Here is a 72089-nt window from a genome sequence, read left to right on the forward strand (position 1 = left end):
GAACTATGATCAGAGAATCTAAAAGACAAAAGGGGGCTTCCTTGGTGGCTCAGTGGTTAAGAATCTGCCTGCCAACACAGGCGACACAGGTTCGAGCCCCAGTCCAGGAAGATCCCACATGCCGTGGAGCAACTAAGCCCGTGCACCACAACTACTGAGGCCATATGACACAACTACTGAACACCGCACGCCTAGAGCCCGTGCTCCGCAACAGGAGAAGCCACTGCAATGAGAAGCCCAGGCACCGCAACGAAGACACAATGCAGCCAAAATTAAATAAATAAATAAACAAACAAATAAATAAACCAACATGTCCATTTAAAAAAATTAAAATAAAGGCAAAAGAAATGCTCAGAAGAGGCACCACTAGTCTTTAAGGCAGTTCATAGAGGAACTCGTCTTACAACCTGATCACAAGTGTCCCCAGGATAGGACCAGCCCAGCCCACAGCTGCCAAAAGACTGCACAGGAAAACAACACAGAGGACCAACAACTTTGTCATGAGAATAATTTTGTTTCCACCAGAGCTGTGGCCCCCTTTACTTCACAAGAAATCCTTTCTTTCACTTCTGCATTTGTTTGGTTTAGGGGTTTAGCTGTTAAAATATATATATATACAGAGAGAGAGCAATGCCAATGGTTGGAGCAGACATCAGACACCGGTGTTGAAAGGTGTCCCTTGGGCTCCTCTGAGGTCATCCGTGTGTTGCCTTCATTGTTCTTGGCAGGACTGTGGACAGAAGAGCGAGCAGAGACTTTACAGTCAGGCAGCCCCATTGGTCTGGGTCTCCTCGGGTCCAGGGACTCCAGAAGGGCAGGCTATTCACTACCTTCTAACTGTGATGCCCCAGAGCTCTTAAACCCTCCCTATTGCAACTCTTGAAATTTCTAAAAACACTGGGTCCTTCAGTGTCATCTCAGATGGACAGGATATGTCTCCATTTCTCTCAGAATCCCAGTCCTCCTGGCACTCACCTCTGCTTGTTTTTTCCTGAGACAGACAAGGCTATTCCCCAGCTGCTTTCCCTCCTGGCTACCCCCTCAGCTCTACCAGGACTACCAGGCAGAGCCCCATCTCCAGATGTTCCCAAATAACCCTCAGCTTCCTTTCCCCATGGTGTCTCCTTTATACAACTCCACCTAATCTCTGAAAGGATTTTAATGGTTCGTGCCAAAGACGTTAATTTTTTTAGAGTCATAAAATTGGGCTTCCCTGGTGGTGCAGTGGTTGAGAATCTGCCTGCCAATGCAGGGGACACGGGTTCGAGCCCTGGTCTGGGAAGATCCCACATGGCGCGGAGCAACTAGGCCCGTGAGCTACAACTACTGAGCCTGCGCGTCTGGAGCTTGTGCTCCGCAACAAGAGAGGCCGCCATAGTGACAGGCCCGCGCACCGCGGTGAAGAGTGGCCCCCGCTCGCCGTAACTAGAGAAAGCCCTCACACAGAAACGAAGACCCAACACAGCAAAAATAAATTAATTAATTAACTCCTACCCCCAACATCTTAAAAAAAAAGTCATAAAATTATTAAAATAAGCCTTCTATTTCTCTACTGTAAACACAATTTCTCCCATCTCTGACCTCCTTCAGCATCTGAATTCTTTTAAATTAATCAACATATTCTGCCTGCTTTTATAGCTATTCAGATTCACAGATTAACTTTTTCTTCTGAACTATGATTTCTTGAAGCAAAACCCATAGAAAATCCATACAAATGTTCCTTATATATCTAATGAATGAATACTTACAAGGTATCTTTGGGATGATAGGACAGTGAGGGGGCATTATTCTGGAGGAGCTCTTCATACAGTGGGTGAGACAGCCCTGTGAGCATGATTTTAATTCACTTTTGTGAACACAATGATAGAGTAAGCCAAGTGCCTATAGGAACATGGAGAAGGGATGACCTGAGACACTTTAGACACATGAATTATTTACAGCTAAATATTTATAGCCAGCATAATAAAAAGGATATGAACAAGCAATGAAAGGAGGTTAATGGGAGACCCTGACAATGAACGTAATAGTTGGTACTGAACATCCTGGCAGCCAAGTTGAAAAGGGAAATTGTATGCCTTGACTAGCTCTGGGTGTCAAATCAAACTCACCAGTTTACAAGGAACGCAAACTTCTATCCTTGTTTGGTCTGACTTCCAACAACACCTCACCTAAGGGACACTGAGCTACATAAAGAAGAGATTAACAGAAATAATAGTTTTAAATAGTAGAAATGACGAATCCAAGTGCATGTTGTTGATCCCTTTGGGGAAAGTAAATCCCCATGAGAAACTGAAAAAGTAAAAAGCTAATGAGGATGTGGAGAAGCTGAATCTTTCATACATTGCTGGTGGGAATATAAACATGGTGCACCCAGGCTGGAAGACAGTTTGCAGGTTCCTATAAAACTAAATATGCAACTACCATACGACCCATCAATTGCATCCGGATGTTTATCCCAGAGAATGAAACTTATATTCACACAAAAGCCTACCCACGAATACTTAATAGCAACTTTGTTTGTAATAGCCTAAAACTGGAAACAACACACGACATGTATATCCTTCAGTGGTGACTGGCTAAACACACTGGGATTCATCCATATCATGGAAAAACACTCAGAAATAAAATGAAACAGTTATTGACACAAGGAACTACCTGATTACTCTCCAGGGAATTGTGCTGAGTGAAAAATTCTAATCCCCAAAGGGTACAAACTGTGTGATTCCATTTATATGACATTCTTGAAATGAAAAATTTATAGAAATGGACAACTGACTACTAGATGCCAGCAGTTAAGAAGGGGCTGGGTTAGGAGGGAGGCGGGGGGGGCTGGAAAAGGGCCACATAAAGAGCCCTGGTGGTGGCAGCAACGTCCTGGATCTTGACTGCAATGACCTCAGCATCCAGGCTGTGACATCGTACTATACGGTTCTGCAAGATGTTACCACCGGGGAAAATGGAGTACAGCATACACGGGCTTTCAGGATCTCTTTGTATTATTTCTTACAACTGCATAGAAATCTGCAATGGTCTCAAAATAAAAGTTTAATTTTCAAAACAGTGAATCATTAACATGACACAGACATTTTTAAAAAGTTTGGCGGGTTCTTATAAACTTAAGCACGGATGTACCATGAGACCCACTAATCCCACACCTAGGAATTTGCCCAAGAGAAACGAAAACATACAACCACACAAAAACCTGCATGCAAATATTTGCAGCAACTTTACTCATGGTCTTCAAAGACTGAGAACAACTTGAATGTCATCAACTGTGAATGGATGAGCAAAGGGTGGTCCATCCACGCAATGGAATAATACTCAGCATTAGAAGGAAACTACGAATACAGGCAACAACATAAACAAATGTCAAATGCATTATGCTCTGTGAAATGAGCCAGAGTCAAGCTACTACCTCCTGTATAATTTCATTTATATGACATTCAGGAAAAAGCAAAACTATAGGCATAAAAAACAGATCAATGGCTGCTAGGGGCTGCAGATGGCAGGAAGGTATTGACTACAAACAAGACATGTGGGAACACTTTGGGGTGATGCAAATGTTCTATATGTTGACCATGGTGGTGTTTACAAAATTATATGCAGGTTTTTTTCAAAATTCAGAGAACTGTATACCTAATAAGGAAGAAATTTACTGAATATAAATCATGCCTCAGTGGGAGTTTGGGGTTAGCAGACGCAAACTAGTATATATAGAATGGATACATAACAAGGTCCTACTGTAGAGCACAGGGGCCTATATTCAATATCCTGTGATAAACTGTAATGGAAAATAATATAAAAAAGAATATATATATATATGTATGTATAACTGAAACATTTTGCTGTACAGCAGAAATTAACACAACATTGCAAATCAACTAAACTTCAAATAAATAAATAAAGCCTCAAGAAACCTGACTTAAAAGGTGAGTCATTAGACTTTCTGATGTTACACTGCTGGGGTTCTGAGAAGTTAGAGGAGTGGTGATACACATGCACCCCGCTCATGAAAGATGGGCCAAGTCAAACACAGCGAAAGGCACATAACTCCTAGTCCATCAATATCTACATCTACCCTGCGCTGTCCTATGACTACCGAAGCAGAGATTCTAAGAGAGCCACACGAGGCCTCACCCATAATAATGTGTGATAGAACCAGAACTCAAACCCAGATTTCCCTGGGCTGGAAAAATGTGCTCTATCTACAGCTGGTGAGGAACCAGAATGGAAGAATTTTAAACTGCCAGTTAGAGAATAATTGTGGGCTTGGTGATGGTGTGTGCATTAGTTGTGAAACTAAAGAACGCAACTCGGATTTTGAAACCTGATAAGGCTCCTCCCTTCTGCTCAGAGACAAATGGGCCATAAGCCCATGATCTGAGCCTGGGTCTGCCTAGGAAGGAGCTTCAGATCGTCCTGCTTTACAAAAAGGACAACATGCAATTTCCAACCCAAACAGACCTGGGGTCCCAGCCAGCCGGCTGAGTTGATGCAGTACTAGGGCAGCCAGGATTCTGCACTGAAATAACAAGACACAGACCAAGGTCTGCTGCGGATGAGAGATGCTGGTGCGAGGGGAGTTGGGAGCCGCGCCACCGCATTCACATTGTTCTCTTAGCTCATGGCCAGGGCACAGGGGCCCCAGGAGGAGATGCTGAGGATGACCTTGAGGAACAGAGCATGTGACTGGTTACAAAGGCTGATGAGCAATAAGATGGGCTCAAAACAGCCCGCCAGCCCTCCTCTTGGCTTCCTGCGTGAGTGTCACTTCCAGCATCCGTTCATTCAACACATGTTTATATCGGACCTGGACCTGGAAAGCCCAGCCGTGAAATTGGGCAATTCCCAGGTCATTCTTGGGGTAAGACAATCCCTTCTACATGGAGAGGAGCCTCCGCTCTAGTGGAAGTTGGGAAAAGCTGCCCCTCCCCGCAGCTTTCCCACTCTAACCTTGATGCCCCAGATCCTTCCTCATCACGCCGTCAACTGCACCATTTCTTGGTGGAGCTGTTCCCACCATCGCTAAGCTCTAACCCTCCTCATCACTCAGCTGGATTTTAAAAGAAGCTCTTGACTGATCTCCCTGACACCACCAAGCCCTCAGATCTGTTCCCTGATGGAATTTACGCATGCCTCTGGCCAGTTTTACATCCTGCTCTCCCTCTCTGTGGCCGGCAGAGTGAAGTCTAAACACCTTGGAAAGGCATACGATGTCTGTGACTGTCTGGTGCCCTCTGGTCCCTGAGTTCTCACCTCCTTGGGGCCCCTTGGCACCCATGCTCTGTCCATCCTAACCTCCTTGCTGGTCCCTGAGCAACCTGGCATCTTCAGGCCTCCATCCTTCAGCACTTACCACTCCCTCTTCCTGGGGTGGCCCTGTCATGATTCTCCACGTAAGTGCTTAGAGTCTTCAGGAAAATGCCATCCCTCCTGGGGAAGCCCACTCCTCTCCACTTCCCCCACTCCCTCCCCTGTGTCTCTCCCTGAAGACCATGAACTTCCCAGGGGCCAAGACCAAGTCTTCCTGACCTCATAGCCTATACTCTCAACCCAGTGCCTGGAATATAATAGAATTTTAATTTCCATTTTCAAATGGATGAGGGAAGGAAGGAAAGAAGGAAGGAGGGAAAGAAGGAGGTGGGGAGGAAGGAAGGATCTCTCTCAACTCCTGAGATAAGGGCTAGCATAAATAAAGGCGTTGAAATCAATTGCTTGGAAAATTAGGTCTAGGAGGCCACAATAGAATGACAGTATCCTAGATAACTATAGATTCTCAAAGGTACACTGAAAATTGGGGAGTGATCCACAGACAGTCAAAAATAATAATAACTTTGGGGCTTCCCTGGTGGCGCAGTGGTTGAGAGTCCTCCTGCCGATGCAGGGGACACGGGTTCGTGCCCCGGTCCGGGAGGATCCCACATGCCGCGGAGCAGCTGGGCCCGTGAGCCATGGCCGCTGAGCCTGCGCGTCTGGAGCCTGTGCTCCACAGTGGGAGAGGCCACAACAGTGAGAGGCCCGCGTACCGCAAAATAATAATAATAATAATAACTTCAAGAGATACTATGAATGAATAAATTCAATATTGACTGAGGGCCTCTTCTGCACCAGGCAAAACTACATACATTATCCCATTTAATCACCCCCCACAACCAAATTTGTATGTATAATTATATTTGTTCTATTGATAAGGAAACTGAGGCTCAGAGAGGTTAAGTAAGTTACCCAACATCACACAGCTAGTGAGCATGGAACCAGGATTTGAATTCAGGCCTCTCTGACTCGAAACCTGTGCTTATTCCATTGCATCACTCAACTCCCCCCCTCCCCTTTTACTTCCAGTACCTTCCCCTTTCCTTCCATTTTCTGCTTGTTCAAAAGTTAACCTCGGCGCAGTATATTTAAATACAGAACACGACAGAATTCTCACTCTTAAAAGGCAAAAAGCACAGCATCTTAATTGAAACAAGATAATCCAAACATTGGCTTCACTTAAAGTTTATAAATTCCATTTCATTGACTTGTATTTTCACAAATGACTGCCATGTCAAAGTTATTTTATTTTTACAGAAGTTAGGAAAATAAAAAGAGAGGAAGTTTTAGAACAAGATAACTTACAGCATGTTTTGGTTCTTTTTTCTGGGTGTTACAGGAAAAGTTGAGAAGTTTTCAAGAGAAAACTCACAGGCTTTTGGACTCCATTCCTCCGGGACCCTTGCCCGCCGGCCCAGACCCATGGGCACCCTGGGTTGCTGACAGCTGTGACCCTGAAATCTTGTTTCTTTCTCTCTTTCAAAACCCCTTCCTCACCCCCAACACCAAGGTAATTTCCTGGCAGGATGCTCCTTGCAAAATCAGAATTAAAGGAAAGGCAGGGCTTCCCTGGTGGCGCAGTCGCTGAGAGTCCGCCTGCCGATGCAGGAAACACGGGTTCGTGCCCCGGTCCGGGAAGATCCCACATGCCGCGGAGCGGCTGGGCCCGCGTACCGCAAAAAAAAAAAAAAAAAAAAAAAAGGAGTAAAGGCAGAGAGCTCCCACATTTATTTGGGTCACAATACCAGAAAAGATGCTTTTAGCCAAAATGGCCAAAGTCAGTGCTTCTTTCACAGAAATAAGTTTGAATGCATATTAAATACAGGATCTTGGGTCCCTCAGTTAACGTCTCTGTACCTTTTGTACAGAACAAGAGAGGTAACAGCCGGCCCTCCACATATGCATGTGAGCGCAGAACCCTATGGCTCCTCTCACCGAATCTGCATGATCCCTCATCTTCAGATGCTGCAGGGCCTGGTGAGGCACCCCGGGTTCTGGGATCAAAAGAACTGGGTTCCTGTGATGAATCCACTATTCCTTTGGGCTTCAGATACTTGGGGTTGAGTGTCTTCATCTCTAGGGGAATATAATTCCATCTACCTTCTTTGCCTAATATGTGTTGCTGTGACTTGCATGTGAACTGTGATCATGTGCACAAGAGCTTTTGAAAGCTGGTTTGGAGTAGCTACGAGGGCTGTCCCTATGTCACTAATAGCACTGTTCAGTCCCAACACAGAATCCCCTCCACTGTCTCCCAACTAACATGTTCTGGAAGATGCGACTCATCCCCAGCTCCTCCAGGGAGGCTTCTGCAACCACCGCAGCCCACGGCCTCTCCCAAAGCACAAGGCTCGCTTCTCCAAGCATTTCCTTATCCTCTCCCTTGAGCAATACGAATACAGGGATGGGAACAGAGTGTGGGTTCCCGCCCCAAAGCAACCTGAGACAAGGGTTCATGTGAACATAGTTTATCTTAGATATGCAAGGAATGTTGTCAAGGAGACAGGGATGTGATCCAGGAAAGAAAAGGCAGTGTGTTCAGGACCAGCTTCAAGGGGTACAGCCCGTGCAACCACACGGGACCCCACATTCAGAAGGTCCCAGTGCTCTGCTATCACCACTTGAAATTTTTAATCATTTTCTCCTTGACCTTGAATGTATCAGCTATAAAATACAAATTGTGTAATTTTGGGAATCCTTTGTACAGGTTAAATGCTCTTATATATTTGCATTTAAAACTGGCATTGCAGGATATAAAAAAGGATGCTAAAACTCATTGCTAATAATTTAAGGCTTTGTTTCTAGTTAGAACAACTCCAAAGTAGTACCCCTTACCCATTAAGCAGTTATTCCCCATACTCCTTCCCCCAAGACCTTGGCAACCACCAATCCGCTTTCTGTCTTGTTGCATCTACCTATTCCGGATACTTCATATCCAGAGTCATACAATATGTGACATTTCTGTCTGGCTTCTTTCACGTAGTATAATGTTTCAGGGTTCACCCACATTGTAGTATGTAGAACTGCTTCATTCCTTTCTATGGCTGAATAATATTTCAATGTGCGTATATACCACATTTTGTTTATCTGTGCGTCCATTCGTGGACATTGGCTATTACCACCTTTTGACTATTGGGATTACTGCAGGTGTGAACACACATGGACACGTATTTGTTGGAGTACCTGTTCTTAACTCTCTTCCACTTTTAAGGGCCCACGTGACTACATTGGGACCACCAGACAATGCAGGATAATCTCCCTTAATTCCAGCTATATCTATGGAATGTAACGTATTCACAAGTATTGGGGCGTGGATATCTTTGGGGGACCATCTTCCTGTCTCCCGTGAGACCTGAGTGATCCAAGTTTGGGAAGAGCATGATGGCTGCAGGCAACTACAACCATTCTGTTGCTGCTACTGGACCAGTGCTTCTTAAACTTGAAAAATATGTGAAACCCATTTAGAGAAAAAGAACCTTGTCAGAGCTCAAGGACATGTCCAGAGACCCCCAACTTGAGAGGCAGACAGTACACTGAAAGTTTACCATCAGTTTAATGATCATTGGCCCTGATGTGCTCAGTAACGCAAGTGTAAACCTGGACACCAAGATCCTGCAATAGGACCGTTTTAAGGCAAACTTTCAATCACTCCAGATTATATTTTATGTTCATTTTTTATTTTATTTTTTTATTATTATTTTTTTTTTTGCAGTACACAGGCCTCACTGCTGCAGCGTCTCCCATTGTGGAGCACAGGCTCCAGACGCGCAGGCTCAGCGGCCATGGCTCACAGGCCTAGCCGCTCCGCGGCATGTGGGATCTTCCCGGACTGGGGCATGAACCCGTGTCCCCTGCATTGGCAGGCGGACTCTCAACCACTGCGCCACCAGGGAAGCCCTATGTTCATTTTTAGATGATCATCAAATGAAAAGAGAAATTTGTTAAATTCTCATAGAATTCACATCATAACAAGAATTGGGGGGCCCTTGGGTATCAGTAGATCCAGTGGGAGAAATATCTGGCTAGCGCTTGCCGGTTTTGTTCATTGCCAGGCTCCATGCCTGGTGTATGAAAGGTACTCAAGACACGTTGCTAAATAAATAAATGGAGTATAGTACGAGGAACTGGCAGGGCAGGTGTGTGGGGTGAGGTTGGCAGAGGCCTGATGGATCACGGACCATCTTATTTAGGGCGTATACTGTATACCAGCAGTCCCCAACATTTTTGGCACCAGGGACCAGTTTTGTGGAAGACGATTTTTCCACAGACAGGAGAGAGGGAGGATGGGTTAGGCGGTAATGGGGGTAATGGGGACCAACAGGGAATGATGGGGAGCGACGGGGAGCCATGGGGAGTGATGGGGAGCGATGGGGAGCAGTGGGGAGCCATGGGGAGCGACGAAGAGCCATGGGGAGTGATGGGGAGCCGTGGGGAGCGATGCGGAGCGATGGGGAGTGACGGGGAGAGACAGGGAGCCATGGGGAGCGATGGGGAGTGACGGGGAGCCATGGGGAGGTACGGGGAGCCATGGGGAGCGACGGGGAGCCATGGGGAGCCGTGGGGAGCGATGCAGAGCGATGGGCAGTGGTGGGGAGTGGTAGGGAGCAATGGGGAGCGATGGGGAGTGACGGGGAGCCATGGGGAGCGACGGGGAGCCGTGGGGAGCGATGGGGAGCTGTGGGGAGTGATGGGGAGCGATGGGGAGCCATGGGGAGCCATGGGGAGCGAGGGGGAGTGATGGGGAGTGAGGGGGAGCGACGGGGAGCCACGGGGAGCAATGGGGAGCGATTGGGAGCGATGGGGAGCGACGGGGAGCGACGGGGAGCAACGGGGAGCGACAGGGAGTGACGGGGAGCCATGTGGAGTGATGGGGAGCAACAGGGAGTGACGGGGAGCGACGCGGAGCCATGGGGAGCGACAGGGAGCGACGGGGAGCAATGGGGAGCAGTGGGGAGCGATGGGGAGCAATGGGGAGCGACAGGGAGCGATGGGGAGCCTTGCGGAGCTATGGGGAGCGACAGGGAGCGATGGGGAGCGACGGGGAGCCTTGCGGAGCAATGCGGAGCAACGAGGAGCCATGGGGAGCAATGAGGAGCGACGGGGAGCCATGGGGAGCCTTGCGGAGCTATGGGGAGCGACGGGGAGCGATGGGGAGCGACGGGGAGCCTTGCGGAGCAATGCGGAGCAACGAGGAGCCATGGGGAGCAATGGGGAGCGACGGGGAGCCATGGGGAGCGACGGGGAGTGATGAGGAGCCGTGGGGAGCGATGGGGAGAGATGGGGGCTGATGGGGAGTGATGGGGAGCCATGGGGGGCGATGGGGGGCCATGGGGAGCCATGGGGAGCCATGGGGAGCGACGGGGAGCATCGGGGAGCGATGGGGAGTGACGGGGAGCCATGGACAGCAGCAGACGAAGCTTCGCTGGCTCACCCACCGCTCACCTCCTGCTGTGCAGTCCAGTTCCTAACAGGCCATGGACAGTACTGGTCCATTGCCCGGGAGTTGGGCACCCCTCCTGTACACCATCCCTAAGAGCCATTTGAGGGCCCTAACTGTCTACATTCCTCCCTTGGTGATTAGCACTTGCGGTTTTATAAGACTTTTCATCAACATTAAAAGGGAAGAGAGAATGTTCCAAATCCCCCTGAAGGAAGGATGGCAGTGAAAGGAAAAGGTGTTCGGTAAAGAACACGGTCCCAGGGCCCCAGCGACTCCAGAATCACTGTCCTTTGCTCGTCCGTCCCCACCCTCTCTACCTCAGAAGGGGCTGGAAGGTGCCACATATAGGATATGAAAGAAAAGATACCCAGTGACCAAGAGATTAGAAACAAAACCAAATCTTCTATCGGGATTGATTGCGGAGTAGACGACTCAGAGCTCAGGACCCGTTGTGGTATCTCAATGGGTCGTGCTGCCTCGTTGCTGAGGAAAGGAGGGAGAACTTGGATAAGTCTTTTTACCGGGAGCAAATCCCTCAAACCCGAATGAGGAGTTACCTTGGGATGTTCTGGCAGTAAAGGTCTCCCTGGAATCAATGAGGCAGAGGCAGGCCAGGCGGTGGTCCCAGAGAGCATTCCTCAGATTTCTAAGGAGAAAAGACATTTCATCCTTGAAATGTAAATACAGTACTTTTTGCTCTATTCTTTTTAAACACAACTTGGCTCTGAATGTTGATCTATTGAAAGGAAAACTTGCCTTTGCCAAAATGTCAGAGTCTTACAGCTGAGAATGCATTCAACAAATAACTATTATTTCCTATTTATATAAACTTTTCTTTTTCCGAGTTCCAACATCTTTGAAAACCTTCAGGAATTAGGCTGAGTCAATCTGTTTCAAAAGGGCTGTCAATAGGAATAAGATGTGGTTATTCTCAAATGACACAATTTCATGAAATCCCTTTTAAAAAGACTTGTGTTAATACTTTCGTCCAAATTGAAAAATCTCAAGGAGAAATTCTTTGTAATTTGGTAGTTATAGAGAAAAAGAATGACACTGTGTTTCCAAATTCTAAATGTTTAAAGAATTCCTGTTTCATTTTAGCTGGGAGTCATGAATCTTCTCCCCTCATCCAAGTTCTGCCACCCTCTGGGTGGGTCGCATCTCTTCTCTGGGCTGCAGCTTCTCCAGCTGTAACAGGAGGAAAGTAACCAAACAATTTCCTCTGACACGATTCTGTGAGTTCTTGGCAACCAGTCTGGAGAATCCAAATACATTCTATAACCTTGGAGGTGTATTTAATGTCAGAAATAAACAATGTCCTTCCCCTTCCAAAATATACACTTTCTTCAAAAAGTAAATCTCTCCTAAGAAAGTATGGAAGACGTTCTTTTTTATAGACCCTTCTAAAGTTATGGCACTAAGTGTTTCCACCTGTGCCCAGCGTGGACTTAGCCACTTAATCAAGTTGTGATGAACTGGCTCAGAGTTACTGGCTCAGAGTTTAGCCTGAGTATATGTTTTAAAGAAACCAAGAGCTGAGCCATGTGGAAAATGGCACAGAATTCCAGTCTCCAGACAGTCTTCAGTCCCAAGACTATTGGGAGTGTATGTTCAGAAAGTCATAAACTTTCAAGGAAAAATATACCGTGCCTGTAACAAAAAAGGATTGCCAGCATAAACACTCAGCCTTTCTCAACAAGTCCTGTAGCTTCCATCTCCAAAATATCCCTGGAGTCTGTTGCCTGAGAATCTCTTGATTGTAACCCTGGTTCAAAACTCCCTTTCCCTCGATCTAAATCAATGTCCTTGCTTCCAGTTTCCCCCTTTCTAGATCATCCTCCATGAAGCCAGCATAATATCAGAAATCTGATTATATCACATCTCAGTTTAAAAACCTTCCAAGACCACCAAGACTGAAGCCAAAACTTTCAAGCATGACTTTCAAAGACCTCTGTAATACGGTCTCATCTGCTTTGTACTCTAGTCTCGAATCACCAGATTTAGCAAATAAAAATATAGGATGCTCAGTGAAATTTGAACCCTGGAGAAACAACAAAGAATATTTCCAGTATAAGCCTGTCTCATGCAATATTGGGGACATACTCGTGCTAAAAAAGTATTCACTGTCTATCTGAAATTCACATCGAATGGGCTGCCTATATTTGAGCCGGCAATGCAACTCTAGCTACAGTACTCTAATTCATTATTTCCCAAACCATGAATTTACTGCCCTTGTGCAATTGTTCATGGCATTTTCACTACCTAAAATGCTTTCTTCTTCTCCACCAGAAAACTCCTATTCATCCCTAAAACCCAACACATCTTCTGTGACGTTTCCCTGACTGCTAAGAACATAATTAATCACTCCTTCCTCTGCACTCTTTTATTTGTCTTCCCTTCTATACTTACCACAGTGTATTGTCATTACTTATGAGTCACTTTCTTCCACTACTGGGGAGATTCTTAAAGTGAAGGGACGGATTTTGCCCACCTTTGAATCCCAAGCCCAACTCAAGACCAGCACAGGAAAGGTAGGTGCTCAGGAAAATGTACTAAATGAACGGAGAATAAACAACTATGTAGACTTTAAACACATTCTCCCACTTCCCATCACAGTGTGATTCTGAAAGGAAAAATATACAATAATTTTGAATTATTTAAATCCTCTTTATCAAGAAATAATAATGAAGGAGGCCCTGGAAAGGGTCCCTAAACCACAAAGTAAACATCTCCCCAGAAGTGAGTACACCCTTCGTGCTCCATCCAGCAGAAGGTCCATCACTCTGAAAGTCCCCATTAGCAGATAGGATCACAATAGTCCCCGGTTCTCTGCAGATATTAATCACATCAGCCCCTGTCCTAGATGTGAACGTAGGACTGTATTTGTCCTGAGTAATTTGTCTTGACTGCCCAGAGGCCACCCTCATCTGCTAGCCTCTCCGTGGTGGTAATTACTCCTATTTCATTCAGTTTGGGGCTGTTCAAGGTGGCAGGTCCCTCTGCAAGATCACATGACCAGCTCCCAACGAGGAGACTTACTTGACTCATTCACGGTCATCTCCTGGAACAGCTGTTCATTCTGCTTGCTCCCTTCTGCCTGATCTCATCTCCTGACCCGTCTCTCCTCTCCGTGGGGAGTCACACTCACCTCTCAGATTGAATAACACTCGAATAACACTCTTTCCTTGAGCTCCTTAAGGCCGTATACTATCCTATCCACCTGGATGACAGCTCAGGAATGTTCACAGTCTCTTTCTGCAAAATGGATGAATGAGTGCATGACCCTTGCTCATTCAAGAACCAGTCATTGAAAATCTAGAGGGCCCCTGGCCCTGGGAATATGGTGATGAATAGAACATAGTTCCTGGCTGTAAGTAATTTGAAATCTAAGATATTAACACCAATAGACATATAGTCTATTCAAAGAAAAAATTGTGAAATCACAGAAAACATCCAATTGGTGAAATAAAGGGTACTTTTAAACAAATAGCATCTTGACCGTTTAGGCATATTCTTGAAAAATAAGTATGATTTCTGCGTCTGACATTTCAGACCCCATGCCACTTCCTCATCCTGATGAGTGTCTCTGTGACCCCTTGCAGGTCAGCAAGAGCAAGGGACAATGAAAGTCAGATCGTCCAGTGAGGAATAAGAAACACAGACAGAGAATCTGCAATGCAGGGTGTGTTCCACTCTGTTTACAAGGCCAGAAATGTTTATCTAAAATAAGTCAAAAGAAATGATGAGAAATCTTGGTACCCAGAACTTAGAGTACAGAACTGGGAAATCCTCATGTAGGGTATAGCTCATTTCTTGATTATAGTGGCTAAATGAGCCAGGACCAGACTTTATTTGCTTTGCACACTTGTGTCCTTGATTTTTCAGAGGTTACTAAGCAAAAGCATTGTCCCATATATAAAGAAAATGTCTGCAAGATTTGTTTAACTCTAGCGAGTTTCTGAAGCTAAGCATCCCTGTGAGGGCGATGGAAAGAGCCCTGCATAGCCACACAACTTCTACATGGCAAATACTATGCCATCCCTCGATCCGTATTATCTCATTCAAATCTTAGAAGCGCCCTGAAAAATCACCATTATTATCGTCTGTATTCAGAGAAAACTACGGTTTAGAGAATTTGAACCTTACCTAAAATCATGTAGCTAACGTGAGTCTTAGTGTAACTTGCACCTGGGTTGTCTCTCCAAAGCCCGTGTCTTTCCCACTCCCCCACGGTAGCTTGCTTAGAGCCATAAGGATCCATCTCACGATGGATGAAAATTACAGTCGGTCATTCAGTCAACAAGCATTTTACCTGTAGCAAGCACATGATAAGGGCGAAACGCTGAGCGCCACCCAAGAAAGTACAATAAGGTCCTGAATGAGTATTCTAGAATCCTGGGCTTGAGCCTCAACTCTCCACCAATAAGCGACAGGCCTTGGCCAACCCCCTTCACTGGCCAAGTCCCACTTTCCTCATCTGTGTAACAGTGGTGACAGTGGCCTCCCTGCACTCTCAGAGTCTGTGTGACCATTGGATGAACCGATGTGTGAGAAAATGTTTTTATAAAGTGAAAAATGCTGTAGAAATGTGAAGTACAAACTGTTTTTCTCAACAAGGCTTCCGGTAAACAGAGACTTGGATCATCACTGTAGGTTTTCTAGAGCAGGAAGTGGATGGGAGGGAACGCACAGGCAAGAGGGGCCCTGCGTTGTCAGGGGTCCTCCTCGCCTGCCAGGGCACACAGGAAGCTGAGTCACTGCTGCTCAGCAAGGCCCCTGCGGTCCCGAGGAGAGCAATTGAGCCTTCCTGTGAGAAAGCGGAAACCCCAGTCCTGCTGGCCCCCCGCTCGCTCCTGAGAGAGCCCACCCCTGTGGCTGGCTGAGGTTGGCCTCGGGGCCGTGTGGCTCCCTTCTGCGGCTTGGCTGACAAAAGCAGCCCACGTGGTCCACGCCCTCCCAGCCCACACGCCTCCTATGGTCCATGATGGAGATTCAGAGCGACAGGAACCAGAGCCGCAAAAGTGACTCCTCTTCAGACCTCCCCCACTAATGAATTCTCTCTGCAGAACGTGTGTTGGTCCAGCTCACTGCTCTCGTTTATCTTTAGCTGCTCGACACTGGAAACCTTCAGAACACCACTGATGACAGCGATCTCACAGGAGGCGATGGAGAGGTAACTCGGGGCAGGTGGAGGGGGGCGGGATTCTGGAAGGTCAGTCTTCTGATTACTTTGAAAAGTGATGAATTCCCCCACAGCCTTGAAGGCCAGAGAACTTTCTGGAGAACATGAGCATCCTAGCGCCCCTGCACCAGCAGCCGATGGCTTAAACCCAGAGAGACACACTGCATAGAACAGAGGAATGAGTGTTCCATGACCCGGGCTGTCTTTGTCTCACCACCCCTGTCCTCTGGTTTGAGGATCAACAGGACAGAAAGATTCAGGGGAGGCAGGTGGTCATTTAAGAGGATGGTTTATTTGGATAATGATAGGAATAGGGGTCAAAACCTTCCTAGAGCTGCCCCCAAGCCTTTGGCTGAAGGGAAGTAGGGTAGATGAACATAAAGACTGCGGAGTTCCGTGCAACAGGTTTCAGACCCCGACATCACCACTTACTAGCTGTGTGGCCGTGTGCGTGTCAATATGAACTCTCCAGTCTCCATTCTTTGTTCTATTCCAAGGAGATGATCTCCACCCTACCCCAGTGAAGCCCCAACAGTGAGGCTGTCAGAAGACCAGAGATGAGGTAACTATTGTGTTCTCAACTAGAGGAAGCCATATTACTACCTGTACTACTGTTAGGAGCCCACAGAGGCAAAGCTGAAATCAGACCTGGTTTGAACTGATCCAGATGGCTAAAGAGGCTGTCTAGTGCCAAGGCTTGAAGTCAGAGAGTGTCTTCCTCGGGTTTCAGGTGTCGAGTGGAGCCCAGAAGGCAGGAACAGACTCCAGCCCTTTGGACAGATGTTAGGTCCTATTAAATAACAGGCTGGACTCAGAAATTAGAAAGCCAAGTTCCAGTAAGGTTCAGCTGAATATCTGTAGCAGAGCCTCCAAAGGTAGGTCTGACTCTCTGGTTAAAGACTGTCTTCCCATAGGCTTCCTTGTTCTGGTGAGGATCCCACGAAGCCCCCAGCCTCATGCATGTCCTCTGCAGCTCCCTGCTATGCTAACCTTCTTGCTCATCCCCCAAATCCACGAGCTCCCCAGCCTGGTGTTATGAGTTGAATTGTGTCCCCTTAAAATAAGATATGCTGACGTCCAAACCCCCCATACTTCAGAATGTAACTTTGTTTGGAAATAGGGTCTTTGCAGATTTAATCAAGTTAAGATAGGCTCATTAAGCGTAGCTCCTAATCCGAATGACTGGTGTCCTATAATGAGAAATTTGGACGTAGAGACAGACACGCACAGAGGGAAGACGATGTGAAGACACGAGGAGAACAGCACGTGAAGGCAGAGGATTGGAGTGATACACCTACAAGTCCAAGGATGCCAAAGATGGCTGGCAAAGCATCAGACCCTAGGAAGGCGCAAGGATTCCAGAGTCTCAGATGGAGCAGTGTCCTGCCAAATCTTGATAGTGAACTTCTAGCCTTCAGAAATGAGGAACCATAAAGTTCTGTTGTTCTAAGCTACCCAGCTTATGGTACTTTGTTACAGCAACCTAGGAAGTTAACACACTTGGGAATTTGATTTATTTTGGTTCAACAAATATTCACTGAGCTCAGTGTCGTGGGTAATAAAACAGACAAATAGAAAATCACAGTCCTTTATGAGGAGTGTGATGATGGTGTACTTTCAGAAGAGAATACAACTACCTGCAGGGGGAAAAGGTCCTATAATTCGTTCCTGTTCACTGATTCAGAGTGGCATTCCACCATTGCTGAGGTTGGCCTGAACTGTCTGTATGTGAAGCTCCTGAGAGTAACACTGGACGCTGTATCTCACCCTCTGCACCCTCAACTCTCATCTAGGTGCCTCCTCTGTGCTCCCCAAGCCCCGTTCCTTTTCTCTACCATAGACTCACCCCAGTGCACCCTGGGTGTCTCTTTCACATCAAACACATGCCGTGAGCTCTTTGCTGCAGGGATTGGCCTTTTCCATCACTGCATCCCTGCGGCCCAATGAGGACCTGGTGTGGGTTAGTGTCCAGTGAACACTGGTTCAGGGTGTTATCAAAGGACAACCATGCCAGAACTAGTCCAGATCACCATTTCTCACTGGAGCCCATAAATCCTTGGCATTCTGAGGCCACGGATTCAGCCTGAGATGCTCGCGTGTAGATAATAATAAATAAATGGATAGATGAATCCTCGCATCTCCCCACAGTGCCTGGCATACAGCAGGCACTTTCCAAAAATGCTTGTTCAGTAAAATTCCTTATATGTCTGATACTGTTAAGACAAATGTCTATATTACAACTACTTGTTTTGACATACTTATTCACTTATTCATCAATATTTAGTGAGTGGTGACTCTGTAATCGACACCAAGGACAGCAGAATAAGTAAGAGACACAGTGCCCCTGCCTTCTTGTTACTTATACTTTAATAATAATAACGTTTCACTGAGCACTTACTATGTGCCTGGTGGTGTACTATGCGTGCATTAACAAACTCAATCCTCACAACAACTTTGGGAGCAGGAATTGCTATTATCCCCATGTTACAGCCGAGGAAACTGAGGCTCTGAACGGATAAGCAAGTTGCCCAGGGCCATAAGGTTAGTCAGTGATGGCACCAGAATTCAATCCCGAGCCGTCTGTACTCAGATCACTACTCAGCCTCAATTGGAAGGGAACAAATGGCAAACAAATAAGCAAATAAATAGACAAGATAATCCAAGATGGAGATAAGTAGGAAACCAGAAGGATGATGTCGTGAAATATAGGAGAATCCTGGGGCCAAAAACCAGGTGGCTTGAATATCTGCCCAGCCTAAGGAAGACAGTAAAATTCATCATGACTCATTCTACAAGCATTTAGGGAGCACCTGCCCTGTGCAGGCATTAGCCAGGCATTACTCTAGGCACCATGGATATGCGAGTAAGGAAAATGATCAAAAACCATTGCCTCTTAGAGCTTATCATCTAGCAAGGGGAGAGAGATGTTTAACTAACTAAACAATCAGATAAACAAATATAAACACATAGAAAAATGAACAAATAAATAGGTGTAAAGTGCTGTACCAAAAAAATGATGCATGGAAAGGGACCGCGGAAGGTCGGAGTTGGGGAAACGAGTCTAATCAATGCTTACATTGCTTCTTTTGACCTCTCAACACTTTTCTGTATTATGATATATTTTCCCAACCACTCTACCCTATTCCACATATATTTAATTAAATTTACTGTGTGTCCGACGCTGCCACCTTCCCTTGACTGTCTCTTTCCCATAAGAGTTGTTGCTCCCCTTCCCCCAAGCATGTTATCAAGCTGTGACCCTTCTTCCCAGGCCAATAAAAGAGAAAGGGAAAGACATCCTTCCATTAAGCCTTGATTCAGGAGATGTTCAGTGAGTGCCTAATAACTATACATCGCGTGGGTACCGCATTTATCGTTCATCAAATACTCTCACGGCCGTGATCTGCCATGGCTGACCAACAGGTCCTCAATGAAGGTAGAGTAGAAGCCATTCCATTCATTTTATTTATATTGCGCCCGTTTTGAATAGAATTTGAGGACATTTATTTTTTAAATGGCCAATGGGATTATTATAAACATTTCATAAATAAGGAAACACATTCGACGAAAATCTATGGGACTTACCTGATACCACACAATAAACAATAAAGCTGGACTCAAACCCAGGTCTTCTATCCCCAAACCCATATGACTTGCCATATACGGTCCCTTGCCAGGTCCCCTAGGTGTCCAATATGCAATGATGAAATGGAGGTGCCTTTGCTCTCACTACACATAGACTCCAGTAAAAACTATAAGCCAAGGCTTCAACAGCTATGAAAGGACACAGGACAAATGTGTTGTTTGGAGAGAGATGTATGGAAGTTCTGAGGAGCACAAGCTCGTAAGCAACTTTGGCTGGGAAAGTCCTACAAGAAAGCTTTGGTGGAGGACCTGAACTACTTAAAGGGAGAGGCAAGAAAAGCATTCCAGGTTAAAGGAATATTAATTGGCCCAAGTTTTAGAAAACACTGGGCATACACCAAAAATATCATCATGGCGCCCCCTCCTCTCTCCCTTAGTCCCATAAATTACTTAGCTTTCCCAAACTACTGTAAGCCAGAAATATCTCCAGGAATACTCTTCTGCTTCTCTTTCACACCTGAGTTAGAGCAAGCTTCCACGTAGAGAAAGGGGTATGGGAAGAAATGACCTTTCATTGAGCATCTACTACTTGCCAGAAACTTTAGGGTGCTCTAAAAATGTTGTCTCGTTCAATCCCCATAACAGCCCTGCCAGGTAAATAATATTCCCCATTTTAGAAATGAAGACACGGAAACTCAGAGACTAGTTGACCTGCCCCAAATCAAACAGGCAGAGAAACTCTGATTTGAACCCAGGACAGTCAGAAGCCAAAGCCAGGTCTCTGTAGGTGACTCTGTATTATCACCCAACCATACCTCAAGAAGCATCTGTTCTGTGCATGATGGGGAGGTTGTGAGCTAATAATTCAGTGCCTCGTGGAGGATCAGCAAGTCAAGAAGATCTAGAAGTAGATTTAAGCACCTCAATCTCGGGGAAGGGAAAATGGGGAGTTTCTGTTTAATAGCTATTAACGTTGCCGCTATGCAAGACATATATAAGTTCTTGAGATCGGCTATAGTAAACCATATGGTAATGTACACTTAGAAATTTGTTAAGAGGGTGGATCTCATGTTGTGTTCTTACCACAATAAAGGAAACAAACTAAATCACAAAGACAATGTTACAAATAAAGAAAAATATACAACTGAATGTATCCAAGCATGAATTCTTCCATCTGTAATTCTTCCTACGAGATTTTTTGATGTGGTATAAACGTTTCTTTCATCACCACATTTTTCTAAATTCCATGAGGAAGCCTTCTAAGATATGGTGGGTCCTGTTTATGTTTGTGTCTATCAGATCACACAAAAGCAATTATGAGGAGTCCATCGATTCATAAACATGAATGTGGACATCTTTAAACATTTACGCAAACACATTGATTACTTACATTTGTAAGCCTGCGAGAAAGCACTGGGCCGATCTTTAGTGCAATGTTAGGGGAAAAAAATAAGGTTCTTTGCAAATACAGTAATCAGTCCATATTCACTGCTCATTAGACTGACTCTTGAAATCATCTTTGAAATCAGTTTGTTTGCAAAGATGATTCACATCTGCACCAACACGTGTGGTGGAGATGCAGTGCGTGTGTGGAGGGAAGTGTGCTTTGGGCTACAAATCCAGAGTGGCTGTCAGCATCTGCGGGCTGGGGATCTACCCCACAGGAGCCAAACAGCAAAGGCAACCAACAGAAGCAGCAGGAAAATTCATTTCCAGCAGACCATCTCTGACTTTCACAAGGAATAAAGTATATGGTACTGTCACTAAAGGTTTTGCATATTATAGGATGTTGAATTGACATTGTGGCAAAAGATATTAAATAAGTTGTTTTCTCACCTTTTAGCTCCGCCTTTACTTGGTTTAGATTCTGATGGTGGGACGCATTTAAAACTACAAAATTCCCAGAGAGTAATGAGTATGACAGTGTAGATAAGGCTGATAGGGACATCCAGCATTTAAGTTCGTTTTTTTTTTTTTTTTCCAGTACGCGGGCCTCTCACTGTTGTGGCCTCTCCCGTTGCAGAGCACAGGCTCCGGACACGCAGGCTCAGGGGCCATGGCTCACAGGGCCAGCTGCTCCGTGACATGTGGGATCCTCCCGGACCGGGGCACGAACCCGTGTCCCCTGCATCAGCAGGAGGACTCTCAACCACTGCGCCACCAGGGAAGTCCCTCTTTTTTTTTTTTAATTGAAGTATAGTTGATTTACAATGTTGTGTTAGTTTCTGGTGTACAGCAAAGTGATTCAGATATAGATAGATAGCTTAGATAGATAGATAGGTAGGTAGATAGATAGATAGATAGATAGATAGATAGATAGATAGATAGGGTATATATATTCTTTTTCAGATTCTTTTCCATTATGCTATTACAAGATATTGAATATAGTTCCTTCTCATATACAGTAGGACCTTGTTGTTTATCTCATGGCATTTAATTTCTATTTCAAAGTATCAAACTGGCACAAACAGTAGTTATCTGTTTGTTTACTGACGGCAACCCGAAGGTTCGAGAATTCACAAGACATCCCTGTCAGTGAGCAGACAGGAAAAATGGACAAATGAAATTCAGAATTGAGGGTGAGTTAGAATCAGTGGCAACGGGTGTTATCAATTCACAAACTTCCTGAATTTGTCTTTTCCCAGCAAAACAGGAAAAGGATTTGTAACTTTTGTGTAACTCTCTTCCCATCTCATCCCCCTCTCCTAAACCAGTTTAAAAAAGAGAGAAAAAATAATAATCTAATGACAATCCTAATCTTAAATGAAAAATTTATCCAGAAACAGGAATGGCAATGATAATACTCTTCTTCCACAGCTGATGTTTCTCAGTTGCTGAAGTAAATGATGTAAGGGGTGTGGGTGGGTGTGTGGGTGTGACAGAGAGAGAGAGAGAGAGAGAGAGAGGGAGAGAGAGAGAGAGAGGGAGAGAGAGAGAAAGGAAATCTTAAGGAATTGGCTCACATGCTCCCATGATTGTGGAGACTGGCAAGTCCAAAATCTGCAGAGGAGCCCAGCAGCCTGGAGACCCAGGGAAGGGTTGATGCTGTCGTTTCCCTCCTCTGGGGACCTCAGCCTTTTTTCTCTTAAGGCCTCATTTGACTGGATGACGTGTGCCCACATTATAGAGGGTCATCTGTTTTATTCAAAGTCTACTGACTTAAATGTTAATCTCATCTGAAAAAAATACCTTCACAGCAATGTCTAGACTAAGTTTGACCACACATCGGGGCACCATGGCCAAGCCAAGTTGACACATAAAATTAACCATCACCTCCAGGATCTATCGTAGTTTCCCTTCACGCTCACCTAGTGTCTCTGCTGGTCTAGATGGCTTACCTGTGGGTAATCCAACCCTGATACCCGAAGGGTCTGAGTCCTTAGTTACCTCTTTGCCCTGCTTTTCCTAAGTGTGGCTTCTGGTCTTGTCCATTCACCATTAAACCATTAAAATTAGTCACAGTACACCAAGAGCGGCTCCAAGTGACTGTGGATGCCAGATATATTCTTCCTTAACCCCACTGTATAGCAACAGATCATGACTGAGCCATACTCGGAAACCTACTAATCTACCCGACAATTTCATTGGATACACAATAGGCATCTCAAACCCAGCCTTCAAAACTGACCACCTGATCTTCACAGCCCTGTAAACTTTCTCCACCCCAGTCTTCCCACCTCAATAAAGGCAACTCCATCCTTCCAATCGCTTAAGCACAAATATTAGAGAGATAATAGACTCCTCTATTTCTATTAAATTTCACATTCAGCACATCAGCAAGCCCCGCCAGTTTTAACTTGAAAGTACATACAAGTCATACCTTTATCACTAATTCATTATTTCTGCTATAGGAAAAACCTCCTGTCTGGTATCCCCGATTCCAACCTTGTCACCTTACCCCACCCCATAACCACCATTCACATACTCTTCCCCACTCAGTAGACAGAATGATCCTGTTAAAACATAAATCACCTTATGTAATATAAATACTTTGCTCAAAACTCTTAAATGGCTTCCAAAAGCAGTCAGAGAAAAAGCCAAAATAATTCTTCAAATGCCTACAGAATCTTACATATTCTACTCTCCACCCACCTCCTGCCTCTCTACCTCCTGCATTTTTTCCCAGTCACTCCACTGAAGCCCCTCTGGCCCCTCTGCTTTTCCTTGAACAAGACACCCCATCCCAGCCTCGTGGTTGGCGCACAGGCTCCTCCCTATGTCTGGATGGACCACACGTAATTCAGGTGGACACAAGATTTTCTCCCTCACTCCCATCAGGTACCTGCTCAAGGATTATCTTAACCATTCAACATTCCCTGTCCACCCTGTGTAACGTAAGAAAAACTTCCAGACCCCAATATCTCTATCCCTCCTACTTTATTTCACTTTTCCGCCATTACATTTATCATCACTTGACATTAGATATTACCTTGCTTATTTCCTGTCATCCCCCACTAGGATGTCAGATCATTGAGGACAAGTATGTGTTGTATAATTTCCTGCAATGTTCAGCACCTAGAACAGTTCCTGGTACATAATAAATGCTCAGTCAATATTTCTTTGAATGAATGCTTCCTGGTTGCTTTTCATACGTTATCTCTGTTAGCCTTTGTATTTAATCTGCAATATCCATGTGAGTTATTGGAAAGTATTATCTCATCTAATCCTCAGAAGAATTCATTGAGATGATACCATTTTTCACCAGATTTTACAGATGAAATTGAGGTTTGCAGTGGTTGCGTAACTTGGCTGAACTCACACAACTAGCAAACGTCTGCCATGAAAAGAAAAGCCAATTTGGCATATTCTGAAGCACTGCAGCCCCCCATAGTGGGAGGGCCAGGTGAGAACTCCTGGACAGGTTGACCAGAAGTTGGAAGAAGCACCTGTCTTTGGATTAGAAGGATACAAGGGTACATTTTAAGGAATAAGAGGAGAAAACTCAGCTTCCAACAGAGGGAGGTGACCCGATCCAAAAGAGAACAAGCTCCCGGGCAGAAAGGTAACACATGTTCCAGCACATCATTAAGGGAAAAGTGCCCTAGGCAGCTGAGGAGGTGAATTGAGAGGAAGGAGCAGGGAACCAGAGGGTGACGCTGCCTGAGGCTCTGGCCCTCCCACTTCCTGGTTGTGTGACCTTCGCAAGTTACTCAACCTTATTTATCTTAGTTTCCACGTGTGTAAAAGAGGATCTGGTGCTTACTTTGCATGACTACTATGAGAATTCTAGATAATGAATATTAATTACTTGGTACAAGGAAACCCTCCCCAAACTAGACCATTTAGTGTCATTCTGCCCACGTCATACATTTTCTGGCTTCTTGAACTCAAGCAAAACTAGCTCAGATGTGGCCTCTTTTGATGCCAGCAGGCAAAGGTGGGGGACACAGGCCCCACAGGTGTCCCGTGGGTGTTGACTTCACTGGTTGCAACCCTGTGACCATAAGCCAAAGTGCCAGGGCCTCTAGAACAGAAACCAGGTGGCTTTGCCCTGCTCTGTGACCACAGGCTGCAGAACCAGCTGCGAGGCAGCAACACGTTGGAGGCAAGCGTGAGAATGGCTCAGTGCAAGCCCAGGCCCCGCCAGCAAACTCCTCAACGTGGCTGTCTGATGACTGGCAAGTCCGTGTGCCGGGCTCTCCCGTGAACACGGGGCAGGTGGTCCCCCCAGAGCCAGCACTGAACCTGGATATCCTGTACCTTCTGTGAGGGTGGCAGAGATAAGTCACACATCACTGCACCCTCAGTGAGCACAGGGTCCAGAGGAGAAGGGAGCAAACAGATCAGTGAGTTATCGTGTTCCAGAAACTCCGCCTAAATCTGCATGGGATGCAGAGAGCCCTTAAAGGAGAAGTGATCAGCGCTCCGTGGGGCATGAGGCCAACCTCACAGGAAGGTGCACAAGGGTAGGAGAGCACCCACAGCAAAGGCACCCAGGCGGGAGGTGTGCAGAGCCGGGGGGAGATGCTTGGTGCCCACGGCCAACTTCTCCCCCAGACGGTCCACAGTGCCCTCAGACTCAGCGTCCCAGCCTTGACACAATTCTCATCCTGTTTTCTATGCCTCCATTAACAGCTGACAGTCACCCAAGCCAGAAACCTGTCCTTCTGGACTCCCTGTCCTGTCCTCACCCCCCACGCCCAGTTACCAAGTCCCACCAACTTTCCAACTACGTATTTCTCAAATCACTCTTTGCCTTTCATTCCCACTGCTACCACCACTGTGACTGCAAGTCCTCCAACCACGGGGAAAGAAGAAAGGACGGTCAGTCCCCCAAAAGAAAAGAGGTAGTTGTTTCCGTGAGAGGAGGGAAGGGATGCCAGAAATCCCAAATCAGCAGATGTCCACAGCACTAATAATAGTGAAAGTACCGAGTTTTAAAATGTTACTTTTTTCATAAATTAGAGCATATTAAAGGTTATCCCTGACATAATGTCAGTCTTACTCTCATACTAATATGTGTTCTAAAGTGGGAAAGAAGAAGTGGAATTAGAAAACCTGAGGATGCTGGCTCGGAGAAGCATCCAGCCAATGCTCATGGAGCCCGGGGCTTGGGCACAGGGTAGACACCTGGGACGAACAAGGAGCAAGACACCTGTACACACCTGCAGAAACAAGAGTGAAAACGACCAAACCCAGGCTGGAGCTCCCAGGCACCGCGGCCTCAAATCACTCAGAAGTGATATCTCGCAACTCGATTCTGAAAATCTGCTATTCGGGGAGGGATAAATTGGGACATTAGGACTGACATATACACACTACTATATATAAAATAGATAACTAATAAGAACCTACTGTATAGCATAAGGAACTATACTCACCAGTCTGTCATGACCTATATGGGAAAAGAATCTAAAAAAGAGTGGCTATATGTATATGTACAACTGATTCACTCTGCTATACAGCAGAAACTAACACAACATTGTAAATCAACTATACTCCAATAAAAATTAATTAAAAAAAAAAAAAGAAAAAACTGCTATTCGATTCTGCTCTCATCTTCGCTGACTTCCAGATCAGGAAAAGATCTTGTGCTCAGCTAAACTGCTACCTAAGTCTGTCAGTCTATTGCTTTCCCACACTTATAATACGGGCTCATTTCAAACCCTCACCATGGCTGCTGGGATATTCAGGTTCTGCTTGGGGACTGTGGGAATTTTTTTTTTATGATCCTGATGAAAAAAAAAAAAAACTAAATCATTTGGTGGCGTTGCAACTGCTGTTGTTTTGAAATGTTTCGGTTTTATTTTGAGACTTGTATTTTCTGAGTATCTGTTTCTACATTTGGAGACTCATGCAATATGCATGGTTTCTTTAGGAGATGTGATATGCATTGGATTGTCAGCCAGACTTTGTTGAGAAAATACATTGCAGTTACACCTGACCGGAAGACCGTCTGCCTCTGCCTCGCGGACACATGGCCAAAGCCAGGATTGGCATGGGAAGCCCTGACTCTCACTCAAAAAGCTCTCAGCTAAAGGATGTCCCAGAAGAGAAGCGGCAGATTTATGGCAGTTGAGGAATACTTAGCATCTGAAATAAATATTTATTTTTAATGATTTTTTTTCCCTGGAAAAGTGACAAGCAGATAAAGGTCTGGAGAGATAGAAAATGTATCTAATTGTTGACTGAGAGGTCATTCTCTCTAAGTTATATGAGGTGTAAACATAAGAGCAGAAGTATGAGTGCTCTGCCTAAAGCAGAGCTGAAAACGTGGTGGGAATTATTATTACTGTTGTTGTTCCTCACTTCATACCCTTATTGTCTGGCACATGCCTGACACACACTGAGTCCTCAAAAAATGGCAACTATATCATTACTGTTATTAACACTGTATTTGAAACTTCACTCCTTAGGACGTGGGACACAGTAGATGATTAATAAATGTCTGTCAAATGCCTGAATGCATTGCAGGTGGAGGAGGTATTTGGCCGCTAACTTGCCAGCAGGTTATGATACTTATATTCTTTCTCTTGGCTCGACTGTGAAGCATGCTGGGGATGGGCCTGGGAAGAGCCTCTTCCTGGAGAAAGTAGGTCCACCAGCCGTGAAGGATCCCATGCTAAAATCGTAGCTGTAGAAGCTGTAAGGCAAGCCAGCACTGGAATAACATTTTCCAAGTCCCCTCAAGTCCTCAAATTCACTCCCTGGCAAGGACTGAGCAAGCTTGGCAGGAGGCTGGAGGCTGCTTCTCAATTTGTATGAGATGCTGATTGAAGCTCTCGGCTAAAAACATACTTTGTACATGCAGAGCACACCCATACAGGCTTTAATGACAGTCCAAAGGAAAAGGAGCTTGTTTTGTTTTGTTGCACTGGGCCCATTCCCACATCCTCTGCAGGCCAGGTCTGCAGAGAAGCCAAGCCGGGAGCAGTGGAAACCCCCTGGGGTGCTCAACTTTTCATGTGTGCAAATGAGAAGAGAAAACAGATTCCTCTTGTCTCCTTCCTGTCCTGCTCCTTTTCTCTCCCTTAGTCCCTCTCCATCTCTCTCAGTCCTCAGTAAATGTGACCTCCTAGATGATAGAGCCCTAAGAGGTCAGATTTGGGGTTACCAGAGGCAGAGATGGAGGTGCGGGAATTGGATGAAGGTGGTCAAAATGGTATAAGCTTCCAGTATAAGATAAATAAGTACTGAGGATGCGATGTACAACACGACGATTCTAGTTAACACTGCTGTGTGGTATATTTAAAAGTTGCTGAGAGTAATCTCTAACAATTCTTATCACAATGGAAAAAAAAATCATTCTTTCTTTGGTAACTATATGAGGTGATGGATGTTAACTAAACTTATTGTGGTCATAATTTTGCAACCTATGTAAGTCAAGTCTTAACATATACAGTGCTGTGTATCAATTATATCTCAATAAAACTAAAACTTAAAAAAGCAACTACCATTTCACAGGCACCAAGAAGGGCTAGGTGAACTCTTTACACTGACCGCAATCCACACAGTGATACTACAAGGTAGGCTTTACTATCCCCCTTTTAGATGAAGTTGAGTCTAGAGAAGTTAGAAAATAGCAGAACTCAAGTTTGAAACGAATGAATCTGGCTCCAAACACCAGTCTTCCCTAACCACTAGTACTTCCAATGGAGGGAGGTGAAAGTTCGGACATCCCATATTTTACCATAGAGGACTAAACAGATCTCTGGTTGTAATGCCTTTGGAGAAGTCCTTAAGGGATGGTAGTTTTTGGTGTTCCTCCCTTTTCATCTTTCCTCCCAACAGTCCATTCACCTGATTCTGTCAAATGAACCATCCTCCCTTACAAGTCCCTGGCTTTGCCACATCCTGGCTCCTGGAATTCCCTCTCCCATCTCTGGAACAGGGCAAATAGCTCAAGCAAAAAGCAAAGAACATTGGTTCAAACCCTTGATCGGCACTGATGAGCCATATAGTCTTGGAGAAATCCTATCACTTCTGCAATCTTCAGTTTCCTTATTGTCAGCAAAGAACTAAGCGATACTACCATCTTACAGAGTTTCTGTGTGAATTACATGACCTCCCACCCTATGAGCTGTGGGGTCTGAGGACTTTGTCCTGTAAGTTCATCCCTGACCAGTTCCTAGGAAGATCCAGAAGAAGACAACATGCTTTCACTAAGAGGTGGAGCTTGGGCATTTACCTCCTCCCTCAGAACACAGGTGATGCCTTCTGCCCAAATACTTTTCTGTGAGCTCTTTTCTTTTGAGGAGAGTTACTCCAAGGTCTGTTTAGGTTACGGAGCCCTGGCAGGCAGTGAGCTTCTCCAAGGCACCAAGTGTCTGGAACACCAAGCTTTTCACATGCCCGTGTTATAACATCTATTCTGCCTACTAGTACCAGCTCTCACACCCCAGGCCCACTGATGGCTGACAGCAGCTTGGGTCAAGCCCCGCTCTACCACCTCCCTCAGATGCTAGTTTGTCCTACTGACCCTGCTCTTTAGGGACAGACACCAAAGCCTGCCCATCCTTCCAGTTCCACTCATCCTAGTGGCAGAAAATGAAAGAGCATGATTTGGGGGTCGGAAAAACCTGAGATCAAATCCTGGCTCTGTGCTCCCATCTGTTATGCAATCTTGGGCAAATTACTCATTATCATTCATTTCATGGCATCAGTGATTGACCTGTATACATTTGTAAAACAGCTGACACCCAGTAAACACTCCACGATGATTGGTTTTTCATCATGTCGCCTCATCTTTCTCATCAGATCATTGCCCAGGTCCAGAATTCTTTACAGCTGAATTCATCCAAAGTAAGACATATTAGATAAGAAACATTATTTGAAAGTATGTGGATATAATCAGAGCTCAATAAACATCAATTATTGCTACTATTTACTATCATCATCATCTACTATTTGTGGAGCCCCTTATATGTGCTAAAACCTGTACCAGGCACTTAAAAAATACTATTTCTAATCACTGTAATCCTACAACTAGGCATTATTGTCCCTTTTTCTTCAGACAAGGAAACTGTGGTTCAAGAGACAAAGTTAAGTGACTCAAAACCACACAGCTAGCAAGTGGCCAAATCAGGACTTTCTAATCGGATCTAACCAAGTGTGATCCTCCTTTAAGGCTCAGGTGAAAGAGAAACAGGAACAATAAGCAGCTGATGTGACCCCTGGTCTCCCATGAGACTGCTTAGAGAAACAGATGGAGAGCATCAAACAAGAGCCAGGGCTGCCAGGTGTAGAGCGCTGAGGACTGAGCTGTCCAGGTGAGGACGGGTGCTCGCTGGAGAAACCAGGGGGAGCTCCAGCATCAAAGCAGCCTTGAGTTGGACGTGGAGGCATGGAAATCAAAGGGGACAGTCAGGAGCTCTGGCAGGAATGGGCAGGATGGGGGGGGTGTGGGAGGGGATGCTGGGAGCAGCAGCGGATATTTACTGAGAATCTACTGTGTTCTTGCCCGGGGCTGGACAGCAAACATGTATTATCCCCTTGTCCAGGGGAGGAAGCACAGTCATACAAATAATAAACAAAGAGATGGTAACAGGCAGGGCATATCCAGGAAATCACCCCGACATCACCCAGAAGTCTATCTTTAAGACTCATGAAGGAATGACCAGGTCACCCTCACCCCAAGCGCACAACACAGGATAAAGTTTCAGGATCTCCTTTGGTTACCTTTTGCCTGCTCAGCCTGGGAGGTGGGCTTCACCTAGAGAACAAGGTGCCCGTGCTTGCTTGATACGCTACGGTGGGTCTAGACATGCAGTCATTCCTTCCCTAACCCACCCACCTTGTGGAGCCCCTACCGTGGCTCCTGTCAGAGATGCTGGGACACCAAGATCCATCACTCCAGAGACCCTGCCTTCAAAAGTGCTCTCACATGGCCCCTGAGTTCACGCTAAATGAGGGACTATTGCCAGATAAACGTAACAAAGAGCACAGCGAACCTTAATTATAACATGGAGTCCGTTCACCTAAACTACGCTTCACCACCTACTTTCCTTGGTTGTCCAATCTCTAACCCACTGACCAGCTATAAATACTTATAATTATTTCCTTTCGTTATGCTCAAAACCACTAATTAGAGTAATTACTGCAAAGTATAGTTACCATGAATGAAGCTGACATGAGACAAATCATCAACACCCTATCTCCCCAAGCTGGCTTTCCTCTAAGCACCTCACTCTTGTCTTGGTTGCTTTCCCAGGCCAGACACCCGATTTGCTAAAATGTTTGACTATCTAAGGAAGCTCCACCCTCCTGCCCTCTCTGACTTAGGCAACGTTGAAAATAAGTGACTATTTCCACAGATTCGTGTCTGGCTGGTCAGGTCTCCCATCACTTACAGCTCTCCTGCAGCCAACTGTGCTCTTTCCCCTCATCCAGATCCTTTTTATGGCTTGTATCCCAGGCCCGAAGGCTTTAGCGCTTGTTGCCTTGTCGCGAGAGACCCACTACCATGAAAATTTCTTTTTTAAAGACGTTGCCCCTGGCACACACAAAGAAATGGCTTTGATGTAGTAAAGAGAGCTTGGCTGGAAGATGAGGGCCCTGGCACCTCTCCCTGCTAACCCTGGACTTCCTTAGGCATACAGGTGATGACTAACGCCCGACCCAGAGCACAAGCGGGGTGCAGGCATGAGGGTGGGCGCCCTGCCGTCCACGTTCACTCAGGAAAGCTCTGACTGTATTATAAGTAGGGCATGACGTGGTAGGGTGCATAATGGTAGATACTCTGATTTCAAGCTCACTGGTGTTTTTGTGGTGTTGCTGTTGTGTTGTGTTGTTTTTCATGGGTTTATTCTTTCAAGAAGCCAACCTTGGGCTTCCCTGGTGGCGCAGCGGTTGAGAGTCCGCCTGCCGATGCAGGGGACACGGGTTCGTGCCCCGGTCCGGGAAGATCCCACATGCCGTGGAGCAGCTGGGCCCGTGAGCCATGCCCGCTGAGCCTGCGCGTCCAGAGCCTGTGCTCCTCAATGGGAGAGGCCACAACAGTGAGAGGCCCGCGTAACGCAAAAAAAAAAAAAAAAAAAAGAAGCCAACCTGCCTTCCCAATCATCTTCCACTCACATCCTAAAATAGGGCATGAGAACAGGGTTGCAATATCCCAGCACCCTCTCTGCTTCCCCACCCTCATTACAACACTTACCTAATTCCACACGTAACACTCATTCGGGAGCCAGCCACTCCCACCCCTCCACCAGCTCCCTCGGAGCAGGGGCCGTCCACTCCTTCTCCATCCCAGTGCCAGCACAAGGACAGCTACAGGGCAGCTGACAACTCAGGAGCAAACTTACCACGAAGCTAATAAAGCTTCAACTTTAGGGCCCTTCACTTACACAGGCCCCTTCTGAAGCCTTGAACCTCAATTTTTATCCATAACTTTGCATCTTGTTCTGGATGGCATCGTGTCCCCCACAGATACACATGTTGGAGCCCTAACCCTCCAGTAGCTCAGAAAGTGACTGTATTTGGAGATAAGGGGTTTAAAGAGACAGTTAAGTTAAAATGAGGTCATTAGGGTGGGCCCTAATGCGGTATGACTGGAAGCCTTATAAGAAGGGGAGCTTGGGACACAGACACATACAGAGAGAAGACCACGTGAGGACACAGGGAGAAGGTGGCCGTCTGCAAGCCAAGGAGAGAGGCCTCGGAAGGAACCAACCCTGCTGACACTTTGATCTCAAACTTCCAGCCTCCAGAACTGTGAGAGATATATTTCTAGTGTTCAAGACACGCAGTCTACGGTGCTTTGTTTTGGCAGCCAGACCAAACAGAAGGCACGTTCACCCCAAATGTGAAAGCCTCAAGCCCCACAGAACCTGACCTGCCACATTGTAAACGCGTGGTTGGCTGACACTTGAATGACTAGTCAGCGCATCATCAGAATAGACTTGGGGGAGAGTGATGGCCAGAGAGAAGCAGTGTGCTGTCAGCGTAAGAACAGAAGCACCCGGAGGGAAGGGAGAAGAGTTCCTGAGGCAAAGGGCCAAGACTCAGCTTGACTCAGCTTCCCATGCAGTGGACTTTGTTCTCCAGCCCCGAGTCACACTTCCATCTGTCAGCTTCCGGTCAGTTTCGTCAATGTATACAAGATACCACGTGGGACAGTACCCAATACCTGTCGCCTCTCAGCCAGAGTGAGCTCTCCTACCCTGAACCCCAGAAAAGGAGGTGACAACTGAAGAAAATCAAAGCAATTTCTGGAAGATGTTCTGAAATGCCCAGCTCACAGGGCAAAAGACGCCCAAGAAAATTCTGATTTAGGGAAATTACAGGCTTTTTAGCTTCTCAGGTTATCTTATAATCATTGCAATGAGAGAGGAGCAGATGGCAGGATCTACCCAAAAGCTTTAAAAAGGAAAGTGGCGGGTAGAGGTTAAAAACATGTATTATTTATTTCTCAGAAAGGAAAGTAAATTTTAAAGTATAATGACAGATAACATTGACTGCACAGTGCACAAAGTCACTTTCTCTGTCTCATGCAAGGTTCACAATGACCTGACAAAATGATCTTAGGATTAAGAAGATGAGGCCTGATTAAGAAACTGAGCCCTGAGTTTACACAGACAGCAACATTGTTAAACGTCACTCCTCTGAATCCAAACTCCTTTACTTGTAGCAATACATATGTGTAGGTAGGCCTTCCTATGCGTGGTTGTAAAATAGTTTGCATTTACTATTTTTAATGAGAAAAATATAAAATGATTGTTTAATCAAAAGCATTCCTGGGCTTCCCTGGTGGCACAGTGGTTAAGAATCTGCCTGGCAACGCAGGGGACACGGGTTCGAGACCTGGTCTGGGAAGATCTCACATGCCTCAGAGCAACTAAGCCCGTGCACCACAACTACTGAACCTGCGCTCTAGTGCCTGTGAGCCACAAATAGTGAGCCCACGTGCCACAACTACCGAAGCCTGCACTCTAGAGCCCGCGCACCACAACGAAGAGCAGCCCCCGCTCATCACAACTAAAGAAAGCCCGTGCGCAGCAATGAAGACCCAACACTGCCAGAAACAAACAAACAAATAAATAAATATGTTTTTAAAAAGAAGCATTCCTAGGGGCCTATGTTTCCTAATATTCAGGCTAAGGCTGACTCCTTTGGCCAACAACCAGAGCTATAATCCTCCCCCAATGGAGACTGTGTCTTATTTTCCTCTGGGCCCCATACTCGTATGGTACCTGACCTTCCAAAGGTGCCCAGGATATCTGTTGAACCCCAGGATCCTTCCTAGATCCAGGCCTACAACTCAGCTTTGACATCCCCACCATCACTGACCTGCTCTCAGAAGTTCATCCCCTTCCCAGACCCAAAGTCTGGCTTTGTCCCAACCCAGGGTTTAGAAGCCCACTGCCTCTGACCCAAGCATGCAGGTGACACCCTCTCCCAGCCTCATTCTGGCAACAGCTGACCCACCTGAATTGGACCCTCCTTCCCTTTGGCAACTTGTGTTGACTCTGGTACCTCCATAACAAACAAGCCAACCGCCCCTTTCATACTCCAGAAGAGGCCCTGCAGCTCCCTAATAATGAGAGTAAAAGTTACTGACATTTGTTGCACACTTACTATGAGACAAGTAGTATACAGGGTGCTTCACATCTGTAATCACAGTGAACTCCCACTATAGCCCTGGTATTGTAAATGGCATGTATTCTGGCCCTGGGTGAGGTACTATAATCCTTATTTCATTAGTAAAGAAACTGAGGTCCAGGGAAGTTAAGGAATGTGGCTTTAGTGACAGGCAGTCAGGAGCAGAAACTAATCCCACATGTGCCCTGCTGTTTGCACATGCCCCCTTTACAGACACTGAGACAAAGTCTTGCAATGGTTTCATCCAGTCTCACACTTTGTCCTGAGCTGACACAGGCTCAGGTCTGAGGCTGTCTGATGCATTACGCCGCACGCCTTACTGTCTCCCCACACGAAGAGGGTCTCTGTGAAGGTTATGGCTCCCAGAGTGTGACAAGGATAAACAGAGTCTGGGACTCTGCTCAGACCACTCAGCTACAGGGGCTCAGAGAGAAAGGAGAGAGAGAGCGAAGAGGGCCGGGCACACCAGACGTGAGCACGGACCGGGCACGGTGAGCCTCTGATGAGCTTCTCCAGGGCAGACATGGAGAAACCTGGCTTAATGGCTTAATTCAACATACAGTGACTTTACCTGTGCTTCATCCTAAAGGACCCACAGAAATTCCAAGAGCTCCTTTGCCCCAAAGACCTGGGGTAGCCTAGGGACCCAGAAGACTTCACCCAGAGACGTCATCTAAACCCATTTAACGGGCCATAGTCCAGAATAAGAACTTTGGCTTAAGAATCCATCAGTCAGTCAATCAATCTATCGCCTCCCCTCCATCTTTGCCCAAGGGGAACCTGGAAATGCCATTAGAAGGGCCCATAGAAGAATAAATGCCACAGTAAATCAGTCCAGACTGGCTCTGAAGGAAGGCCTGACCCACACAGGCAAACATGGACAAAATAATGATGAATCATACCTTTCTTCCCAGATGTGAACCCTGAAACCCTGCCAAGGTCTGTTTGAGTGTTTTCTGATGGAGTCACATGGCTGCATCCCAGGGGCTTGGCTCACTCCTTCACGGAGCCAAGTCCCGGTAAATGTTTTATGTTTGCAGATCTGTGAGCTTGATGAGCTGTGACAACGTTTGCCCATCGCAGGCTGGCCTGTGTGCTTGGGGTTTGGGCATTGCTCACACCAGTGGCATTTCAGCACGTGACACACCAATAAACATAGATAGCATCTGCCCTGAAGAGTTCAAGACCTTTGCGATGGTTGTTATCATGGTGGGTTCTGGGTTTTTTTTGTTTTACAAAGCCCACAAAATTATTGTTATGCTTTTCTAACAATAATACCATGTTGTTAGAAAATTTTGAACTGGGATTCAGAAGACCTGGGTTTAAGACCCAGTCCTGCCATTTACTAGTTTTGTAACCAGGAGGGGAAAAATATCAACAAACCTGAACCTCGATATTCTCATCTGTAAAATGGGGATGATAATCCTCACCACCATGGGTTGAATGGATGCCCTACCTGTCTCTCTTGCGTGGTATAAAGCCAAGAATCAAAACATTCATAAAAGCACAATGCAAATTGCAAATCACTCCATAAATGTAATATATACCATTTTCCTCAAATTTCAATTCAACAAGAGTGCGTACTAGGCCAGGTGACACATGCCTGGAAGAAAGTTATAGCCATGTGGATAAACTGGATTTGTCAGAGGAAAGTCTTTAACTGGTGGACCAACCTACAAGGCTATAGGAACCTAAATTATTGACCCCCCTCTACGTACCAGGTACTACTAGGCACTGAAAATAGACTACTAGGTACTGTGGTTCTACTCTCTGGAGAAACTCACAGTCCAAACTGGAAGTGAATAACAGGAATTTAATAGTGTAAACACATTGGAGAGAAATGCCTCATGTGCCATGAGAAACAGGAAAGGCTTCACGAAGGAAAGGCTAAACGAGCTGGATTTTGAGAGGTAATGAGAAACTTGCTCATAAATCAAGCAAGTCACAGGACAAATACAAAGAAAGAAAATGGTCAAGACCTTTCAGAGGAGGGTGCTGTAAAGCCACGGACTTTCTCGCCCAGTGCTGGGTTGGTGGAAAGGGGGAAGGTGGGTACAGTGCGTGACCCAGCCCTCCTGTCAATCCCAACCACCTCACATTGGTGGGTAGAAAAGAATGGAGAGGTTTCGAGGAGCCATGATAGGAGATGGTAAGGGGGAAAGATTGAGTGTGAACAGGGTTGATAAAGACTGGGTCAGAAACAGTTTTCACCCACTCAGTCATAAAGAAAAGAGATGATACAAACTTCCATTTAGATATTTCCCACTTTAGCTTAAATCCTTGATAAATGGCAAGTCACTAAGCTTCGCAGAGTCTCTGTTTTCTCAAATGACAAAGGAGGAACAAGAACAATTGACATGTGGCCACTGCCATGATAGGTGGTATGTCTCCAGCAGACCCACAATTGACTACGCAGTTGAGAAGCCCTCGTTAGAATTCCCAAGGTGATATAATCTGAAGGAAAGTTCAAGTTTCCCTGTTGCAGCGTCATTTTATCATTCCACTTTTTTGCCTCCCAATGGATGGCTTTAGAATCATCTTCTGTTCGTTCTCATTTTCTCCGGCTGCAAAGTATACTTTGGCACGAGAACAGGCAGCGCAGGCACAGGAACTGGGCCTCGTTCCCTCTGGTGGATGAAGTGTCTTATCCTTAAACCAGAACCATCTGTGTAAAATGACTGGGAGGCACAAGAAAGTGCCGGAACCACAAAATTCCAGCTTTGGTTTTGGCTTTCTGGCAACGAGAGAATAAAAATGCCACTCTTATTTCTCCCAAGATTTCCTTCTCCACCGTCTACTCAGGTATGACTTCAGTTCTCCATTAGGAAGCCCTGATGTTTTTGTGGCCCACTCTTCCAACTGCCCTTGGAGATCTTGCTGGAATGCACACGAAGGTCATGGTATTGGCTGGAAATTAAATGACTTTTTTCTTCAAGAAAACAAACTTCATAAATCCTCGCTCATTCCTACACAGGTGTATAGAAGAAACATAAGAAATTGTTCTATGCATGTGGGTCTCGCCAAGACCCAAACATGAAAAACATATAAGACCCAAATATGAATTTCTTTTTGCACAGAAGGTGTCTGTTAAGACATTTGAAGTGAGTCCAGTGAAAGGCAAGCAGTGAGGTATGAAAATATCGTGCCGAAGATCTGCCGAGAACGGCCTGCAGGGATCCGCACACAGCGTCTTCCCACGTTATTATAATCAGGGGCGCCATTTGCATCACCTGATAAAAACTGCAGTTTGGACTCACTAGATGGGGTGGGACAAAGATATTTACAGAGATGAATGAGGGGTGTTGGAAAATGTGCTCTCCTCCACACCACAGGAAGGCTTAAAGATCCAACCCAAACCAGAGCTTGTTCAAGTGTCAGGAGATGAAAATAATGTGGTTTGGGTGCACAAACGTTTTTAACTATAAATATCCTTTAGATCGTTCCAATGCATTGAGCCAAAACCTAAATGCCGTGAGGTTTCACCCAACTGAATGGTTCCTTAAATAAACACAATGCAAGGACAAAAACTACCAAGATGAAGTTGAAAGAACAGAGACTGACTAAATGGATGACCGGATGAAGGAGCGAAAACACGTCCAGGCCTTTAGGAACACGTGTCAGCTAAGTACCTTTGGTGGGCTGTGCGCTGGGCTCATTCAAATCCATCAGCATGGTCAATCTTCCACCAGAAATTCTTTGAGAAAGATATGAGTGCCCTGAACTGAAGATGAGGAAACCAAAAATGCCAGACAGGTTACGCAACCAGCTCAGGACTGGCAGTCACATCCATCTGATCCCAAAGTTCACCGCCTTCCACAGGACCCTCTGTGCCCACCACACATGTGTGTTTCCAGATCAGTGTGTGACCTCTTCCAGGGTAATGGCATTGTCCCATTCGCCTAGGACTTCGTAGGACCAGGAGGTGTCTGGTCCCTTGGAAGTTGTATGAAGTTTCTCAGGGCTGCCATACCAAAGTGGTTTACCACAACCTGGGTGGATTAAAACAATGGGCATTTATGTTCTCGCAGTTCTAGATAAAGTCCAAAACCCAGGTGTCTTCAGGGTTGGTTACTGCTGGGGGCTCTGGAGGAGCAACTGCTCCATGCCTCTCTCTTGGCTTCTGATTATTAACCAGAAATCCTTGGTGGTCCCTGGTTTTAGATGCATCACTGTAAACTCTGCCCCCACCTTCGCATGGCATTCTCTCTGTGTCTGAGAGCGTGTCTGCTCTCCTCTTCTTATAAGGAAGCAGTCCTATTGGATTAGGGCCACTCCTACTCCAGTATGACCTCCTCTTAACTAATCACATCTGTAAAGAACAAGTTTCCAGATAAGGTCATAGTCACAGGCACAGTGGTTGTGATTTCAATATATGCTCGAGAGGGACACAATTCAACCCATAACAGAGACAATAAATTCTTTTTTTTGAATTGAAGTATAGTTGATTTACAATGTTGTGTTAATTACCGCTGCACAGCAAAGTTATACATATATACATTTTTTAAATATTCTTTTCCATTATGGTTTATCATAGGATATTGGATATAGATCTCTGTGCTATATAGTAGGACCTTGTTTATCCATTCTGTATATAAAAGCTTACATCTGCTAACCCCAAACTCACAATCCATTCCTCCCCCAACCCCTTACCCCTTGGCAACCACCAGTCTGTTCTCTACGTCTGTGATTCTGTTTCTGTTTCATAGATAGATCCTTTGTGAGAGACAATAAATTTTATTTCTTGAATTAACCAAAGACCAAATGGACCCTTCTGGAACATCTGATATAACCCATGGTCTGGGAACCCCTGTTAGTGCCTCTCTGGACACATTAGTTCCCCAAGTACTGCCATTCTGCCTTCTTTCCACAGCCTGAAGAAACCAGTCAGATTTGCCAAAGCTTCAACCATGTTGCGGACCTTCTGTGTCCTGACAGAGTGAGGAAAAAACTCTTTTCCCATTAGGTATCCTGTCCCACTCCCTTTTCCTCTAAAAACTTGGGCAGTTTTACAACTGTGTAAGGAAGATGGGAAGCTCTGAATGTCATTTAAGCAGAAGGAGGAAGAACACAAATCTAAGAGCCACATTTTGATGCCTGAGTCACAGCACCGGGAGGAATGCTTGTTACCAAAAAACCCAGCAGGAGCGAAAGTACACCTCATCAAATTCTGAAATGCACCCATTATGTGTATAATGACTATCAACTGATGAGATCTCAAAGAAACCCAACGTTGGCTTCTGGACTGCTCTGGCTGTAAAATCTTTTGGGTTTTTTGTTTGTTTGTTTGTTTGGTTGGTTTTGTATGAATAAATAAATTTTCAAAAATTTGATATTAACAAACACATATACAATATATGTCCAACCTTCAAGATAGCCATAAATGAGGATGTTACCACCCAAGAAGGTAATATGGACCCAATACATGAATAAAAAGTAGCTAATAAAGCCCCAATTAAGAAAACTATAGAAAATAACTAGGAAAATGTAAGCCCATTCTGGCAACAAGCATTTGCATACACGGTTAAATATAATTTCCACCAGGTGCGTGAAGCACATGAGTGATTATAGACGGGAAAGAACTGAGTGGTAACCTTTCTTCGGCACGGACACCACCTCCTCTGATTACGCGGCAGCACTTTGAAGAGTTAAATGCCTTCTACAAATGCCAGGTGGTGGGATTATTATTGCCTTCAGAGTGATCCAGCACAGCCAAGGCTGCACATGCAGCAATTTCACAGGGAATATTTTACCCTCCACTTTCTTTGCCTGGAAATACATGGTTCATTTAAGCCTGTGGGGCTCAGAATGTACTCCAAAGCACCATGGCATTCTAACACTAAAATCAAAGAATGCATGTCTTTTCCCAATTTGCAGGGAGAAGAATAAGCAAATGAATAGAAATTTCTCAATGTGAAGTTTTATTCTGTAATTTTTCTTGTAAGTATTTGGAACTCGCTACCTTTGGACCGCTAGTAAGTACCAGAGATGACAGAGAAAATCAGCAAGCCTTATCACCCCACTGTTTCCATAGCTCCATGCACCTGCCACCAGCCCACTAATGCCAGTAGCGGGTAATGCCTGTTTGCATTTGCATAGTCTTTTCCTCCCACGCCACTCTGAGAGATCTGACAGTGGGGGCTGTGCAGCTCTAGAGCTCGGCATGCTTAGCCCTGGACTTGGCACCTGTGAGCTCTGAATAAATGTCTGCTGTAAGAATGAACAGGTGAAAATGCAAATCAAAACCACAATAAGATACAACTTCACACCCGCTAGCATGGCTGTTATCCAAAACACACAAAAATAACAAATATTGGCAAGGATGTAGAGAAATTAGAACACTTGCGCACCAATGTTGGGAATGTAAAATGGTGCAGCCACTATGAAAAACAATATGGCAGTTCCTCAAATATTAAATATAGACTTAAATATAGAATCTAGGTGGATCCAGGAGTTCCACTACTGGGTGTATACCCAGAAGGACTGAAAACAGAAACTCACGCCCACGTTCATAGCAGCACTATTCACAATAGATAAAAAGCGGAAACAACCAAATATCTGTCCATCGATGGATGAATGAATAGACAAAATGTGGTCTAGACGTACAATGGAATATCATTCAGCCTTAAAAAGGAAGGAAATTCAGATACACACTACAACATGGATGAAACTTGAGGACATTATGCTAAGTGAAATAAACCAGACACCAAAGGATAAATATTGTGATTCCAGTTATATGAGGTACCTAAAATAATCAAATTCATAGATTCAGAAAGTAGAATAGTGGTTACCAGAGACTGGAGGAAGGGGGAAATCAGGAGTTATTGAATGGGTACAAAGTTTCAGTTCAGGAAGCTGAAAAGTGCTAGAGATGGAGGTGTTAATAGTTGCATAGTCACGTGAATGTACTGAAGGCTACTGAACTGTACACTTAAAAACAGTTAAATGGCAAATTGCACATGAAATTTTCACAGTTGAAAAAGAAGATGAGCAGGTGACTGTCAACAATGAACATCATTCTCTAGTAAGCATGTGGCTTCCAGGAGCCCCATCACCTAACAAGCTTTAGCAACTTGAAAGCAGAGTTGCTAGGGTACCACTGGTGGGTATTTTAAGAATATTAAGGGCTTCCCTGGTGGCGCAGTGGTTGAGAGTCCGCCTGCCGATGCAGGGGACGCGGGTTCATGCCCCGGTCCGGGAAGATCCCACATGCCGCAGAGCGGCTGGGCCCGTGAGCCGTGGCCGCTGAGCCTGTGCATCCGGAGCCTGTGCTCCGCAACGGGAGAGGCCACAACAGTGAGAGGCCCGCGTACCGCAAAAAAAAAAAAAAAGAATATTAAAGGAAAAGACTATAATTTTCTTTAATGCAGAGACATGTTATATTGACTCAATTCCAGCATTCAAATAATCGCAATTGACCCTATTTTTCAAGGTAAAAATGATAACACGCACTTACTTAGAATATTTAGCAGTGCACAACGTTGTAACATGAGAAGTACAAGCATCTTTTCCCTTCCCAGTCCCTCTCTCAAAAGGTGATCACTATTAACAGTGTCTTAAAGTATTCTTTAAAGGACAACAACAAATGCTACGCTTAGACTAACGATGGCACATATGCATGAGCATGTATTTTTAAATTTTCACTTTGCACGTTTATATTTACATTCTATTTTATATTCACAGTTTTAACATTTATACAACTTGGTTCATACCCTGTACACTTTTCAGGATTTAACTTTTTTTCCATTGAAAATATTCTGAGGGATTTTTCCATATTAGGATACAAAGAGCTACTTGTATAGACTATACTATAGCTACTTATAGACTGTTTAATATTCCTGATGAAACCTTTAGGCTGTTTCCAAGCTTGTTTTTGTGTTTTATTTTGCTGACTCTAGCAAGTAAATTCATTGCAATGGAATTGGTAGATCAAAATATGAGCGATTTGTATTTTCATGAATATTGGCAAATTACAGTCTGTAACGTAGTAACAGCCTAAACTCTCACAATGTGTGAGAAAACCAGTTCCCCACCCATCAACCCAGTCATTCCAGCACTTCGCAAGAATCAGTGTTTTAATGTTTGCTTTTCTAATGAAGTATCTCATAATGTTTATTTGAATTTCCCTAACTAAAAGATACGTTGAGCATCCTTTAATATTTTTCATGTCCATTTTTCTTTTCCTTTAAATTATTTGTTGATATTCTTTACTGGCTTCCCTATCACTTTGTCTTATTATTTTACACGAGCTCTTTAAAGATTCTAGAAATTAGCCTTTCATTTGTCATACGTGTTACAGATAGGTTCCCCAGATTTGTTTGTTTTACTTTGTTTTAGCTCTTCCATGCCAGACATAAATTCAAAATTTGCTTTTAGTCGTATTTATCTGTCTTTTGTTTTACAGCTTCCAGACTTTTGATCATACTCAGAAAGGCTTTCCCTGATCCAAGTTTAAAAATAAACTCATTCCAACTCTTAGACTATCCTTGCTCTGTGTATGCAATAGTGTGCCAGTGGTGTTGCCTTAAATGGAATAAAATATAAGAACAGTGAGTGGGAACATTAAGACCAGCTATTAAAATGGAGGTGAATGACAATGTCAAGTGATTTTCAACAAGTATGCCAAAACAACTCAATGGGAAAAGAATACTATTTTCAACAAATGGTATTGGGACAACTGGATACCCACACGTAAAAAGTGATGTTGGACCCCTAACTTACACCATAGAAAACATCAACTCAAAATGGATCACAGACCTAAATATTATAGCTAAAATACCAAACTCCTAGAAGAAAACATGAGAGTAAATCTTTGTGGCTTTGGGTTAAACAATGATTTTTTTCAGATGTGACACCAAAAACACAATTGACAAATGAGAAAAGTAGATACATTGGAATTTGTAAAAATTTTTAAATCTTGTTTCAAAGACCACTATCATAAAAGTGAACATACAACCCACAGAATGGGAGAAATTATTTGCAAATCACATAGTGATAAGAAACTTGTACCCAGAAGATACTACTTCATACCCACTAAGATGGCTAAAATAAAATAGACAAAATACCTGTCCTCAAAAGCACTGAAAAGCAAAATGAAAAATAACATGTTTAGGCAAGGATGTAGAGAAATTGAACTTTCATTCATCGTTGATGAGGTTGTTAAATGGTACAACCACTTTGAAAAATAGTTTGGCAGGTCCCCAAAATATTAGACATAGAGTTACCATAGGACCCAGCAATTCCATTCCTAGGTATACACCCAAGACAAATGAAAACCATGTCCATGCAGAAAATTGTGCATACGTGTTCACAGCAGCATTATTCGTAACAGCCAAAAGATGAAAACAACCCAAATGTCCATCAACTGATGAACATATAAACAAAATATGGTATATTCATACGATGGAATATTACTCAGCAGTAAAAAAGAATGAAATACTAATTCATGTTACAACATGAATGAACCTTGAAAACATCACGCTTCATAAAAGAAGCCAGTCACAAAAGACTACATATTGTACAATTCCATTTATTTGAAAAATCCAGAATACGCAAATCCATGGAGACAGAAAGTAAGTTAGTGGTTGCTTAGGGCTGCGGTCAGGTGGGCGGAGGAATGGACAAGGGGTAACACGGAATGACTGCTAATCAGTATGGGGTTACTTTAGGGGTGATAAGATTATTCTAAAATTAGATAATGGTCATGGTTGCAAAACTCTATAAATATACTGAAAAACCCACTGAATTTTATATTTTACATGGGTGAAGTTTATAGTATCAAACATTTAAGTTATATCTCATGAAAGTTATTCTTTAACTTTATTTTAAAAATCAGGCAGTAAGCCATAGTCTTCCAAGTTCTGTGCTGGATTTTAACATTTTGTGCTTTTGAAGTATTTGGTAATAAAAATGGAAGAAAGAGGAGTAAGTGATAAGAAAGGAAAGTGAGTGAGAAAGGGATGGGAGGAGAAAATTTAAAACTGCTACAGAGTGAAAACTCAAAGAATGACTTAAAGAAAAAAAACATCTTTTCTTCCCTCTGTATATATAGATCTATAGATAAAATGCTCCCTCATCCTGGAGAAATACCCAGTTTGGAAGCAGGAATCCAGTGAAGTTTGTCACGGAGAGATGAGGAAGGGGCCAGTGAATGCACACCGTGCATGCGTGCAACCTTGTCCCCTACTGTTTCCTAACAGTGAGTTCACAGCCAGGTCGCTCAGACATACTGAGCATCTCTTTCCTTCTCTCTAAAAGGGCAATAATATCTCTCCTCACAAATGTAAACCTCAAACACTTGAAAAATCTTAATACATTATAAAATGTGAGTATTGTTACTATAAAACTGATGTTTCTCTGTTAATGTGGCATGAATGATGGTTTCTTATTAGAATTTTACTTCTTCAGATAAACATAAATATACTCAGAGCAGAAAAAGAAATTAATATCCATTTTCCAAATAAAACTTGATAGAATTCAATCCCACAGACAAGAGTTCCAGTCCAACTTTTGTCATCCTCAACCGACGATAGACATTATCTGGACCACCTTTCCCTCCAACCTGTGGAGAATGTAGTGGTAGAATCGGGGAGGCCCTTTGGTGCTTTCCAAGTCTGCAGTTCAAAGATGTCAGATGCCACTTAGAAGTCAGAGCCAGGACCTGCTCATAATTACTGGCATGAGGAGTAAAGAAAAACACAAGGCCCCAGTTTTTCTAAAACTTGAATAGCCAATTCCCAATAAGAAAAAAAGTAAACTTTTACAGAAATTCAATGTGCCCATTGAACCGTAATCCTTGGAATAACGTGACTAACTCTTTTCTCTTTGCTCATCACGTTTGTTATGACTAAACATTACTTTGGGTAATAACATGAATCTATGCCGGAAAAGTGAACGGGAGAGCAAATAAATAAGAAGACGTACTTCCAGACTGAACTGACTTCTGAGGCTGGAAGACTTCACGTGTGTCCCTCACCCCTCCCTGTCACTTTTCTCAAACTTTCCTTCTTTTGGCCCTTTTACCAGCCTCTGATCTCAGATTGGCCCCTAAATGCCACTTCTCGTCAGACCCGTCAGCTCGGTGGCCAACACTCAGCTCCTGACATTGGCTTGTCCCTGCTTCTCTCGGGGTCCTTCGTCTTATCTGTCCTCAGCTAGGGCCACCCCTTCAGATCCAGAGTTCTCAGCTGGCACCAGAAACAGAGACACCACTTACCCTGCTCCGATGCTCGCTCGTATTACCTCTACACCCCCTTCTCTCTGGGCACAGGGTAACTTAAGTGTGTGAAACCATTAGATAAGAAAATGTCACCTCTTGCACTGTCGGTGGGAATGTAAATTGGTGCAGCCACTGTGGAGAACAGTATGGATGTTCCTTAAAAAACTAAAAATAGAGCTACCATATGACCCAGTAATCCCACTCCTCGGCATGTATCTGAAGAAAACCCTAATTCAAACAGATACACACACCCCAATGTTCATTGCAGCACTATTTACAATAGCCAGGACATGGAAGCCACCTAAGTGTCCACTGACGGAGGAATGGATAAAATGTATACGTATAACTGAATCACTTTGCTGTACACCTGAGACTAACACAACATTGTAAAGCAACGATACCCTGATATAAAATTAAAATTAAATTAAAAAATAAAAGAGAGAACTGTAAAAAAAAATTCAGTTCCAAATTTTTCTTACCATTGACCCTGTGTAGTTGAAGAATAATGTCTTAATCAATCAAAAAACAAAACAAAACAAAAATTTCAGTGTTCTAATAACTGTAATGAAAAAGAATTTGAAAAAAAATATATATATATATATCTGAGTCACTGTACTGTATACTCGAAACTAACACAACATTGTAAATTAACTAATTCAATTTTAAAAAGATAAAGGTTTCAGGGTCACATAAGCTGGGACAATCTAAGCTCTACCATACCTGTCTCTGTGAACACAGTGGCAAAAGATGTACCTGTCCAAGAAAACACAGACAACGAAACAAACCCTGACTAAAATCTCCAGGAGAAAGATTCACATGGTGGAGCATACAGAATGCATCAAAGGTACTCTGGACTTTTAATCTTCCCGAAGTCTTCTCTGAGGGCACGGGGGCTGGAGCTGGGGGAAGACTGGGAATGCAAACATGTGACTGTTTTTCTCCCTTTCAGGCTTGCCCGCTAGTAAACACTTTGTGGACCTTTGCACAGAAAAGATGGAATTTTTCCATAAAAAGGAAAGAATGATGGGGTTTCTCCAAGCCCTTCCCCTTCTGGGTGCTGTCAGCCACTAGATGTCCTGTTTCTCCTTTTTGGCCACAAGCAGAGCGAATGCAAGGCCTTCTCCACACACCAGAGACCTGGGCAGGCAGGGTTTGCTGCTGTGGACCCACCCACTCTGGTCCCCTGGGCACCGGGGATTGGGCTGCCATGGCAACTCCGTGTGTAAGAGCCCTAACCCTAACTGACTGGAAACTAGCGAGGGGGCAGGCTCTCTGATTCCCTGGGATCCTCCAGCCAGGGATCAGTAACTTAGTTAAACTTGGCACCAGGCCTTCTGGGAAGCCGCACTGTACCTACCTTCCTTCTGGCTACCCAGGTCCACTCCAATACCTCAGGTGCAAGCTCTGTATTGTGGCTTGTTCTCCAAGAGCGGCCATCACCACTTCTTCCTTTTTTTAAATTTATTGTACTGAAGTAGAGTTGATTTACAATGTTGTGTTAATTTCTAATGTATAGCAAAGTGATTCAGTTATACATATATATACATTCTTTTTCATATTCTTTTCCATTATGGTTTATCACAGGATATTGAATATAGTTCCCTGTGCTATATAATAGGACCTTGTTGTTGATCCATTGTATATATAATAGTTTGCATCTATTAATCCCAAACTCCCAATCCATCCCTCCCCCAACCCCTGCCCCCTTGGCAGCCACAAGTCTGTTCTCTATGTCTGTGAGTCTGTTTTGTGGATAAATTCATTTGTGTCATATTTTCGATTCCACATATGTGATATCATATGGTATTTGTCTTTCTCTTTCTGACTTAGTTCACTTAGTATGATAATCTCTAGGTCCATCCATGTTGCTGCAAATGGCATATCACCACTTCTTTCTCTTCCCTTCCTCTAATTTGTTCCATTCTCTGTGAAAATCCAGTGCCTCTTGGGTCTCTGGGGAGATGTGTTTCTTCAGGAATTCTTAGCTCTCAGCAAGTCCTGCACTTCCTTGATCCAGGCTTTTCAGATTCTCCAACCCTCTTTCCAGGGACCTGGTGAATGACCTACCATGAAAGCTTTTCCTAGAAGAGAGAGAAAGAATGATCTGCTCCCCTTCCTGCCAGCATGTAGCTATGAAGTGCCCAGGAATCCCAGTAGCAATCACCATGGTTGTCACTCTCCCTAGAGTGTCCAGAGGGTACATCACAGACTCAGGGGTCCTGGTGGCCTTGCTACGTAGAACATTACTGATGCCGGATCCTCCAGACACTTCTGGAACCTCTGCTCCTTCTCGTCCATCATCCCAGTGGCCCTTCATGGCACATCTAACAGTGCCTTGAGTCTTTTTCACCCATTCCTGACAGTATCCCTCCCCCATTTCCACAGCAGCAGTGAGCTCAAAGCTCCAATAGCCCCCTCCTCAGCTGACAAAGTAGGACCAAGCCTTGACCTAGTCCAAGTTCACTGGCCACCGATCTCCTTTCTTCCAGAGTGCACTCAGCTTTATTAAGAAATCCATCAGGGTTGTAGCTTTTCCAGGAGATTTCTCAAATCTTCTCTCGCTAGTGAATTAGTAGAATGTTGTGTAAACCTTGTTCCTGATCTGAAATATCCAGTCCTAAACAGATTATCATCTCATTTCATTGTAATATTAGTAAGAGAAAATAAAAATTAAAAAATTGTTTCTTCATCTCAGCATCCTTTCCAGTTTCCCTTTGTCTTTGGGGTGGTATTTCAAAGGCCATCATGACTCGCCATTGGATGAGTTCCCACCCACTTGCACTCCAGGGCCAACAGAAATGTTGAAGGTACATTCCTGACTTAGTACTATGGCAATAATTTCATAAGCAGTATTACTCAATATGAGTTGAAAATCCAAAATAATCACTCCCTAAACAGAACTGGAATCCATATTGCAACTGGTACCAACAAAACACCACATGGTAAGTCAACAGACCCTTCTTAATAGCACCTTTGTGCTGTGTCCCAGCACTGCCCTCCAGGCTTTAAGGTACAGCCACATTCACACCTCACAGCGCCCCTATTAGGTGGATACTAGGACTATCTCTGTTTCACAGATGGCAAAACTGGGGCACAGAGGTTACGTCCTTGCCCAAGGTCACACAGCTATGAAACAATGGAGCTAGCGCTTGAACTTGGGCAATCTGCCTACAAAACCTGTGCTCTAAACCACTCTACATACTGCCTTGAATTCAACAAAAGGCGTACTGTACCTCATCCCAAAGAGGAAGAGAGGAAGCTTTGAAAAGCACTTTCCATGTTGAATGGATTTTTCCCAGAGGTGCCAGTGGGGAAATTACATTATGAGACACGTGGAAAATAGTCTTAAAACCTTTGTTATCCCCAAATCTCACTACCTTGGCAGCTGTCCCCCTAAAATCTCCCTTCTCTGATTCATTTCTGAATTTTCTCCAAAATCTCTAGACCACCTGGATCTCCAATCCCTTTCCATTCGTGGAAAAACTTAGATGGTTGGGTCTCTTTCAATTCTCCTTTTTTACTAATGATCCTGGTCAGCCAAACAAAATCACCAAAGGTAGATCAGGTTTAGCAGGGAAAGGATATGAATGCTTTTTTATACCTTTACATCTTGGTCACATTTATGTTAATTGTGTCCTTTGTTAAGTCTGAACCTTAAACACAACTCATCTGAATGTTCTTAACTCTTCTTTCCAAATCTAAAGATATCCCCTTTATCTTGCCTATCACACCTGCAGGCTAGAAGGTGATGGTGCCTGTGGATCGCTCTTCCTCAGCTTCCTTGGCACTCCTCCCCTGCATCGCAATCCCCTCATCCGTAGCCTAAGGCAAGGCTGCTCCTTTGTCCACCCCTTGGCTATGTGACATAGAATATCTTATTTAAGTTCTACAGTCAATCAATCTACTCCTTTGTCTACTATTCTTCTTCATTTTTAAATCATTACTAGTAAGTCACACCTAGATTATCTATAGAACTGACAGAATCAATAGAGCCATTGACATAGATTTGCTGGGTAACCCTTTCTGATGGCACTGGCCCTGGATGGATCTGGTACCTACCTAATCACGGCCACACCCTGACCCCAGTCAGGCCCTTCTCAAATATGGGTCGTGGAATGCTACAGCTGGGCTGGGGGGTGCCCTTAAACCAGTGGGGATACCATTCCACCCCAAAGGAGAGACATGCGTCTCAGCATCGGAACACTTTCTAGAAGGGCAGACATTGAAGTTCTTCCCCCGTGCAGTCACAACCGCCGAAAAGGGCGTTGAGAAGAAAGAGAGTGACAGCAAACTAAAAAACAATCATTCTTGTGATGTATCACCTTCTTAGCAGATGCATCTTCACCTAAAGAGGTGCACATTTCCCCTGGGAGGATGAGTAAGAACCTGCAGAGAGACCCACAGCGTTAGAAGAACCGTATTCAATATTTAAAATAAATGTGTAAGTCACAAGACTAAAAATGCATGTATTTAAGCTACGAAAGACATCAAGTAGAGCTAAGAAAATCCGGTTGGGAAGAGGAAGGTGAAATTAAAAGGATGAGAAACACTCATCTGCTTTGGCAGGCCCTGGGCTGGGAGCGCCCTACGTGGAATCCCATGTATTCCCCACTCCATAAGGGACATGGCTACTTTCTTGACTCAGTGACTTTGTTCCCTACTCTGAACAAATGTGAATAATAATGGCACCATCCTCCCAGAGTGGCTGTGGAATTAAATGAGTTCATAGATTGAAGGCACTTCGTTAATTAATAGTAACCTTTTGATGTTCCGCCTACCTGGTTTTTGTTGCAAAAACTCCTTTATATCCTGGCTCCCCCCTGACCTCTTCGGAGCCGTCCCTCAGAGCCATCTGAGAGGCTGCCTTCAGGGCTTAAGTCCTCGGAAAATCTGCCCAATAAAAAGTAATTCTCAACTTTAAGTTGTGGATTTCTTTTTCAGTCCACACGATGCTGCCTCAGAGCAGCAGAGCTGAGGTTTGAACCCAAGTTTTCTGAATTCAAATTCTAATCAATGCCACAGACAGCCTTTCTGTTACCTTTCCAAAAATACACATTCTAAATGGGTGATTTAATCTCAACTCAACAACATCATACTTTTTAGACATTGTTTTAAAGAGGAAAAGCTCTGAGCTTGCAGTCAGAGAACTTGATCTCAAATGCTGACGGACAGAGGTGAAGAAAGATATGGTAAGTTTCGGTGTCTGTGGGGAACTTAAAGGAGGGGTCCAAAGTTCAGAAAAAAATTCAAGGCTAGAAATACATACTGAGGAGTTATTAAGTTTAGGGATAGATGGTTACTGAAGCCCAGGCACGAACGAGCTGGAAGAGGAAGAATGGGTAGAGTTTAAAAGAGGAAAACCGGAGGCTTAGGAAAGAACACAGGCCAGGGCAACTGAGCTGCTCATGGAAAACAGGTTTAGAAAATGCCAAATGCACTTCGATATTGGCGGTTCCAAGTTGTGGATGCAGAGCGGAGAAGGAGCGCTCTTATTCTCCTGTATAATTGCATCTCACACCTTCTGCATAATACAGATTTGCTCTGAGATAAGCTATCTAGGACTTTCCATTTCTCTGCTGGCTAAGATCCAACTTGGATTTGGCATTTCCCAGGGTGTTAACAACCGTGTCTGTATTTTGGTTCTGTACTTATTAGGAGTTCTCTGAAAATAGCCCCTAGCAACTTCTGCTCTGTCTTTCTGAATGTGATGCTGAAAACTCTTGCAGCTGAATATGATTTTCAACACTCCGTTCCTCCTGGGAAGAATTGCGACGGAGACCCACATTGGTCTCTTCAAGGCCCGTAAAGCAGCACCCCTCTTGTTTTATGGAAACCACACCCCTAGTGAAACAGCCTTAACTGGTGGTTGGCTACAGCAGCTTGTATACTTTTAAGGCTTAAAAGTGTAACACTGGTCCTTACACACTCTCAAGTGAAAATTCAGGCTGGGTAATCAGCCATTAAAAGAGAGAGAGAGAGAGAGAGAGAGAGAGAGAGAGGAGTAACATTTAACAAAAATTCAAATCCTCCAAAAAATTATGTCAAAGATAGAGTACACTGAGGAAAACCAAACTAAAATGGGGAGAAAATCATGCATGAAAAATGAATATTCAATATGTGATGACTAAATGAAATGTTAGAAGAGAGCGGTTATCAGTTCACTTTTCCTTTGATCAAACAAAAGTTTTTTATGTATACCAGGAGCCAGACACTGTTTGAGCATTTCTGCACATACATTCTCTAATAGTCACAACCCTGGAAGAAAGTTTTTAAGCACCACTGTACAGATAAAGGAACTGTGGTTCAGAGAAATTAAGGAGCCCTCTTCCACATCACACCGCTAGAAATTAATACAGCAGGACTCGAGCTCAGGGCTTCCTGACTCGAATCCCATCCTTTGCTGGGAGAACTTGCATTAAACTACAACACATAGAGAGGCAGGGTCCCACATATCAATCGTGTCTTCAAGAATGAGGCATGTGCACACAATTACAAGAGACCGAACACGCCAGGGTCAGTTCCAGGAGGCCAATGGGTCAAAATGCAAAGAGCTGTGAGTGGCTTGTTTCAGTCTGGGAGCAGAAAGGACCGGCTGGTTGCATATCAGCTCCTGAAGGTACAAAACGAGCAAGGAGTATTCTTAAGAATGTGGAAATCTCATGAAGAAATAGAAGGATGGGAGCAGATGAGCAATGACGAGCACCTGTGGGAATGAACGGGAAAGGCTGAAGTAAGTTGGGACTAGAGTGCAAAAGGGTTGTGAACGCCATGCAGAGAGCTTGGCTGTTATTTTGTAGGAAAGAGAGGGACAGGAAGACATTGAACGTGAAAGGTGAGGCATGTGGCCCGTTTTAGGTCTCATGCAGGGGCAGTGACGAGGTTGGACACTGAGGGGGGAGGGGCAGGAAGTCCCTGTTGGAATGTGCTTGGTGACCCTGTGGCCATCTCTGCAGGAATGGGAGAAAGGACAGATAGGGGAGATATTATCAAAAGAGTGTAGACAAGAATAAATATGATGATGAAAACGTGTGTTTGGGAAGATGTGATGGCTAATTTGATATGTCAGCTTGACTGGGCCACAGGGCACTCAGATATATAGTCGAATGTTATTCTAGGTGTTTCTGGGTGGGTGTTTTGGCATGAGATTAACACTTTAGTCCATAGACTGAGTAAAGCAGATTGCCCTCCTTAATCTGAGTGGGCCTCATCCAATCAGTTCAAGGTCTAAATAGAACAAAAAGGCTGACCCTCCTGAGTAAGAAAGAATTCTTTCTGCCTGATGGCTTTCAGACTAGGATGTTGGCCTTTTCCTGCCTTTTGACTCAAACTGAAACATTGTCTTTCCCTGGGGCTCAAGCCTGCCAGCTGAGTGACCCTGAAGATCTTGGGACATCTTAGTCTGCCAATTTTGTATAAAAATCTTTTTTTTTTTTTTTTTTTTTGCGGTACGCGGGCCTCTCACTGCTGTGGCCTCTCCTGTCGCGGAGCACAGGCTCCGGACGCGCAGGCTCAGCGGCCATGGCTCACGGGCCCAGCCGCTCTGCGGCATGTGGGATCTTCCCGGACCGGGGCACGAACCCGTGTCCCCTGCATCGGCAGGCGGACTCTCAACCACTGCGCCCCCAGGGAAGCCCAATAAATCTTTTTAAATATACACATCCAATTAGTTCTGTTTCTCTGGGGAGCCCTGACTAATCCAAGATGACATCAGAATGCTAGCGCAGGTGAATGGGAATTGGTAACAGTTCCAGAGATCAGAGCAGACTCAGGTTTGGAGGAAGATGAGGAACGCAATTCAGACATGAAGTCTTAGGTGAATAAGGAGGCAGAGACAGTTGGATGCATGAGTCAAAAGCCCAAGAGAACGATCTGGGCTGATTCCGGAGATTGGGAGCCCTCATGAGGTGTGTAAGAGTTGAGGGTATGGGCTGCAATCACCAAGGAAGAGGGTCTAGGAGAGAAACACTCTGCTTAGGACATGTGTCTGGTCTGAAGCCAGTGACAACCATGCCCTGCAGAAGAGTGACCCTGAATGCATCCCTTCCAGGTACACAAGAACTTTCTCCCTTTCCTTCTCTGAGAACTGGCACAAAAATTCCAGAGTCACCTTCCAGGCAGAGAATCTATAAGACGGCCTCATTTTTGCTCTCTCAGGTGGCACCCTGATCATTCCTCTGGATCTGCCCAGCCCTGTGAAGCGTTATTTCTCCTCTTTTTGCTATATTTTGAGCTCCATTCCTATGTCGCCATCTAAGTTCATTGTTTTTGCCATTCTGGAAAATAATTCACCAGTCTGTCCCTATGGAATCTATTTCCTGCTAAGGTGGAGGACTTCTTTGTGTTCGTTCTCATCAGGCAGGGCCCAGCGGTATCCTGGGAACCTGAACCAAGAGAGATCTCCTTTCCACTTAGACAGGGGAGAGCGTGAGGTGCTCCCAGGATCTCGAAAACACCACATCACGGTAGAGACACATTTTTAAACTAGCATGCAGATCGGCAAGTTCACCTCCTTTTAGCCATCCATCCATCCAGCCAGCCAGCCAGCCAGCCAGCCAGCAGACCTATATCGAGTGCCCACGTGGAACCAAGTGCCTGTTATGCAGTCCCCAAGGACTGCATAGGATCACACTGATAACACAGGGTTAACAACACCTCCCTCCACGGCACTGCACAGACTGAAATAGTAAGTGTCAAGTGCTGAGCACAGTGCCTGGCCCACGCTGGTGCCCCTTCAGTTCCCAGAGCTCCCCCTTCTTGACTCTACGTCCCCAGTCAATTAGCAAATTTGGCTTTGCTGCTGAATTTCTCTTGCTACCGCAGGTTCCTCCCACTTTGAGTCTGTCCTCACAGTTCTTCCCTCCTAAGCTAAGCTACCAACCGAGTGCATTTTTGCCTGGAAAAGCCTGCTGCTCCATGGAGCTAAGAATTAGACAAATGATGCAGCCGGGCCCAAGGACAGACAGGAGCGATTACAAGGGCATCTGAGCAGGGCCACTTTGGGGGAGGGGGGTTCCTGAGCACCCAAAAACTCCGTGACCAGCAGGGGGATGCTGACTCCTGCACTGTGTGTGTGTGTGTGTGTGTGTGTGTGTGTGTGTGTGTGTGTGTGAGTGTGCGGGTCAGGGCACCCACATCCACGGTCCAATCATTCAACATCCTTTCCACTCAAGAGCAAAGGTGGGCACAGGTAACGATCTGCATCACACCTGTGTATCGAGGACCTTCCCGCTGTGCTGCATTTTAGCCTCCTAGGAATTAAAGCTATTGGAGGCCGGTGGACAGTTCCTTTTCCTTGATAAATGACTAGGAAAGTAAATAATATTCAGGCTCACCCACCTCGAAGGCAGCTGTTCTTAGGATTAATTGGAAGGTTGGCCTGTTTAAGCCTCCCATATTTCTTTGGTAAAGAAAAAAGTCACAAAATCATGTGACCTTCATATTTGGTTCACGACTAGAAACAAATCTTCACTGGCTGCTGTTTCCAAGAATTTGTGGGGACATGAAGCAGTGGCCATGTTTACAGGGCACTAAATTGTGTGATTAAAAAACATGCTTGGACGGTCGGGGCAGAAAAACTCGATGCCAGCGTGGATTTGCAGCCAGGATTCTGCATGTGGCTGTTCTGCCCAGGCCTGGCCTCAGAGGCAGGGATGCGGGAGACAAACCCAGAGGGCAGAGACGCCTGAGAAAGGTGTCTGCAAAGTGGGGAGGAAAGTTAAGGAGGAGCCATAGAGACTCAGTAATTCTGAGACTCTGAGTCCACCCGCTTTTTCAGAGACAGGGAAACTGAGGCACAGAGGGGAGTAACTTTCCCAAGATCCCTCGTTGTTTGTTTATTTGTTTGTTTGTTTGTTAAACAAGCTGGCTTTATTAACTTCATTGGCATATTTTCTTTCTGGCGACTGTGCATAATTTGCGGGATCTTAGTTCTGTGACCAGGGATTGAACCCACACCCTTGGCAGTGAAAGAGCAGGGTCCTAACCACTGGACCGCCAGGGAATTCCCCAGATCTTTTGTTGTTTGGAATGACCATTCTCCTACATTTGTGGTAAATTACAAACTGACCCAGGGTCACTCCACTTTCCCCTTTCTAACTCCCTCCCCCAAACACCAGGGACACGCACACGCCAATACACATACACACACACACACACAACCACACACACACACACACACAGAGTGAAAACAAAATGAACGACGTGTGGTCGAGAGAAGATACACAGAACTGAAGTGAATCAGCAATGGCACACTGATTGGCATCACTGGGCCTTGCATGACCTTGTATCTTTTGTTTATTTTTTTTTGTTTAAAATCATAAAGAACTTCCATGACCCTACCATCTAAGCCAGGAACTAGAACATATCCAGTTAAATAATATTTCTCTTCTGTTCCTCACATATATCAACCTCCTACCTCCCCTCTCCCACCAGAGGTAACCAACATCCTAAATTTCATATTCCTTACTATGTTACATTTATATATACACATAACAAGGTATCATTTAGTTTTCTTAACCTTTAACTCCATGTTAGTATCATACTCTATGTGTCAGATGTACTTTTTCTGTCCACAATCACACTATTATTATTTATCCAGATTGTCTGTCATTGAAGTTCATTCATTTTCACTGTTATGTAATATTCTCTTACAGTTTATTCTTTTACAGTTTATCAATTCATTCTCCTGTCAATAGACTCATGGGTTACTTGATCTTTTTATTAGAAAGAGTACTTCTATGAATATTCTGATACATATCTTGTACACATCTGCAAGACTTTCTCTTACGTGTATGCCTAGGAGATAATTGTTTGGTGCTAATGTACGTGAATGTTCAAATTTATGAAAAATCACAAATTGCTTTTCAAAATGATTATAGCAGTTTACATTTCCACAGCAAAGAAGCAGGAACACCATTGACCCATATTCCTTCCAAAACAGAAATGTCCAACTTCTTCAATTTTGCCACTCAAATGGATACAAAATGGTATCTCATATTGGTCTTGATTTCTACCTTCAGATGTTTGTTCATCAGATATGTGTCCTCGTCTGTGAAACTTCTGTGCCTTTGCCCAGATTTATTGGGTGGATTTTCCATATTGATTTCAGGAGTTCTTTTTTGTTTTGTTTTAATTTATTTATTTTTGGCTGTGTTGGGTCTTCACTGCTGCACGTGGGCTTTCTCTAGTTGTAGCGAGCGGGGGCTACACTTTGTTGCGGCTTGCAGGCTTCTCCTTGCGGTGGCTTCTCTTGCTGTGGAGCACAGGCTCTAGGCGCCTGGGCTTCAGTAGTTGCGGCAAGCGGGCTCAGTAGTTCTGGCTTGCAGGCTCTAGAGCGCAGGCTCAGTAGTTGTGGCGCAGGGGCTTGGTTGCTCTGCAGCATGTGGGATCTTCCCAAACCAGGGCTCGAACCCGTGCCCCCTGCATTGGCAGGCGGATTCTTAACCACTGTGCCACCAGGGAAGTCCCAGATTTCAGGAGTTCTTAATACTAGGATTTTGTCAGTTATTGATGTTGCAGGTTTCATCTCCTAGCTTGTAGCTTGTCTTTTCACTTCTTTTATGGTGTCTTTTGAGGATCAGAACTTCTTAATTTTAATGTAGTGTAATTTATCAGTCTTTAATTTCACGTTGGTATATTGGACTTTACTTCTCAAACCACTGCCAATTCTGCAACACAGTTTACAGTTCACACTCCTTATCTTTTCTGTACCCCATAAACCTGGTGAGCAAGATTTAACATTTCCTCGTTTTACAGATGAGGAACCTAAGTCTTGACGGTCAGTAGGTCACAAAGCCAAGAAGCAGCTGTGTGAGGACCGGGGCTCGAGTCCTGAATCCCCAGTTTAGTTCCACAGCCCTGCACTGCCTCTCTGCGCTATGTCAGGAATTCAGCCAGCCATCCTAACAGCAAACGCTTCCTTTAGGGTCTGATGTGCATTCCACATAGTGCTAAGCCCTAGAGACAGAGAGATAAGCAGAATGTCATCTCTACGCTTGCAAAGCTTGTATCCGAGGGAATGTGCCTAGAGAAGGTTTTTTATGAGACATCTGAGCTTGGCCTTGAAGGAGAGTAGTCTTTTTCAAAGTGTGGGCCTTTAGAATGGGTGGGATTGTTCTAGGAGAAGGAAACAGCATGAGCAAAGGCACGGAGGCAGGCAGGAGCATGGTGAGGGGCTGAGCTGTCCCATCTGGGGCAGGGCAGGGGAAGGAGTGGGAAAAGAAGCTGGGCCCCAAGACAAAGGTCAGATTGTGAAGAACCCTGTGGGCTTCCCTAACTAGCAGGAACTTCACCCTGTAGGCAATACATCTTTGACTTTGAAGCTCTGAGATCTGGCTTGCAAAGCCACTCTGTCCTCTAATATTGCTTCCAAGATCTCCTTCTCGAAGATTTCCACCTGCCAGGTAGGGCATTCCTTTCACTGGTCCTCTGAGTCCAAGGGTTTTCTTCTCAGTGTTGCATCCTGAGATTTGGTGAGGAAAGCTTTTATTCTTGCTTATCAAGTAATGCATAGAATTCCGTCCTTTCTGCCCTACTGCCATCGTCATCCAATGGATGCTGGCCCAGAGTGTTGACCTGAAGGCATGGCGGAGCACAGGGTAAGATGGGCAGAGCACAGGCTTGGGTTTGATTTTCAGCGTTGCTACTAACCATGTGACCAGGGCATGTTTCTTCATCTCTCTGAGACAATTTTGCAGGTCGTCATGAGAATTTAAGGACATATTGAACACGCTTAAAGCCAAGGAAACATCCAACAGATGTCAGTTGACTCTTATGTCAGTTGACTCTTATGACTCTTATGACTCTTATGTCAGTTGACTTATGTCAGTTGACATAAGTCCTACATCACACCCCTGAGGCCATGCAATCTAGACAGAGAAAGAGCGCCCCTACTGAAACCAAACCAAGTAAACTAGAAATCAGGGCAGGTAGTGCCCAGACTGGGAGAGTGCCCAACTAAGTGGAAACAGGAGAAGATGAGGCAAAAGGCACTTATTCTCCTGAACATATGGAATAGTTTCAAAATTTTATATCTAATAAGCCACAAAGCAAGACTCAAGAAATTCCAGAAGAATCTATTTTGAACACTGAGTGGAAGTGTCCACACAGAGCAGTTCTGCCTTTGCTTCTGGTGTGCACCCCCAAAAGTTTCAATGGCCAGGACCCAGTTTTATGTTGGTTTTTTTCAGCTTGGGATTCCCATAACATGCATGTGCTAAGCATGTGGCTGCTACATCTGCGGATGTCATGGGATTTCTTCCAGAAAACTCCTCCATCCCCCAACTCACAGCCACTAGCAGAAAGCAACCTTCTAGCATCTCTCATGGGGTGGGATTTATCTTATTCAGGATCCTCTAATTCTTCTCTCTTGAAGATTAGCAGTACCGAAGGGAACTTACATAATTTTCTAGATTCCTCTTCTTTCTCTATAACATTCTGGGGACCTGGGGGAGGGTGGGAAGCCATGGGCCAGAGCTATCCCAAGATGTGCCAAGAATCTTCTGTTTCCTTCCTTAGACCTGCCTGTCAGAGCATAAAACATCACATTTTACCCCTTTCTGAATTTGATTACTTTGCTGCTGAATCTTTCTTGGCTGTTACAACTTTTGTTTCTTCAGTTGGTCATCAAGAGGGGGGTTTTGCAATCCACCTTCATCTCACCATCATTGCCTGAAAGTCTCTGTATCATCAGGAAATTGTTAAGAAACTTCTCTATGCTCTAGCCTGTGCCAACTTTGCTGGAAATAAAGGATAATTAGACAAGATCTATCCCCAGGAGCTTATGTTAATCTAGTTGTTAGGTTATGAAGATGTGGTCAGAAGCTACAGTAATAGGACTTAATAAACAGAAATAAAGACTAGTGTCCTAGGGAAAAGTCATAAACTACACCCATCCAGATAGTATCATAATAATCAGCATTGTACCTCATGAATTTCAAAATGCGTTCATGTTCATGATCTTGTCTGAGCCTCACCTACTCCAGCGACCTGGGCAGGATAAGAGAAAAGACAAGTGGCTTGCCCGAAGCCAGAGTCAAAGATGTAAGGATGGGGGTAAGGGCTGAAAGGAAATGAGACTATCACACTCATAAAAATGCATCATGAGCTGAACCACAGAAACCAATACAAGAAAAGGCTGAGTCACACAAACTTAAACTGAGTAAATTATTAGTTCATCAAATAAAATTTCACAAAATGGATTTTTATTTTTTAAAGAGTAAGTTCTACTATTCTCAATATACTTTCCCAATGCCTACAAATTGATTTATATACAAGAGTTTCATTGGTTGCATAAATGTGGCTTCTGTATGTTTCAAAGCAAGAGAAGCTCTGGGATGTCTCAGTGGCAGAACAGGTCCTAGAAGCCCCAGGGGCTTCTCACTCTAGCTCAAATATAACTGATCAGAGGATAAGCAGGGAAGAAGAGACAGTATAGGACTTTGGGGTTCAAATTCCAATTTACCGTCTTTGAAGTAGGCATGACACATTCAGAATTGTAAGGAATATTTAAACTACAGACTGCTTGGGACATAGTAGATGCTCAATTTTTAAAAGTACTTTGGATATGGAGGTATCCAATTTTCATCCTTTTTACTTTTTTTCACAAATATTTATTGAGAGTACTAGCCACGTGCTGCACACCATGCTTATTATGTATTGTCTAATTTAATCTTGTCCTTTTCCTCATAATGCTACTTGTGCTAGGAATTGACATACCATTTTCACAGATGAGGAAAATAGAGGCTCAGAGGCTTTGTGTGACTCGCCCAAGGTTGGGGAAGTGTTGTGTGACAGGGCTGGTTTCCAGTGCAGGCCTGTCAGACTCCAAAGACTTCACGCACACCTAGTACCATGTTCTTGCCTCTGTAATATATGTAAGAAGAAGAATAGCAAACCCTTAGCATCTACAATGTGTCTGGATCTGTTCCAAGAGATTTACTATTTAATTTAAATTTGCATATTTAATTAACATTTAAAACTCATTTAATCTGTACACAGCCCTTTGAGGTAGGTACCATTATTATCCCATTTTACCGATGAAAAAAAAATGTGAGCTACAGAGAAATTGAGTAACTCAATGTAGGTCCCGTAATCTGCCTCTAATTATCTGAAGGAACAGTATATGGCAGACCTGATATGTACACCCAGCTTGGGGACAAGAAGGCCATGACCCATATGTGATTTAGCTCCAACGGAGAGGAATGAACACAAGGGCTCCCCAAAACCTTTCCCCTCTCTGGATCTTATTGCTCCAGTTTTAACTAAGATAGACAAGACTAAATGTTAGGCTGCTTTTATCCATGCAGAGCTTTTTCTCTTTGATGAGAAGGAAGCTAAACTCTAATTTGCTCTCTTTTGAACACAAAATTTGACTTCAATTAACCAAAATTTTTCTTACTTTGCATTTTTTACAGAGATCCTCTTTGTTGTTGAGAAACTCACCAATGGCTAAGTATATTCAGGTGCAGAAAATCCCACTGAGACTTGGGGTTCTTGTGAGTCACCTCTCTTCACGTCCCTGCTGTATTACTTTCCCTATCCATGGAGTGGTCATAGGACCCAAAGGGAGAGGCCATCTGGGTCCAACCTCCATTACATCATCCTGATGGAATGTGGATACAGGGTTTGCAGGGACTTTCTGTTTAAGTCTTGTTTCATTTAAGTTGATATCATTCTTAGAGTTTTAAATCGCATCCACAGTTGCTTGGAATCCAGGCTTCAGTTGGATTATTGAAGGGCGGCAGCAAATGTGTCCTCCTAAAGCTGAACTCAGCAGATGGTTAAACCAAAGCCATCCTGCCCCAAGGCTCAAAGCGAATCTCTCAGTTCATTACACTTTAAAGACTGCTGGCAGTCAGCAGCCTTTAGATTTATGTAACCTAAGTTGTATACCGTAAAAGCACGTGCTAGTTATATAACAGATGTTCATGCGAATTGGTTAAAATAGGGCAGGTAAAGGATCATACACCATGATCAAGTGGGGTTTATCCCAGGAATGCAAGGATTCTCCAATATATGCAAATCAATCAATGTGATACACCATATTAACAAATTGAAGGAGAAAAACCATATGATCATCTCAATAGATGCAGAGAAAGCTTTCAACAAAATTCAACACCCATTTATAATAAAAACCCTCCAGAAAGTAGGCATAGAGGGAACTTTCCTCAACATAATAAAGGCCATATATGACAAACCCACAGCCAACATTGTCTTCAATGGTGAAAAACTGAAACCATTCCCACTAAGATCAGGAACAAGACAAGGTTATCCACTATCACCATTATTATTCAACATAGTTTTGGAAGTTTTAGCCACAGCAATCAAAGAAGAAAAAGAAAGAAAAGGAATCGAAATCGGAAAAGAAGTAAAGCTGTCACTGTTTGCAGATCACATGATACTATACATAGAGAATCCTAAAGATGCTACCAGAAAACTACTAGAGCTAATCAATGAATTTGGTAAAGTAGCAGGATACAAAATTAACGCACAGAAATCTCTTGCATTCCTATACACTAATGATGAAAAATCTGAAAGGGAAATTAAGAAAACACTCCCATTTACCATTGGAACAAAAAGAATAAAATATCTAGGAATAAATATCTAGGAATAAACCTACCTAAGGAGACAAAAGACCTGTATGCAGAAAATTATAAGACACTGATGAAAGAAATTAAAGATGATACAAAGAGATGGAGAGATATACCATGTTCTTGGATTGGAAGAATCAACATTGTGAAAATGACTATGCTACCCAAAGCAATCTACAGATTCAATGCAATTCCTATCAAATGACCAACGGCATTTTTCACAGAACTAGAACAAAAAATTTCACAATTTGTATGGAAACACAAAAGACCCCGAACAGCCAAAGCAATCTTGAGAAAGAAAAACGGAGCGGGAGGAATCAGGCTCCCTGACTTCAGACTATACTACAAAGCTACAGTAGTCAAGACAGTATGGTACTGGCACAGAAACAGAAATAGAGATCAATGGAACAGGATAGAAAGTCCAGAGATAAACCCAGGAGAAAAGACAGCCTCTTCAATAAGTGGTGCTGGCAAAACTGGACAGCTACATGTAAAAGAATGAAATTAGAACACTCCCTAACACCATACACAAAAATAAACTCAAAATGGATTAAAGACCTAAATGTAAGGCCAGACACTATAAAACTCTTAGAGGAAAACATAGGCAGAACACTCTATGATATAAATCACAGCAAGATCCTTTTTGACCCACCTCCTAGAGAAATGGAAATAAAAACAAAAGCAAATGAAACTCCAAAGCTTTTGCACAGCAAAGGAAACCATAAACAAGATGAGAAGACAACCCTCAGAATGGGAGAAAATATTTGCAAATGAAGCAACTGACAAAGGATTAATCTCCAAAATTTACAAGCAGCTCATGCAGCTCAATATCAAAAAAACAAACAACCCAATCCAAAAATGGGCAGAAGACCTAAATAGACATTTCTCCAAAGAAGGTACACAGATTGCCAACAAACACATGAAAGAATGTTCAACATCACTAATCATTAGAGAAATGCAAATCAAAACTACAATGAGATATCATCTCACACCGGTCAGAATGGCCATTATCAAAAAATCTACAAACAATAATTGCTAGAGAGGGTGTGGAGAAAAGGGAACCCTCTTGCACTGTTGGTGGGAATGTAAATTGATACGGCCACTACAGAGAACAGTGTGAAGGTTCCTTAAAAAACTAAAAATAGAACTACCATATGACCCAGCAATCCCACTACTGGGTATATCCCCTGAGAAAACCATAATTCAAAAAGAGTCATGTACCACAATGTTCATTTCAGCTCTATTTGCAATAGCCAGGACATGGAAGCAACCTAAGTGTCCATCAACAGATGAATGGATAAAGAAGATGTGGCACATATATACAATGAAATATTCCTCAGCCATAAAAAGAAACGAAATTGAGTCATTTGTAGTGAGGTGGATGGACCTAGAGTCTGTCATACAGAGTGAAGTAAGTCAGAAAGAGAAAAACAAATACCGTACACTAACACATATATATGGAATCTAAGAAAAAAAAAAAGGTCATGAAGAACCTAGGGGCAAGACGGGAATAAAGACACAGACCTACTAGAGAATGGACTTGAGGATATGGGGAGGGGGAAGGGTAAGCTGGGACAAAGTGCGAGAGTGGCATGGACATATATACACTACCAAACGTAAAACAGAGAGCTAGTGGGAAGCAGCCGCATAGCACAGGGAGATCAGCTCGGTGCTTTGTGACCACCTAGAGGCGTAGGATAGGGAGGGGGGGAGGGAGGGAGACGCAAGAAGGAAGAGATATGGGGACATATGTACATACATAACTGATTCACTTTGTTATAAAGCAGAAACTAACACACCATTGTAAAGCAATTATACTCCAATAAGGATGTTTTTAAAAAAAGAAAGATTTGAAGATGCTGCTGGCTTTGAAAATGCAGGAGGGGGCCATGAGGCAAGGAATATGATTGGCCTCTAGAAGCTTGAAGGGGAAAGGGACTGGATTCTCATTAAAAAAAAAAAAAAAATAGGGCAGGTAAATTAGATGTTGAAAATCAGAACCCAAAGGTTCCCAATAGCTTTAAATATATGTTGTTTACAGTCATAATGAGGGTATAATTTGGGTTTTTTTTCCCCTATGCTCTCCAATAACAACAGACATGATTAAGTGTCTACAAAATGCCAGTCGCTTCTGCCCTGTGGCTTGGCTTTGGAGTTGGTCAGACTGCTTGATCTATGACATTCTGCAAGCTTCCCTGCCGTGGTTCACCCATCCATCAAACAGAGGTAGTCATGCCCACCTCACCAAGTCAACATGAGAATTAAATGAAAAACATGGCCAAGTGCCTGGCAGGAAGTGGGTACCCAAGGAAGGATGGCTTCCTAGCCCACTGCCCTTATCTGATTTTATTTACTCCTCCGGGCCAGCCGGGGAGCTTGGTATGATTATAATCCCTGTGTAGCAGGTGAGGAGGCTGGAGCCCACTGCCAACCTGACATTGCCCTTCAGCAGAGGAGGGTCTTCAGTGCAGAACTCCTTAGAGGCGCATCTTTGCTTTGCACAGGTTATCCCACCGGCAGCTCATGCAGGTCTTCTGACTTCTCTGCTCTTCCTTCTGGCTGCCTGCCAGCTGACACTTTCCTGCTAATTAGCACCTCAACCATGGTACAGCAGGGGGAATCCAGAAGGGTGAGCCTCAGTGGTTAGCAGCTGAACTGTGTGGTTTAAGAGCTTCCGGGGAAAGGTTTTTTTTTTTAAGTTTGATAAAAGAAGGAGTGTCACATCTCAGTGGTGACATGAGCATTTTAAATTATATCTGGAGTTCGGTTGTCTTTGATCCCGGCCTCCCACTAATAGGTAACTGAAAGTGGATCGTTATATTTAAGAAGGGTTCTGATCTTCAGGGAGATTAAAGTTCATTTGTATGCTGAGGCGTTGAGCACCCTTCTCAAAATCATATCGGAGCTCCTCTTCACCCTAGCCATTACCAGCAAACTGCTTACTCTCTGCGTTTATGCTGTCTTTCATTGGCAAAGAGTTTGATGTGCAATAGTGTTCATTCTTTGCTGAGATGAAACGGCTGGCATTCTGTACCCAGAAAAGCAGTGGATGCAAAGACATTAGATCAGTCACTGGGAATCCAAGGTCAGGTTCCTACATCCGTACTCAGGCAAATTCATGTTAACCCAGGCCGAGAATCCACTGATGGGAGAGTTAGCATCCCTTTTTGAACCTGATTTCCGATGGAGGTGAGAGAAATCACTTGAGAGACCCCATAACTCGGATTTAAAAATCCAGTAAAACTTCTGCATTCACTCCCAACACGTAGCCTACACTCACCTTTGGTTTTCAGCTAAGTCTTTACACACCTCCTTGCATAACAGAGTGAACTAAATTCACACGGGCTACAAAACTTGTAAAAATCAACCCTGCAAAAATACGGAGAAGCAGTACTATCCCAAAGACATTCTAGAAAACAGTTGGGCAAAACGAGGCAAAGGTCTTTAAAATGCTCATAACCTTTGATTTAATAATTGCACTTCTTAAAGTCCAGTCTTATGAAACAATTTATGAATGCAAATAAATATATTTCTTGCAGTGTTTGCATAGATGATGGACAAAATTGGAAAAGGTGAATGCTCCCCAAATGGGCACGGTTAAATCCATCTATTCAATACATATTTATTGTGCAGCTACTTGGTACAAAAACTCTTGCAGGTAGTTCTTCCCCGGTAATAGGAGAGAGGGGAGAGGGTATGGGCACAGGTGTCCTAGGGTGGGTGAGGGTAGCAGAGGTAGCTGGGGAAGTTTTTTTCAGGTTGCTGAAATAATTTGTGGTAGAACCCCACCAATTCATTAGTCCATAGCCCCTAAAAACCATCTTCATTAAAAAATTTCAGTGAGAGGAAGAAAGGCTTAGAATACAATGTCACATGAAAAGCCATCATACATACGTGTGTGTGTGTGTGCTGTGTGTGTCTGCAGATCTGAAGTCCTTGGGGATGAAGTGTACTGGTGTCTACAACTAACTAGGAATAAGGAAATAAGGTAGACTGATGAATAGATAGAGGGATAGATAGATAGAGAGATGGGCTAAAGCAAATACAGCAAAATGATAACGAGAAAATCTAGATGGTAACTATATGAGTGTTCACCATACAATTCTTTCAACTTTTCTGTATGTTTGAAAGTTTTTGTAACATAAAATCAAGGAAAAACATGTTTTTATGTACACGTCCACACAAACATGTATATGTACGAAAATGTTCAAAGCAGTCATCTTTCGGTGGTGACAACTGAGTGGTATTTTAATTCTGTTTTATACATTTCTATACATTACCCACACCATGAGGCCCTGATGCCAACTTGTCAGTGAGAATTTAATCTCCCTGAAGTGGCCCCCGCTGCTTCCAGATGCTTCCTTGACTGTACTCTGGGATAAAGTCCTCTGTTTCTTCTCCGGCGCCCCTGTCGGGTGGCCTCTGCAAAAGCTCACTCTGTGACAGCCCCTCGTTCCTGGGTGCAGGTGGCCTCTTCTACCTGAACCTGCTTCGGCCACCTCCCTCTGCCTCAAGGGGGAGGACCTCACTCAGCTTCCCCAGGTCTGCCACATGCTACCTGGGGCACAGGCCCGTGTTCTGTTCCCCACGGTGCCCCTACAATACCTGCACTCAAATCTCAGCTCCAACACCTACCGGCTGTGGGTCCCTCAGCTAGCTGCTTACCCTCTCTGGGCTTTTGTTTCCTAACCTGCAAAACTGGGAAAATATTAGTACCTAACTCTTAACGTTATTGTGAGGACAAAATGAGTTCCCATCTAGTATTCAGAATAGTACCTGGAATGTAATGGGCACTAGGTGAGTGTATTATTATCATCAATATCATTACCATTACTAGTATTGCCGCCATACTACAATCACCACCAAACCCAGACTGCAATGTGCAAGAAGATATGGTACATTCTGAGACAAAGGAGGGGAAATGTTGTGGACAGAATCATTTATAATACTGCCTCAGGTCCAGGGTCAACTGAGCATCCCTTCCAGGCCAGATCCCAGGTGCCTGGCTTCCGTCTGACCCAACAGGACAGTGGCAGGTCCCCCACCACTAAATCACACCATACTTCTCTGTGCCACAGAGACTGACCACTGACGTCAGGGAATTTGTTCCAGAAGAGGCAACTTACAAAACATGATAAGGCCCCTCCCCTGAGTCCTCCTTTCTTGCTCCAAGATTTACGTCTTCTGGGAATAATGGAAAACTGGGACATTCACTCAATGGCAAACCCTTCCCTACGCGCTGGGGTTCAGTCTGGCCTCAAAGCCTTCAAAAGACAATCACAAAGTAGTTGGACGTAGATGTCTTTCCCAAAGTCACTGCTATTCAGTCTTACTGTGGTCATCACGTTAAATATATTTTCCAAATTCGATGCAATTAATGGGTACCGCTCTCATAATGAAAAGAAGATGGTGGTTGGGAACTTTCTTAATATTGCTGTTAAGCTGTAGGATTCTGCAGGGCGCCACGAAATCAAACAGATTCGTATTGCAAAGTCTGTAAGTGGTCACTGGTTAGCCTGACGGTGTTTGTCTAACGAGCTGCACTAGGACGTTCCCACTCCTAGGAAATACTTGTCAGAAGTCATAGATGTTGTTTTTCTGAGATGTAAAAACAACAGCACTTTGTTATTTTTATCAAGCCTATCTTTGTTGGGCCTATCAGAGTCAATAATTTGAACTGGGGCAAAAATAAGAGACTGCTTGTGTATTCAAAATTTACACGCTCAAAATCTTAACCTTTACACGCTCAAAATCTTAACCTTTTGCCAAAAAATTTTTTTAAAAAGTAGAAGAGAATCGTGGGTTTCTAGCACAGGAATGTCATTCAAACCCTCAAATTCAAAATAACTTACAAGTTTCCAAGTTCCACTTCTCTTTCCAAGTAAACAGAGATATCTTTTTCTACATTGTTTCCACCCAACTTTTGCAACATGCCTAGCAAATTTCTCAAATATAACATATTTTATGTGTTTCCAGGTGTTGAGAAATGCCAGGAAACCAACCCAAGGAGTAAAAAGAATTCATAGACCTGGTTGGTGAGAAAGAATAACTAATGAACTTTCTACCTTCCAGCAAATGTAAAACTCTTCGTAACTCTTCAGGTACCAGTTTAAAAGCCATCAAAACTGTCTTATTTAGTTATTGCAGGAGTGAAGCTTGCATGTGTGAGCAAAGAATTGCATTTATCTTCATGAATATACAAACGAGTGCATTACGTGACTCCACCAGTGGCTTACCTCTCAGCAGAGACAACGTTCTGGAATCAAACAAAAAGCCTGGTATGTGAGGGCTAGAAGGGCCCCAGAGGATCATTTCATCAAAGCCCAGAGAGGTGACGAGATCACCCTAGTTCACACAGCAAGCTGGTCCCAGTGGGGGCTGCCATCTTGGCCTCCTTCCCCCGCAGCAGGACCTCTTTACTGCATTGGGCAGTTAGCACTCAAACACTGAGAGGAGAAATACCTACAGATTCCTTTTCCCATCCATCGTCCTCATGGAATATAATTTGGTAAAGTGAGAAGACTGCAGGCTTTGGAACCAGCCCTACAAGGTCCAAATACAATTCTACCATTTACTGCAAACCTCTGATAACACGAAGAGTTGATTTATCTTCCAGTGAGAATGTGAGTGAGATGTACACGGAGCCAGCAAAGTACCTGCATGTACAAGGTTCTCAGCGGAAGTAGGATGATTATTATCTGTCTATCAACAAATACATACACTAGATATTTATTAAATAAATTGGACAAACCAGATATGTACATTTGATATATAGAGAGATATATACCCTAGTATGTATGTGTATGTATAAATAGATGAGTATGTACAGATATAGATAGACGTTACCAATGCCTAAAATTCCTATACTCCTCTAGTCTTGTCACATAGAGATTAAAAAGCTAACAGACTCTTGCAAGGTAACCTAAGTCACTCAATATCTCCTTGGAGAATCTTTGAAATTTCTCAACATTGGGTCAGACTAAAGTTACAGGAAATGCTGACAGAACATACCCTTGCAAACAGTATCCTGACAGCGACAAGAAGGTAAAATACTGCAAAGAGGGGACGAAAGGAAGGTGAAGAGAGGAGAGAAAGGGCAGGAGGAAAAAGAGTGAGCAGAAAGTTCTTGAGTTGAAGGATGAGGTGAAAGGGTGTCCACAAACCTGCCAGTCGCCCAGGAGGCAGCCAGCTGGCATGGCCCATGGACCTCATTTTCAACGCCAAGACCAACCAACTCTTATCCCAATTCTACAGTTTTTTGAACCCTTAAAAGAGTCTGTTCATCCATCCATTCATTCATACAATAAACGTCCTCGATTTTGAGGGCATTCTGAAATAATGAAACATCATAAAGGAGAAGTCAAAGAATCTTTGTCACCCAAATAATTTTACAGAATTAATACTGAATTTTTTTCTACTCCATGACTACCATTGCTTCCAACCTACTATTCTCCCAGTCCCTGTATTCTGGTTACTAATTCTGTAATCAAATGCAGAGATCCAATCTCCATAATGTAACATGCATTCTCTACAAAGCACCCAAATATTGGCTGAGAACTACTTTTACCACCCTGGACCCCAAAAAAGCATCTAACAGAAGATGGATAATCAGGTGTCCTATACAAGTCAACTCTCTTCTGCAGATTAAGAACTGGTAGGAATTCAAACCAATGCATGCCTTACAAATATCACTCCAGGAGATTCTTTTCTTGTATGTATATGTCAAACCCGAATGGAGTAAGACATTGGAAAATGAGCTGTTCATAACCCCGCCTTCATTTATGTCTTTTTACTCATTTCTGGTTGACCCCCTACCCGCCACCCTTACGATCTATGTCTATACATGTCCAAATCGTCCACAGGCCCCAAGGCCCAGCTCAGATACCACCTTCTCCAGGAAGCCTCCCGTGTCTGCCCCCAGCAGGAGATGATTTTGTTTTCCTTACAAGTCCCAGAGAGCACTTCACCTCATACTTTTCTTGTGGAATTGTTCATTTCCAAGCTTTTATGATAGTTATCAATAAACCCATCTTCTATCTCCTGGGAGCCGCTTGCAGGCCACCATTCCTCACCCTCCCACCACCTCTCTCATCACCATCTAACCTACACTTTGCTGCTTTTTATCTGACCTTGAATTGTCCTTCCACAGGGAATTTCTTTACATCTATCGCCTGTCCTAACCTCTTCCCACCCAAAGTGCTTTCCCGGTAATGTTTATAATCATCACTGCCTTTCTAATCGCCCCACAATCCACGAGCTCTTTAATGACAATGGCTGTGACTTGCGTCTGTGCCCCTAGTTTAGGAACGCGGGAAGCTTTTGTTGCATACGTGCACAGCCACATCCAGTTTCCCCAAATTGTTCCCAACCCAAAAGCACAGCTCTAGAATCTGACTGCCTGCATTCTCACCCCAGGTCTATCACTTGCTAGCTCTATAAGCTTGGGCAAGTTTTTCAACCTCTCGGATATCTCAGTTCCTTCACCTGTAAACTAGTGACAATAATAATACTTCTTTTACAGGATTATTTTGAGAATTGAATTAGATTGTCTATTTTAAATGCTTGGTATATTTTTGAAACATGGTAAGCAATTAATTATTTCAATATATGTTTTTGAACAAGTGAAGGAATAAATGCTTCTTGTTCCCAGAAACATATAGACTATAGGACACCTTTATTACACCTTCTCCCTACAGAGATTAAGAGCTATATTTTGAGAAAATTCACTCTCAAATTATATTCTCTGCTGAAAGCAAGCTCTGATGTGTCAACAAGACTCCAAGCAATGGCTGGAGAGTGTCCTATTTAAGATGCTGTGTCCATTTATGAAATTTCACACCCAGTAGATTTACATCTTCGGAGAAGCAAAAATAAATGGGGTGACTTCATGACCGTATCCCAAGCAGGTGACTGAACCCTTTCTTGGATCTTATTAGGGCGGCCTCTAGAAGTCTTTCTTGAAACACAGACTTTATATTCCATTTTATCTTTAGGTTTTATTTTTAGCAGCAAAAGGTTAAGAGCCTGGGACCAAATATCTATTCTACAAAACCACTTTTTCAGGGAAAACAACTCTCTAGGACCAGAGGAGGCCTCCGAGCGTGGCCCTCCATCTTCTGGCAGACGCCCACTGTGGTCAGCTGGGCTTCACAGGCATCAGCCACAAACACAGCCCCTCTGGCGCACTTTGCCATTTTTCAAGGCAAACCATTATATCCTGGGGCTGTTCTTATCATCAGAAAACTCCTTCCCAATTTTTACCCTCTGAAGTTTCAAAGGCTGAATAAACACCCTAATCTAGCTCTTCAAATACTGCCAAGCTCTTCCTACAACCTGAGCACCCAGTTCCTTGAGCCATTCTTCACATGAGAGACCTCGGCAAGACTGAGAACGAAGCCAGGCAGGGTCTAGGCACGATCCATTTGGTGCAGTCACATAATGGCTTCCTGAACATAGTAGAAGCTCAATAAATATTTGTCAAACAAATAGATGAATAATTAAATGCATTTGAAAAGCTTCTCATTTCTCCATTTACTCAACAAACAGGTATACAGGACTAATAATTTTTTTTTTTTTGCGGTACACGGGCCTCTCACTGTTGTGGCCTCTCCCGTTGCGGAGCACAGGCTCCAGACGAGCAGGCTCAGTAGCCATGGCTCACGGGCCCAGCCGCTCCATGGCATGTGGGATCCTCCCGGACCGGGGCACGAACCCGCGTCCCCTGCATCG

General features: G+C 44.1%; 2 long non-coding RNA genes across 3 annotated transcripts; one reads left to right on the plus strand and one right to left on the minus strand.

Annotated features, from left to right (window-relative positions):
- Window positions 1-9084: 9084 nt before the first annotated feature.
- LOC141276410 (uncharacterized) lies at window positions 9085-60629 on the minus strand. The gene is made up of 4 exons (XR_012325911.1): window positions 60487-60629; window positions 59695-59757; window positions 11311-11399; window positions 9085-11236 (listed from the first exon to the last, which is right to left on the minus strand). It is a non-coding gene; the product is annotated as an uncharacterized lncRNA (long non-coding RNA).
- On the plus strand, window positions 15769-17730 carry LOC109551123 (uncharacterized). Of its 2 annotated transcripts, none has more exons than XR_002177818.3 (3): window positions 15769-15926; window positions 16433-16497; window positions 17150-17730. It is a non-coding gene; the product is annotated as an uncharacterized lncRNA (long non-coding RNA). The 2 variants fall into 2 exon arrangements; XR_002177819.3 differs by lacking the exon at window positions 17150-17730 and adding an exon at window positions 16666-17012.
- Window positions 60630-72089: the final 11460 nt, after the last annotated feature.

This window comes from Tursiops truncatus, chromosome 14, assembly GCF_011762595.2.
Source record: "Tursiops truncatus isolate mTurTru1 chromosome 14, mTurTru1.mat.Y, whole genome shotgun sequence".
In the NCBI taxonomy this organism is placed as follows: Eukaryota; Metazoa; Chordata; class Mammalia; order Artiodactyla; family Delphinidae; genus Tursiops; species Tursiops truncatus.